General features: G+C 41.3%; 4 protein-coding genes across 5 annotated transcripts in view; 3 read left to right on the top strand and 1 right to left on the bottom strand.

The window, feature by feature from the left end:
- The window catches only part of kif5ab (kinesin family member 5A, b), a gene marked incomplete at both ends in the record, with an annotated part of 50,444 nt that extends 42,537 nt beyond the window's left edge, over positions 1-7,907 (top strand). The window contains 5 exons of the mRNA XM_079266370.1: positions 2,212-2,428; positions 4,359-4,623; positions 5,028-5,092; positions 7,207-7,234; positions 7,838-7,907. Of these exons, the coding sequence (XP_079122496.1) occupies positions 2,212-2,428; positions 4,359-4,623; positions 5,028-5,092; positions 7,207-7,234; positions 7,838-7,907 (645 nt within the window). The remainder of the gene's footprint in view (positions 1-2,211; positions 2,429-4,358; positions 4,624-5,027; positions 5,093-7,206; positions 7,235-7,837) is intronic.
- Positions 7,908-15,101: 7,194 nt separating this feature from the next.
- Positions 15,102-29,246, top strand: soat2 (sterol O-acyltransferase 2). Its single transcript, XM_079266349.1, has 16 exons — positions 15,102-15,153; positions 17,165-17,291; positions 17,899-17,957; positions 18,648-18,787; positions 18,887-18,940; positions 19,408-19,515; positions 20,204-20,486; positions 22,188-22,263; positions 23,080-23,164; positions 24,059-24,104; positions 25,407-25,536; positions 26,081-26,178; positions 26,695-26,793; positions 26,982-27,117; positions 27,658-27,803; positions 28,889-29,246. The coding sequence occupies exons 2-16, from the start codon at positions 17,213-17,215 to the stop codon at positions 28,943-28,945; spliced, it is 1,596 nt and encodes a 531-aa protein (XP_079122475.1). The 5' UTR covers positions 15,102-15,153; positions 17,165-17,212; the 3' UTR covers positions 28,946-29,246.
- A 1,809-nt stretch (positions 29,247-31,055) lies between these two features.
- Positions 31,056-43,274, bottom strand: igsf8 (immunoglobulin superfamily, member 8). 2 transcript variants are annotated; one of them, XM_079265892.1, is made up of 8 exons: positions 43,223-43,269; positions 42,900-43,052; positions 39,990-40,370; positions 38,542-39,003; positions 35,402-35,580; positions 35,000-35,252; positions 34,199-34,657; positions 31,056-33,557 (listed from the first exon to the last, which is right to left on the bottom strand). In XM_079265892.1, exons 2-8 carry the CDS (start codon positions 42,952-42,954, stop codon positions 33,430-33,432), a joined length of 1,917 nt encoding a protein of 638 aa, XP_079122018.1. In that variant the 5' UTR covers positions 42,955-43,052; positions 43,223-43,269; the 3' UTR covers positions 31,056-33,429. The 2 variants fall into 2 exon arrangements, with proteins under 2 accessions (XP_079122018.1, XP_079122017.1); XM_079265891.1 differs by having other exon boundaries at positions 42,900-43,274.
- Positions 43,275-67,117: 23,843 nt separating this feature from the next.
- Positions 67,118-71,514, top strand: sp7 (Sp7 transcription factor). Its single transcript, XM_079265549.1, has 2 exons — positions 67,118-67,209; positions 68,813-71,514. Exons 1-2 carry the CDS (start codon positions 67,174-67,176, stop codon positions 70,145-70,147), a joined length of 1,371 nt encoding a protein of 456 aa, XP_079121675.1. The 5' UTR covers positions 67,118-67,173; the 3' UTR covers positions 70,148-71,514.
- Positions 71,515-72,089: the final 575 nt, after the last annotated feature.

Below are 72,089 nucleotides of genomic sequence, written 5' to 3'. Positions count from 1 at the left end.
GCAGGAGGTGTTAACCACGCTGCCTTCGGGAAAAGGAAACCACACAGCGTAAAGTAGCTACTCGAATTTGATGAACACAAATGAATTCATCATACAGGTGCACACAACCACGCTCAGTCTTTCTCCTATCTCTAGCTGATGCGCACAAACTCTCAAAGGCAACCTTGTGCTGAAAAAGATGAGACTATTAACACACACACACACACACACACACACTTTCCATCTTTCTTTAATATTACTAAATGGACTACAACAGAGGACGGAGTGTTTAGGTGCTACGGTGCTAAACGTTCTGCAGACTGGCACATCTACCCGTGCTGTCATATTGGTGAGAGCTGCACTGCAGCAGTGTCGGGCAGAAAACCAATCCTAAAGTGGCTGCTGGGAAACTCCATCCCATCCACCACCTGCTGATACGGTGGGAACAGAAGATGAAAGTCATGGTCATAAATTAGAAAACTCCCAGTGGAAAGTGATAAGACTGCCAAAGACAGGCAGCGGGACAGTGTGCTGGGGCGATGGATGAGTTTCTCTGTCCCTCTACAGACATGGTAATGTCTGCCTGTCTATCCAGCTGCACATACTCACAGCTGTCATGATTTTGCTCATCACTTTCCTCCTGTGGAAATCTTCACCTCCATTTTTGTTTTGTTTTTTCCTTTTAAAATGACTCACCACCAAACAATAAACTAGTACCGCCAAACCTCCTGTGGATCTATTGAACTCCTGAATCCTTCGTCTGTTTGGTAACTTTGCCTGTTTGCTAAAGCCGCTGGTCTTGTAATCAGTATCCCAGCAGGATGGGGATTACTTTGCATGATCACGGAGCAGCAGACTCTGTGTTTAAGGTGCTCAGTCAATGGGTTTTTTCACGTTTACCTTTCCCCACTGCTGTGAGCAGCAATTTAAAAATCAACAAATAAAATGATTTTGCTTCATGAGTGTAACCATAAACAAATAAGGCTGTTATCTAGAAGCAACCAGGTTGTGTTTTACATTATGTGCCTCGGGATGCTTTTGTGAACACAAATTGCACTCAAAGCATTGCCTACTTTTTACTCGTTTGCTGGTCAGTTAAAGAAATCAAACTTGTCGGTGCTGTTTTTGGTGAAATCGTAAGTTAAGAAACATAAATGTGTAATATGTACCAATATCAATCGCATTATTTTTACGACTAAATGATAAAACAGGAATGATGACAGGAGCGCCCCAGTGGCTGTGGTCAGACCCTCCAGAAGGCCTTTTTTCCGATGAACTGCCCTTACATTTGAGATAGTCAATATTTACATAAAAGGCAGCCAAGTATTTTTCCCATCAGGTCACACGTAATAATCCTCTCGCTCTCTCGCTCTCTCGCTCTCTCGCTCTCTCGCTCTCTCTCTCTCTCTCTCTCTCGACTGCACCTATTTGGCCTTAACTGACAAAAAAGTTCCGGTTCAAGGGTTCTTTTCGCTTTGCTGCTTCCATTGTTGTGTTACTATACTCACTGGCCATAACGTGCTGTTAAAGCAGTGTTCTCGGCACGGCAGGTCGGATCCCTCACACTGCAAAACAGGAAGATGGAAGTGGTTCAACAAATTATTTGTTGTCATTTCAGCAGTTGATTTATCTATATTAAAACTCTATTGAGTTTTAATAGACGATTGGATATATTGGTTTGGGAGCAGACTTTGTATTGCGAAACATCACTATGACTTCAGAGTTTATTGGGTCTCAGCCCAAGGGTGCTGTGCAGAGATTACAACACTGCCAGCTGCCAGGGATAGCTTTGTTTTCTGTTGTGGGGCCCTGCACTAAAAATACCAACACTCACCGAGTACACTGTGAGACACTTTGCACAAAAATGAAATGGTTAAACAAATGATATTAGAAAAAACACATTCTTATTCTTCCGCTTCAAAACAAAGAAGAGCAAACGTTCATACACAGGTTTCTAATTGTACATAGCAATGTCAAAGCGACACAAGTTCTTCATGAATTGTATTAAGAAAATTGTAAAAAAGAAATACATTCATAGCGAAAACATTACCAACAGTTTTACAAACTTTTCCTTTGAATATTGTATGTCGTTGATATCTTTTTTTCATTTGAGAGGATATATTACATGGTCACTGACATGTACAGTTAATCCCTGGGCTTACTGTATATGTTATTGTGTGTGTGTGTGTGTGTGTGTGTGTGTGTGTGTGTGTGTGTGTGTGTGTGTGACAGCTGGTACGTGACAATGCAGATCTTCGCTGTGAGCTTCCAAAACTGGAGAAACGGCTTCGGTCTACAGCTGAGAGAGTTAAGGCGCTGGAGGGTGCGCTGAAGGAGGCGAAGGAAGGAGCCATGAAGGACCGCCACCGCTACCAGCAGGAGATGGAGCGTATCAAAGATGTGATGAGGGCTCGCAATCCCTTCCGAAGGCCCCATGCTGCACAGATAGGTAACACACGCACCGCGTTCACAGATTCAGCTATTTCAGAATAACTGAACAGCCATCGGCAGCAATCTACATTACATGTTGCTGCATTTGTTATTTCAGTAAAAGCTATGTCATCTGATTATCCTCTAATCTTGAGATAGGCAGTGATCCATTGAATCCAGCCTTTAAAATTGGATCTGTGGGTATTAACATGCAATATTTCAGAGTTACTACATTCGTGTCTAGGACATTAATAACTTTCTTATAATTCTTACAACTGCATTTACATGTCTCAGTAGTTTAGGTCTGTGCAATTAAGCTGAATCCAATCTAATTACCGTAAGTCTACGATCAAATCACACACAACTGTTTTCATGTCGATTCCTACTCCTAAAGTTTATATAGAGTCATATTACAGTTTTTCTCATTTTCTTTGTATGTTTAATGGGAAAATATCCCCAGTTGGTATTTTGAAATAAGTCAATCCGTCAGCCAGTGCATCTTAAAGCTTCCTCATTGCTTAAACAAAGGCAGTGTATGTCTAAGGTTATACACAGAAATTCTGTTCTTCTATTTCATGTCAAATGTAATCTCTAATTTATTCTGCTGAATGATATCATTCAAAAGCAACAAAATGTTTTAACAAAGCGTTTTCTTCACAGTTTGAATGTTAGTCTATAAGTCGTGTTCAACGCAAATAAGAAAGACAAATGTCTGAACATATTAAGATTCATGTAAATTATGAACTATTGTACAAATCAAACCATGTAAAATGTAAATCCTCTCCACCAATCTAATGCTGAGGTTGCACATGTCGACACTGGTGTCGATCTGGCTGCATCACCTCATCTTATTCTTTGTCTTTGTTCTACACCTTGAGAAAAATCTTTTGGCCCTTTCATGTCTCTGCTGTGTGATTCCACCACAGGCAACATCCATTGTTGGATTTGCATCGTCTGTCATCTCCTTCCTTCCCCTCAACCAGAGCACCGTATATTCATACACCACCTCCTCATGCATGAGCGAGATGTGAGATGAGTTTTCAGCGCCAGTCTTCTGGTTCTATGTTCAGAAACTGAAAGTACCAGAGGTTTAGGTTCACCGCTGTGGAACACATCAATATGCTTGATAACTAAATTCAACAACATGTGTTCGTTGCTTTAAATTGTGACAATATTTATGATAATACCTAATGATGATTAATATGTTAAGATATTTGTAGTTATAGTTGTGATGGTTCGCTCAAATATTTTGTGTCAGGATTTACGCAGTGAGCTCTTCTGAGAGAAACACAATTTATTGGAAAAGCAGTGTAATCCATTTTAATCGCGAAGAGTTACTCCATCCAATTGCACTCATACGTTTGAATTCTGTGCGAAAGAAAGGCGACGACTGTGCTGCTGGAGCTATTCATTTGAGTGTTTGTAGACTTAACGATTTTCATTTGAGGATTATACTAAAGCAACTGTGAGTACCTGGTGTTACATTTCGTCAAGAAAAAAGGTCTCTGGGGAAATATGAATGCTTCTTTTCCTCTCAGCTGGTGAGGTGACAGACAGCAGCTGGCAGGCTGCCAGAGTTCTGCTGTTAAACCGCAGTGAACGAGAGACAAAGTCCACAAACATGTGCTGCAGCCTGCATGTCATGGGCAGACAGCGGGTTTTTAATGATGTAGGACAACACGTGTGTTCATGTGTGAAACTTTGACCAGAAGGAGAATTGTGTTGATAGAAAGGATACATGACTGCTCTACGCTGGATTTGATTGGCTGTATGGAAACAAGGCCTCCACCTGGAGGATCGCTATTCTGCACTTTGATATATTCCCAGTACTAGTCACATTTAAATGTATAGTTTCGTGCTACAGACGATTGTGTATCAATATCCCTTGTATTTGTCTTTTGTGGATGAAGGGATCAGTCAATAGATCAATTCTGTTTTATCGCCAACAGCCAAGCCTGTGCGCGCTGGCCACTACCCACCGTGCTCTCCCAACAGCCCCTTCTTCATCCGAGGCTACAGCGATCACCCCGTTGCCTCCTGCAAAGCTGCGTTCCACAACATCAACCACCAACAAGCAGCTGCTCCTGCTGCTGCTCCTGCATCAGCAGAGAGTGAGCCCAGGTTGCCCGAGGCCAACTCCAACCAGAACAGCCCCACCAAACACCCCCACTCCCAAAACAATGATTCACAAGACGACGACGCTCAGGACAACACGTGAGTAAAGGCGTGGAGTAATACACGTCCTTGTACATCACAGTTTGGACTGCGAAACTTCAAGTCCGCTTGTAGTTTATCCAGAAGTTTCACCCTCAGTGCAGTTGTCATAACATCGATCTGCTGATGTGAAATACAGTGAATGCTCCAGAAACAGCGACAGTAGAAAGTGGAGTCAAGATTATTTTGTCAAAACGATTTCCCAGCTCTTTACATTCCAGCTTTTTACAGCTCGGTGTGTCTGTGTCTCTGATTTCACATTGATTTATCATTTAGTGGCGAAGTGAACACTTGGGTGCACTCATATTTGCCAGTTTTTATTTCTTTTTTTAATCTAGAGGTCAAGATTTTGACACACAAATCCCACTGTTGCGTTTACGTGAATGTCTTCCTCCCGTTTGTAGGCATCGAGCTGAACCAGCGAACCACGCAGACAAGAACACCGCAGACATGCTCGATTCAGAGAACGGTGAGCCCCGTTTACATGGTGACAGGAAACATAATGAGATCGTATTTTCTTTAGTGGTTGCCATCATGTCATCCCACCAGCCTTTGTGTTTGAATGTTGTTTTATACGAGCATAAAGTGGCGGCTGTTAAACCAGTTTACAGCGATTGCCTCGCTGCTGTGATAACAGTTCTGCTGTTTCTCTTTTTTCTTTCTGCTTTCACCTTCTTGTAATGGGCTCGTAGTCGGCCGTCTTAACTGTAATTCCTTAGTGTGAGGAAAAGAGTTTCGGTGTAACTGTCTTTGGATAAAATGTCCGTATATTTATGGAATACTGCCTCATTTTTCAGAATTCCCTCAGGACAGGAGGATACTGCTGCTACTGCTTGAGGCTTTTCTCCTCCTTCATGTTTGTGTGTGTGTCTGCTCTCATCAGAAGCAGACTCTTGAGGAGATGGATAAGACTTGCAGTGTCATTGCCAGACAGACAACCACTCAGACAGGCTGAGTGCCCACCTCAGCCTCTGACCCAGTGATGACAGTTGTAGAGTTGTAGAGAGGAATATCAATGAAAGTTGCGAACTGGGTCAGAGCCAATTTATCAATCTGCTGCGATAGTACCTACCTTTAATTAAAGAACGGTTATTGGAGATGTTATCCGGAGAACCCGTCAAGAATTCAATCAGGCTGGTTTTAGTTATTGCTTCCCGTGATGCTGTTTCAGAAGGTATTCATCGCTGCCAGCAAGAAAATGCAGAGAAAACACCAACATTTGTCTCTTTTTGGCATAAAAATACTCTCGCTCAACACTGGCAGCTGTTCAGGTGCTATGCCTCGTCTCAGGAGATTTGTAAAATAAGTGTGCAAATTTTTTTAGGCTTATTTTCAGTTTTTTCATTTTCAGTATTTTACTTAGTATTCCTCCCCAAAGTGGACATATGCCATTTTTGGAATGGATGTGCTTGTGCACTATAATGTATTCTGAAGCCAAAAACTCTGACGGAAATTTCCTTCTGGTCCCTAACTCGTAATTTTCCCTCTGGGTTATGATTCTCCTCGCTGTTATGCATTCTAAAAAGAGCTTATGTGAAAGTGCATAACTCAATGCCAAATAGCTCGGCAAGGCATGCGCCCCACGTGTCTTACTTTTTCTGTATTTTGAGTCTGCTGAGGTGTCGCCTTGACAGTTCTTGTTAGGATAAGCGTTTCATTAACTGCCATACCTTTTTTCAAAGAGATTAAACCGATCAGCCTTATAATCCAGTCATGCGAGGCTCCTTGATTGTAGACAGCTCATCAAATTTAAGCAGATAAATGAAGTGAGGTTTCTGCTCATGAATATCAATGAATAATTGCACATAGACATTGATCAAGAGTTGAAACATTTTGATACGTCTGGGTGTCAATATGTTGTGTCGTATACAAAGACAAGTGAATATTTTGTGTCGGGTAGTTTCAGGCAAAGCACAGGCCTCTTAGAGTTGTAGTTCTGCAGTAGCTGCTAGGAGGAGGAGGAGCCACAGAATGTAACGATGATCCATTGTGCTTTCATGCAACGAACCTCTCTGGGTGGGAGGAGTTCTTTTAAAACTGGTAGCACGTTGTTATTATTAGTTGTGCCAGTCGTACCGTACTAGAGTGAGTGTCCTCATCAGAAACATTTCAGAATTGTTGGTTTGTTCAAACATTGTAAAATGACTCATGTTTGACAAGCAAGCTCTGGCAGTCAGGCAAATACAATCCTCTCCAGAATAACAACAGCATTGGTCATTGGTACAAACAGTGTGAAATTGATGTTTATGTTTCGTTGCATATGTTCGTATACCACTGAGAACGCTTTCTGTTGTGTCTGCTCTGAGCTAATTGAGTCAGAAGACCAGTATGATGCACATATCTGTCTTTTTAAAATGAATGACAAACACTCGATTCAGTCATTTGTGTATGAGGACTTGTTGTTTGAGAACCAACACATTATGCAGCTGCTTGTTCCAAGGCCATCTATCGCCAATGGCTTTGGGCTGTTTCAGTTTAACCCATCTGTGTCTGTGACAAACCCACTTCTTCCCTAATTTACACACCACCAACCCTCTCACCGTGCACCTGCCTGCCTCCTTATGCACCTCTTTCTGTCTGCAGGAAACACCACAGATATCAATGACAACAGGTACGACTACCTCACCCTGTCTGAGGACTGCCAAACACCCACTGCGGTTTGTTGTCGTCTTACTGCAGGCTATCATGTTGTCAGTCATGGGCAGAATTAACCTCTAAAAATGGAACTTGTGTCGTATTTTGTTTGACTGATTTTAGTTTTAAGGTTCATTTTGGACTCTTTGATGGGCTAACAACAGCTTGGCTTCAACTGAAGGTCCTGAAATATTTACTTTTAATAGATCATCAGCGATCAGTTTCAGAATTATTGGCAGAAATAGAGCGAGATGAATAAAGGTAATATCTAGCATGTTTGATAAGTCAGTTATAGGCAAAGAACAGGTTGAAGTACTGTATGTCATTGCCACATTCACCTTGCATGCACCAATACCCCCTGTGTTTTAAGACCAGTTACTGTAACATTACTGATTTGCTTCCCTCACTGCTGTGTCTCTCTGCTCCCTCGCTGTCCCCTTGTTGCTGTCATCGCTCCTGCTGCTGTGGATGCTGCTGTGGATGCTGCTATGGATGCTGCTGTGGATGCTGCTGCTGCTGCGACCGCCTGTGATTCTGGTGCGTTGGACAGCACGTGTCTGAATGTGAATTCCGTGTCCAGAACTGACGTCTGTGACAATCAGGACCCAGCCAACCTCTACAGCCTGCAGCAGGAGGCCTCAGCCAGCTAATAGTCCTGGGCAGGTAAGAACACAGAAAAACAACTCTTCTATGTTTGCGTTACAGAACATAGGTCAACAAGCAGTCAATCAAAGCTTTACTCCACTGAACTTATCCATTCAAGTTTTGACATGACATCTGAAAAATCCCCCTGATCTGTTCTATAAATATACACTTAACATAAAGAATAGATGAGGTCTTTGAAACCAGGAGCCTTGAAGCTACATCGCCAGCTTTCCTCCATCAATTGTTAGTTTTTAATTGTTCTATTTGAATTGAACGTAAGGACTCAAACCAAATAACCAAATTCTCTGAAAACCTGAAGGCTTTTGTAACTTTGAGTAAACTTGCACCTCTTACAACAATGACATTGATGCTTTTTCAATGAAATAGCAAACAGTAGGACGCTTTTAAAGACTTGCTTCGATATTACATCTGCACACATACATTGTCTGAAAAGCTTGCCTCAAATGGCAACATTAAATGATTATATATAGATTCACATATATGTTACGTCATTTTAATTCAGCTGAGCGTTTGTCCCGAGAAGCACGGACCCGTATCCCGAAGGCAGCGTTATTTCTCACAAATAACTGTGGCTTGCAAACTGCAGTTAGATTTGGTACAGCTACAGGGCTCTTGCATGCTAATGCATGGATTGAAAGTATGACATCTGTTTTGATTATTGAAACATGTCAACATTTACAGGAAAGGAAATAATCATGATGTTGCAGCTTGCATGTTTCATGAAACAAAACAGCCCCGCTGCTTATCAAACATCAGCTAAATAAATGCCATTTGAAACAGACACATGGAATAATAAATGTTCTCTTCTTATCCAAACATATCCAGCAGTTCATTTCTCTGAGGTATATTAACGCTCTTTTAGACGATTGGATATATTGCTTTGGGAGCATTTACGAAACATCACTATGACTTTGGAGTTTATTGGGTCTCAGCCCTCGGGTGCTGTGCAGAGATTACAACACTGCCAGCTGCCAGGGATAGCTTTGTTTTCTGTTGTGGGGCCCCCACACTAAAAATACCAACACTCACCGAGTACACTGTGAGACACTTTACACAGAAATACCCAACAAACAGCATCTGTCTCGGTTCAGCACCGCACGCTCGTTGAACTCACTCTCTCATAAATCCCAACGAGGGTCGAAGATTATACAACAATAAAAACATATTCCTCTGGGAAACACCCACAGGAGAAAGAGGAATGAAATGATCAGTGCCTCTGGGTTCTTATTGCATCCCACTAATTCTGCTGTTACACGCTTCATTCGGTTGCCTTTTTCATGTATTTGAGAGAATATTATTCAGCACCACTTGTCACAGGGACAGCAGTGAATTCTATTTGGAAACCGTAGTCTAAATTTGCAGAGGATTGCTTTGCACACTGGTGCACTGGTGAATTTGACATCCTAGTCTAAATATGTCCCTAGACTAGTACATGCAGCTCCCAAACACAGCTAGCTCTCAGTGAAGACACCAGAAATAAAATGATTCGAGACATGTTCCTTCTGGCACTGTTGTCATGACTCACAGGCTGCTCTTTCGCTCTCCCTGTTACTCTCAAATGTAACTGACTGTTGCTCTTACTTTCTGTTTCTCTGTTTGTCTCTCTTTCTCTTTCTCTCTCTCTCCAGGCTGATGTTTTTTTTCCCGAGGCCTATTCTGTAAATCTGCATGCAGCTGATCACTGTTCTCCCAGCCTCTCCTTCCTCCCTCATCCTCACCTGCTGTAAACAGACCCCTATCTCTCCGGTGTCCCCTTTCCTTCCCCTGCTTGCTCCTCTTCAATCTCCTCTCCTTCCTTTACACTGATGCGGGGTGTATGTTGGTTATCAGTAAGATCCACGGCATGCGCTGCATCTCAATTGTCTGACTTGGCAGATTACACCCGTACTGCTGCACTTTCTCCCCCATGAAGGTGGGGAGGAGAAGGTGCAGTGCTGTCGGTAACCACTAGTGTGTGCTGCTTGTCTCAGTGAGGATATCGCAGTAAACAAAAAGGCAACAGTACAATTAACAAGAAGCTAAGTCTTAATCACTATTACTAATATTAAACATGCGTATGGATCTGAAAACGCAACAGTGAACCTCAGGATCACTTGGCTCATATTTATACTTTAGGACTGTGCATGTTCATTTTTAATGTTGGTCGTCAATACATAAAACAGTAAGTGAGCAAGTAAGTCCACATTGGCATGAAATGTTTCAGTCTCAAATGAAACTGTTAAATGGGAGATTCAGTCTCAGAAAAATGATTGTGTTTAAAGGACGAGGCTGGTTTTATTCAATCTTTTTGTTGTTGTCAACAAATCTCATGAATAGACGAAGACCAACAATGCATTAGTGTGTCTCAGTACTTTCCGACGTCCCTAGCCTGCCTGTGGCTCTCAGACTCAAGCAAACTGAAGATGTAAAGGTTTAAAAACAGGCCTTGGATGTATTGTTTTATTTTTTTACCAAAAGGCTCAGTAATTTCCTAAAAAAAAAATCAGGCATTTTTTATTTAGCAAGCACTTCTAAAACAGGAGTAAATAGTGAATTTATTGGGGACCATTTTCAGCTGTGGATTAATTACATGAAAACACATTTGGTGTTCTGGTGGGTTTTTACAGCAGCAGGATAGTGTGAGTGGGATTGTCTGAAAATAAACTGCAGTGCCATCAGGCTTATTATAACACGATGAGTTATTTATTTTAGAAGCAGTGTCAGTCGTCATAGTAACAATATAGTGTTTTTTCACATGTAGACTACAGTTGCCACGTAGGTAGACCAACCCGCAGAACACAAACTACACTAAAATACAGATACGCACACCTGCCACAGTTAAAACCTGGCCGAGTCTTAACGTAGACACTAAACAATTAGACCTTTTCTTAAAATAAACAAAGGAAATTAAGTTTATATATAGTATACAGTAAAGACTTTAACTCCTCAAGTCACAACAGTTTTGTATTTTGGTACCCTTTGAGGATATCTTTCAGATACGTACACTAGATAAATATTGTAGTCGCCCAATTAACACCCTATATCCATATCTAGTCCAGCAAGTTAGAGATCACGCTTTGGTGAACATAAGGAGCCATTGTCCTAAGTGAGGAAGTTGATCAGAACATCGTTCACTCAAATATTCAGTCGCCTCAGTACGTTTGACTTTTGGTCCGCTGCACTGGTCACAACTAGTCTGAAAGGCAACTTCGTCTGAACCACCAGTAGAGTCTAAAACACCGATTTGTGATTGATTTTAAAAGACCGATTGTGTCGTAGTAGAGACTCTTAAGCTGTAAATCATCACGAGAAAAAAACGGCCCGTCAGGGATCGCCTGTGAGATATTCAATCATTGTCATGACAAGAAACATCATGGCAGAGTGGGAAAAAAATAATTGTGTAGCAACTATTTTTATACTGCGAGTTCTAGATATAAGAAAAAAAAAATAATAATAATATATATATATATATATATATATATAGTATTTACCATGAGCTCTATTTAAAATGTTTTTTTTTATTTGCTATTATTTAATATAGCTTATTCATAATTTATAGCAGTTGCTGAATGTGAAGCATTTGCTTTGATGTGTGCTTTGAATGTTTTGGGTATCAGATTTCTAGTGTTTTGTCATTGAATGAAAATGCATGTACCTGTGCAGCTGTCGTTCCAATACTGATGATTAATCCTACGGTTCTTCACGAAGCACCTCAGATTAATACCAAAGCCCTGATTGTAGTGATTCATTGAAAGAGTTCTGTATATCCTCTGATGGAGACATAAACCAAAGGTTACTGTGGGTTATCAGCTGATACAGCCCTGTCTTATCCCTCTGACTCACACACAGATCGCTTCATCACACAATGACCCCAAAAGTACAGATACATCACATATACCGTGTTCCTTGGGTGCAGTCTGAGTTATCTGAGCAGATAAGCTGATTGACACACACACACACGCCGATGGTCACGCCGCCCTTCAAACTCTCTCGTTGAGCTCCTGACCAGCCAGTCAGGAAAAGAGAGTCAAGGTGACAACAAAGCAAATCCGTAACGCTTTAGTTTACAGCCTGCAAATCATAGTGTAGATATTTAGTGATATAATAATGTACTTACTGGGGAGGCTCGATGGAAGAAGTACATAAGAGGGTTACAAATTTGTGTTTAGGGAGGGGACCTAGTAATAAATTGTACTTATTTAATTAACTGGGAGAGACGGGGATCCAACGTACGTGAGGCCTTCACACACCGGAACACTTGAAAAGAGAGAACAGCTTCACAATTGTGTCTGTTCAAGTTTCTTCTTCAACATCAGTTTTGATTGTCAGGTGGATTCAAAAACGACATTACTGTTCTTCAGTATGTTATCATAATAACAACAACATATATCCACACTTCGTTATTTATAGCTACAGCTGTGAAGGCTGTAAAGCCCAATGTTTTGTTTTTTGAGTGACATTAAGTGTACACCATATTAATAATCATAAGTTCTCTGCATTTTAGTTCTTTCTACTCTTTCCCTCCCCGGATTTGTCCCGTGTAGTTACCATTTTACTGCTACCCTTGATATACTTATTACGTTACATTGTGGGCTGTAATGTCAAGCGTTACTGACAGACCCCCTCTTCTATTGATATTGAGGCTAATCAGACATGCATGAAGCACTTGATCACATTATGTCCTTTATGCTTTCTCCCTTTGCTCCTCTTCACAAGACTTTACACTGAGTGTCGAATGCAGCAGCTGTTAAGTTTGACTTTATTCAAAGGCTCAAAAGGGACATTGAGAAGCTTACCATGATCATAAAAGTGTGTTTGCATAACCTAAAGAAACCATTCGTTGTCAATTTGTTGTTAATGAACGAAAACCACCAAGAAAACAACTATTCCTCTGACATGCCCGATGGTTGTATACTGAGCTGTAAATGTTTGGGCGAGTGTTGAGTTTATTTTCCTTCTTATTGTTCTGTTTGTCTGACAGTCATTGTAACCAAACTTTAAATATTCTGGCAAAGGTAAATAATGTGTGAAACTGTAGCCGAAATATGCAGAAATATAACTATGACAAGAATAGTAGGGTGGTTAAAAAAAACCAGATGCAATATGTCTGTTTGTACACGTGTGCGTTGGTTGGGTTGTTGATAGCGTGGGATTTAGTGCATGCAGTACTTCTGTAGCTGCTGAGAAACAGTACTGTTATCTCCTTTCAATAAAGATGATTCTATGTTGTATCATTAATACACCGTCTTGTTCTTACTCTGCCACTTGAACCATGTCGGATGTTTACCCCTTAAGCACTTTGAAAATGCACATTGAGCAGATGTTGACAATTGTCTGTCATCGAAAAATAAATGCAGAAATGATTGTTTGCTTCAGGGGAGACGCCCCTGGTAAATACATTGCTTATCGTGCATTGATCAAGTTTGAGATGTTATGCTGTTTTACGTCCATAACATGTCTTCTTTGAGATTGGCAGAAAGAAGATGTACAAAATGCACATTTAGGTGTTTATTTTACTGCAGTTTTTCGATTTGTCGATGTAGATTTCTCCTAAATTCACCAAAGGTTAGCATTACATAATGGCTCATTTGCATCTGGAAACATATTTCAGAAAACCTCTTTTACAAAAAAGAATTGCCTTAATGTAACTAATCAATTCGGGAAGTTTCATGTGATATCTATCAGTTCAAATCTTTACCCTATTCTCATGGGTCCCCTTCAGAGAAATAACAGTGTATTTATTTTCACCACTTTATGATTGCCATAAATATAAAGACTGAAGATATTCGGGGGTACGGTATGGGTACTAGTTTATTCTAGGTCGAGGGGAGGGTTCAATGAAAGATGTTAAATCATGTTGTCAATGAATCCAGATATACTAACAGGTAGATAGAGAACCAGGAGAGTTAAAGCGGCTGTAAAACGGTTGCAACACTGTCACAGCGGGTCGTGTTATCTAGAAAGACATTTTGTGCTGGAACTTTTTTTCCTTTTGTGTTCTTCAATGATGATGTTAATTGTATAATCAACATGTTGTTGTCGTCGTCATCGTCAATTTGAATTATTGTCAGAACAGACATGAGTCAACAGAGTGTCAGTCACATTGAACCCAAAAATAAATCAATAAGTAGAGCAACACAGTACTCAGAGGGGAGGGCTGTCTGTCTGCACTCTGACATACTTGGAAGAGGTGAATTTGTTTATCTTTGTTCATTTGCTGTTTACTAGGGCTTTGATTTCATAAATCAGTCACATAATCGGTGTATAACTCGATACAGTTTTGTTTACATGATTAGGCTTGAAGTTGATATGATGATGTATTTTGTGTTTGAGCCCAGCCTCTCACTAAACTGATCCTTTTCATTCTTGTATGCACATAAAATGTGCTCACAGGCTGCTCACAGTTAACCAACAGTGTAAACAATGGTTATTTCTGAAACTATTAGCTTTTAGTTTGTACCAAATACTTTCCAAGTTAATGCACATGTGCTAAGCACTTAATGCACTTAATGCACATGTGTTAAGATATACACAATAGAAATACTCTGCTTCAAATAATGTGTTGAATATTCTTACAATCACATCTGTTCCTTCTTCCTCATTGGATAATCCAGAATCTATCATTAACACAAGATGTTTCGTCTCGTGTACTCGTCTGAAACTGAGATTTTAGGCGAGCACAGAAACACTTTCCTCCTTCAGCAGATACATTAGTGTATGTGAATGTCAAATGTCCAAGTGAAGTAACAAAAAGCAAAACACGTTTTTGACTGAAGAAAAGAAATTGAACAAATGCATATTTTGAAGTGCTTCGTCAAAGCAGCTATTCGATGTTTTTTCCTCGACATTCATTCAGTGCTCGTAGAAAACCTTTGACCTGGTTGTCGTAGAACCATTAAAGACGTATTCAGCTGTGGCAAGTAGAAAGTGCATACAAATCAATAATGACAAATCAGTAATGCTATGAATGCATTTTGCAATCAGTAATTCCCTGTGAATAGACAAAACTCCAGGACAAACTCTACTGCATGACCTCATATATCAAGTAGAGAAGGTTTACCTGTCCTGACCAGAGCCAGCAGCCAAAAGGGTCAAAGTGCAAAATAGCAACAGAGGAAAGCAGAGGGCACGGATTACAAAAACTGTGACGCAGATTTACTTGAAAACACACTCTCTCAGCAGGGATCATCAACTGAAACATTGCGTCTCAGCTGGTAGACCGCTGACTGAGCGCCGAGGCTGGAAGTCTGTGTGAGTACAAATCTGACACACCGACAAATGTTTCTCGTGGATGTCTGCCTGACATATGAATATCTGGCATCTGTCACTTTTATGGTTCTAATCCCACAGTTTCTACGATCTACAATTTTGTACAAGGTGTTTTTTTGAAAATGACAGAATATAGAATAGATATAGAATAGAGTGAACTCAGACTGCTGAAAATTCTTAGTAAAAGTTTCATATTCGTACATCAGTATTGAAAGGAAACGATCATGACCAGGTTTTAAGTTTATTTTTTTAACACTTCTGAAGGAAAGTTATGATTGAATCAGTTGATTTTTGTAAACAATATTCAATTTTTCTTTCTTTTCTTTACGGTAATTAACTTTCAGAGGTTTGAAAGGTTCATGTTTATTTCTTCTTACAACAAAACTTGAGGATGTTTCTCAGTTGAGCTCAAGATGACTGATCACGCTCATTGAAAGCCTTGATTTTAGCGATTAAATTAATAATTAATTATGGCTCCAACATATGATTAGCATAGCATTATTAAATTGTCTTTTCTATGATCATCTTACTGATGAAAATCCATCTGAAATAGTGATGATAGTCATCATCATCAACATTAGTTTCAGTGCAGACACTTATTAGGGAAATGATACTATCAGGCGAGTCCATGATCATCAATGAAAACTTAAACACAGGTGTTAGGTTAAGGGAACCTTAACAGGTGTTAAGGTTCCCTGAAGCTATCATACACCTAATCCTAGCTATTACCACACTCGTCCTCCACTTTGTCCAAATCTGGATGTTCTTTTAACTGGTGGAGGTGAGCCCTGAATGCAAATCCAGTTACATGTGGGTGATGACACCCACATTTTGTTTTGTTGTAATAGGTCCAATGAGATTGATTAAATAATATGTTGAAAGGGCAAATTGGTGGAATTATTACTTGAAATCAGTGGATTTATTATTTCCCATTACAAACAGCAACTATGTGTAAATCAAAACTTTGATTTCATTATTTTCAGTCATTCATTATAAGCAAATGAGAGGAAAGTAAGACAGGCTGCAAGTGAGTAAGAAGAAAAGAGGACAAGCAAATGAATAAGAGCCCTCACCCTCAAACTGTATAAGCATGGCATTAAGTCTGATCTGCTCAAAAACATGTCTCCCTTCATCTCTTTCTCATCATCTGCAGCCACATAATACATGATCTGTGTATCTGTGAAGAGCTTATCTGCTGTGTTGACATTTCTCCCGAGTATGATCAACAGTATGGATTATAAAATGAGGTCACTCTGCTCTGTGTATCTTATCTATAGTGTGTGAACCTCCACTGGGTCAGGTAGACTGGCTTTATCTTTTGTTTACGTTAGCTTGAGCCCAAGTGACTCTTGCTGTGGAAAAGCAGTGTAGGGTCACTACCGTTCAAAAACCTCTGACCCTGATATGTTTCTGCATTCAGATCAGGCACATTTTAATTTTCGGATTCACACGAGAACGTGCTCACCTCTATGGGACTGAGGCTCTGAGGAATATGAATGCTTTTGGAATGAGGCAACCCGCCAGCAACGGGCCTGTGACCTCATTTAATCTCTCAATTCATAGTTTAATATTCTGGACTCCACATCGACGAGCCTCAACAAGGGGTACATTTACAGTGAATAACAGGGTAAAACACCTGCTGCACTGCCCTCTAAGGGTTGAACGTTCCAAGCATGTTGCGCTTCTGTCCCGTGATGTCACGGCTATTTAACGGGTGATTTTACATCACTTCCTGGTCCATGCGATTATAACCAGAAACTGAGCCATGTGTGGATCCAGAATGTGGTGAGTAAGGTCAAAGTGTTCACCTATTATGTTCTGCAATCCTCATCGGACCAACAAACAACAGGCTAGATTGGGCAAATACAAACCTGTCAGCAATAATCAGCCGCATATCACAATGTCACATCAAACGTGATTTGATTTCCATCATTTATCCTCAGGGGAGCAAGATAATGTGTGTGAGACTAACCTACAACTTCTATACGCGCAGGAGTCCCAGTAGTAGTCCTACGTGTTTTGGCGTGATCCTTTGGTAACCATGACGACTGCAGAGCGACCTAAGGGACTGTTGCACCGAAACATCAAAGCCCGTCAGTCAGATGAGATCTCTGGTCATGGTACGGACAATATGCTATTTATAGAAAATGTGTAATATATTCATTTGTTTGATTGGGCTGTATTGTGTTCCACTGTGTTGGTTTGCAGAACATCATTGCACATTTAGTTTTTTTTTGTTTTTTTGCATTAGTTTGTGCAATTACCAAGAGAGAAATTTCAATTTCAAAACATGCAGTATTTGTTTGTGGAAGGTGGTGGCAAGAAAAACAATCTGCTTGGGAATTGTATTTAAAATGAATCCTTAGTGTTGCTCTGAATGTCAATGGAAATGTTACCAATGTCGGACATTTCATCACACGTAAACTCAAAGTGCTTTACATTGAAAGATAACATATGAAGATTCTGTATAGGCACAAAGTAGCATAAACAACATAAATATATACACACGTGCATACAGCAAACCACGCAGCAATAAAAACCAAGACTTCAACACACACACACACACACACACACACACACACACTAATGAGCCATAAACCAGGTAGAATAGGGACGTTTTTATGAATTAAACTAGTAAATTGTATTAGTTGGATATTAATTCAGGTGCAAAATGTACAGTATATTGTGCCGGTTAATCTTAAGCAATTTATGTTCTTCTCTCTGCAGTTGAGGACCGTAATAATTTACAAGAGGACGATCTAAGACGGTGGCAGAAACATGCACAGGTAACCCATAACCCCATTGCCCAACAGTCCCTCAATTATGCAGTTTCTCCTCTGTCAAAGCTGAGAGCTACCAATCTATCCTGGTTAATTCAGCAACAAACCTGTACTCATGTGTAGCTTTTACACGCAATGTTTTTAATGTTTGCCTTATTGCATCTTGCTGTATTCTGTCTGATCTCCTTTTACTTCACTGTTCTAATCCTTTCAGAAAAGCCCTTCTAGGGATTGGTTTTGCAAATTAGCATCCACTTTAAAACAGTATAACACTGTATATTTCACTAGTATTATGAAGTGTTGTCATAATAAGCCTGCAATGCTAAAAAGTAGTATTTGTTTCACATAAATCAAGATATTCGTGATGCATTGTCTAAAAACATTCTCTACATTTCACTGAAATGTTACTTGCTAGGTGATTGTGTCTGTGAGATATTTTGACTAGAAATGAGACAATATACTATTTTACATTTTTGCAGTGTAGCTGTCTTCAGTTTGTCTTGTATATTGTATCTGTCTCTATCAAATAAACCATAAATGCATGAATAATCTTGAAAAAGACAACACAAAAGCTAAGATTGTGCAGAGTAAACAGGATACAGTGTAAAATTGATATTTTAAAAATATGGGATGCAGTTCGTGCTATATTTAGGGTTGAGAGAATTGAGAAAGCTCTTTCTCCTGTGTGTCTTGAAGAAGGTGAAGGCGAAAGTCCTGGAGCAGGTCCAGGATCAGCTCAGTGATTTACTTGACAAAGCTCTGACTGAGTCCATCCAGCCTTTTACCCAATTACAGCCAGCAGTTAATGGAAATTTGTCCAAAAGACCCAGATCCAGGTAAAGAGGAGGAGGAGGAGGCAACTTCTACTAGTGCACATGTTCCTCATTGATGTGGGAGATATGTTTATCCTCTTTGCGTGTCTGTATTTCTTTTAGTTCTCAGAGAATGGATGACGGCAAAGTGTTCATGGACAGGCCATCGCTGTTGGAGTAAGTGTGAAAGACAAGTCTTCTCCAATGTACCGTCACCAAATATTGTTTTATTTATCATGCTGTCATCGGAGTTACAAAATCAGCAATATATATATTTATTCTTATTCAGATTTATTTTGTACAATCATTAAACGACAGATAGAGAGACTGCAAACAACCTCGTAAATACACAGTAATAATCATCACGAGGGAAAGAAAGCTGAACATTTTTGAGGAATATAGATGCATGCACGATGGGTTGGAGAGGACAACTTGTTAGACAATCTGAATCTAAAACAAAGATCAATGTTACTGTGGACCGCATACTGTACAAGACACGAATACAGATCACTCAGATACTCCCATGAGCATGTTTGTGTATATTCTACATTACAGAACCTCTTACATGTGTATACAGCACTACATACATTCACATGAATACAACATAGAGCTAATTTAATGAAAGCTCTACTCCTCTTCATCAGTGAACTGTTTGAGATCAACCACATCAGGACCATCTACCACATGTTCATCGCCGTACTCCTCATCTTCTGCTTTAGCACGCTGGCTGTCGACTACATCGACCAGGGCAGGTCAGTGGGACAAGTGTGTGTGTGTGTGTGTGTGTGTCTACGACAATGACACGCCTGTGACGCTGAACGAATAAAAACTCAATTACCCCAAAGCCTTAAGAAACTTCTTATCTTCTTCCCTCGGTGCATCCCTTCTCCTTCTCTCCCTGCCTCTCTGCTCATCTGGCAGCAGAAAGATAGAGCAATCAATCCCTCTGAGTATGTTTGCTGTTGCTTTGGGCAGCTCTGTAATGATTCGGTTGCCGTCTGCAGTCACGCGGGACTGTGAGTTTACTTCTTATGTTCCTCCATCGGGAAACTCGAGTGTGTGCAAATTATTCGATACATCCACCCGCTGTTGACAGAAAATTGATGAGGGGTTGTGTCGAATCACAAAAAGCCTTTTACATGCTGCAGTGACTGCATTTAAAATCTATTACTGTTACCACCAGAGGGGTCTCTTCAGAGACATGAATGGGTCAAATATTCAATGCATTTAACTACTGCCATTCATTAAAGCCAGTCATGCTTTGCTATAATTAAAATGCTTGTTCAAAACTCTGTTCGAAGCTAAAACAGACCACAGTGGCAAATAGAGCACATCATCTAAATGTCCTTACTAAAGTTTAGTCTTTCTTTAAATGTCATTTTAATAAAAATGTGTCCATTGCCTTCATGATTATAATTTACTTCTTTTATGCAATCTCAGGTTGGTCTTGGAGTTCGACCTGCTGTTCTTCGCTTTTGGGAAGCTGGGGACGGCCACCTGGGCCTGGGTTGTGATGTTTGTCTACACCCTGCTCGTTCCATACTTCACCCTGGTGTACTGGGGGTCTTTGTACCACAGCTGCCCCTCTAAGTTGGGGCTGTCTATCGGCACGGGCCTGGTCCTGTCTGCAGTGCAGACCTGCGTGCTGGGCGTGTTCCCCATCTACGTGGTTGTACACTACCAGCTGCCACCAGCCTCGCGGTTCATTGTGATACTGGAGCAAGTGAGTGTTTGTTTGAGGAATACATGGTTGCAAAAGTCCACACAGCAGGCAGCAAACAATTGTGGAGGAAATGGAAAAACAATCTTTAAATCTGTACTTCTATTATAACAAAGATGTGAGATGTTGTTTGGATGAATAAAACAAATGGCATTTATTGGGGCTTTATTTATCGTATATATATTTGACGCAGCAAAGCTTATGAGCCAGTTCAGGCAGCCCGACTCTATTCTGTTGCTTCATTCACCTGGCACATTCTCACAGGAACATATAGCCAATGCACCCTTTCAATCACGGCGTCGCACTTAAGCGATCGGTGCTCTGGTCACTCTTTTGCTCTGCTGCTTGCTGAGCATTTCAAAAGCCCCGCCTCCACCTGCAGTCAGTCTGGAGGCTCTGAGTCCACGCTCCCTCTAGGGGGACGGTAGTATCATATACCATTGAGGTCAGAGAGTCAGATATTAAATTGACAAGTTAATATTCATACAGTTAGACTTGGAGAATTGCCATTTTAGGAAATTGTTAAAGAATCAGATCAGCATTAAGGATTCTGCAAGTAGAACTAATCCCCCTTTTACACATACAGTAAAGGTACGGAATCAGAGATTGATGATTAGAGTTTAGCAAGACAGCAAGCTTTGTGTGTCGGAGGCAGCCGTGGCAGAGCTAACATGAGAAATCAACAGAGTAAAAGTAATTGCAAAACCCATCTGGTACACTAGTATGAATGTGATTGGATGTTGCTGTCACCGAACAGCTGACACGACCGCTTCATTTGTGATTTCAGATAACCAGCAGGTCAGTTTCTATAACTCTAGCAGCTTTCTCCGAGAAAATGCAGGTTGTTACAAAGTTTAAAGGTTGTTTAGAGCTAAACATTGTGTCACATTTCCTTTCATAACTCCTGCAGTACGATGTAAGTGTTTTTATTGCAGTGTGTATTGCTGCTCAGCATTCCTTTTAGGAACACCCTGTGCTAGATACACTCTGGACTGTAGATAACTTATATTCATAGGGAATCCAATTTATAAACGCAGCCCTTCATTGGCAGTAACAAGAACATTTCAATAAGGAATGCTTGCTGGCCAGAGATGGGAGTCTTCCAGCTGGAAAGGCACCAAACGAGAAAGTAGATCTCAGGGTAGCCAACGTTTAAACATCACAGATGCCTACTGTAATACCTTCTCATCCTCTTTATCACACCGTCCTCGGTGTCCAAAAACCATCTTAGTGCTCCGTTGGATGAAGTGAGATAATCCCAGGGCTGAGGCGATTTTGAGAAACCTGGTCCTGATCTTCATCTGAGCTGGGCTCAATCAGTCTGATTAGAATTCTGAAGCTGTCCGTCTCATATGAAGTGTATAATATAGATTTGAGACTTTACTGAATTTCCCAAAAAGAGTGAGTGGTTCTCTGCTGTATGCAAATTGATGATGCATCATGTCTGAACTTCAGTTCGTGGCCGACTTCTCCAACTTTGTTTCTGTCACGATATATACAGTTCCCTGTTGTTGTTCCTTCTCCTGATTAATTACAGAAGTGAGCTAAATAATGCATCATTATGTCAATATGCACAAAAACAGGAACAAGAAGTAGGTTGTTGACTTCACCTTGTCAATTCATGGAATAAAGACAGACAATGAGGCTGTCATAATTGATACATTGTGTCTCTCTTCACATAATAACTGTATCAATTTTCCCCAGATTCGATTCCTGATGAAGAGCTACTCGTTCATGAGAGAAACCGCTCCAGTTATTGTGAAGAATACACCAAAGGAAGGTACTGTGTCGAATTGTATCGCTATCAGGTGTATTTACTCCTCGGGTAGTGTCATTACTCACAGTGACACCAGAGAAAAATGACTAAAACAGACCTCAGCAGTTTACCACCTCATGATTCATGCTAAAGTAAAAATGAACAATGAATACACCCACATGCAATAAATAACCTCAAGTGTGTGCACCCCCATGAGATCCTATTGTAAACGTCTGCTCGTGGTACCTTTTTACTGTACAAGTTACAGTTCTGTGAATATGTACTGCAGTAAAGTCCCTCCAGCAGAAAACTATAGTCCTGAATAAAACGGTAAAATCAGGCAGAGAACAGCTTCATAGAAGCGCCCATGGTTTGAATTGGTTTTGGAAAGAGATGTTATGAACACAGATTTTCAAAAGCTCTGTTAAATGAAATGTTTACTATTTTAAATGCCATTAAGTGAAGTTGGCGCTTGAGTACAGCTAACAGTTCAGCACAAAGGATTAGGAGCTTTAAGGCAGACCATTTCACATAATGGCTGACAGATTTTGTGATAAACCCACTGATGTTTGATTTTCAAGGCAGACATTTGTTTGCTACATAAAGGCTCAAAGCTTTAGTATTCACAGATGGACTATTATGTCACATAATGTAACAAGAGAAATTCAATGAGAAGCTTATGTCTGAATCAGAGACCTTCAATTATAACTATAACAACAAAAAACTTTTTTTTAATCATTTAAGGCAACATCAGACTGCTAAAAGATATTTAACTGCCAGGACTGAAAACTGGACCCTCCATTTGATAGTCGTACTTACTGAATTGTCTTTGCTTTTCAGGAGAAAGTCCAAGATCCCCAACACTTTCCAGCTATCTGTACTTCCTCTTCTGTCCAACACTCATCTACAGGGAATCATATCCTCGGTAAGACATATTGTCCCTTTGATCTGGATTCCTTTTATTTTAATTTTTTTTTTTTTTTTAATTAGTGATAAAACAGTCATGTTAGCACAACTGACATTGCCACAAACCCACAAAATGCTGAAGCAAAGTGTTTTGCATTCCCTATCAGGCCTTAGTAAGACATTTTGGCAAATCTCAGTCGCAAAAGCACAAATACGTGAAAAATAAAGGCGCTTAATGCGAAATTCTGATCATATCTATTGTCTCCACGCGGCTCTCAACATGTAGACGGCTGAGCTGGCAGCTCGCAGCTAACGCTGCTAACACCATGAACAGTGCAAACAAAGGCAACAGAGCTAACGGTGTTGGGACCAGAGGGTAGTGCTACGCTTATGATGGCGTTAGATTATATCAGCTGTAACCTATGAGCACAGTGCAGAGCGGCGACCATGAGTTAGCCAGGGTGGCACGCTCACGTGCACTAACATTGACTTCAATGCACGAACGGCAAGCAAACAAAACCCAGAGGAATTTTGATAACGCCACACAGAGGAAGAGCAACTTCATTCTCTGCTCGGGTAGACATTACTCCACTATATCTTCACATGAAAACAATGCTGCTATATTAATGCTGTCAATATCATACAGAGGAACTTTAATTGTGACTTAATTGCTTTTTAGCTGGGTTTTACAGGCTCCTGATATCGTGCATGCTGTTTCACTATCAAACTGTAAATAGTAATAAGTCATGTGCTTTTCCTACATTGACAAACTAAAATGTTTGCTGTGAAAGAGGCCTATTCGTGCCTAAAAACTATATCATGCTGAAAAATACCATAAATAAGACAAGCAACCTGTGGCGCAACACAATTTCACAGTAAATGTGTGTCGTGACTTCCTGTCTGCTCTTTGTAGGAATACCCACATAAGATGGAAGTATGTTGGCGTCACACTTGGTATGGTAAGATGAAACTTTATTTGGGCTTTTGAGAGTTCATGTCATTTTCACACTTAACACCTTTTAAGGCAAGGCAAGGCAAGTTTATTTGTATCGCACATTTCAACAACAAGGTAATTCAAAGTGCTTCACATGAAACCATTAAAAGCATCAAAACATAAGTAAAGGAGATTTAAAACATACATTGAAACAATAATTGATGTCTCCCTGAGACATTACGCTGCACGCAATCAACCATACACTGCCGCAATTCTGCAATTACTCGCACACAAACCACGTCTGGAAAAGATCTCTGCCGATCTGCGTTTTATAGTGTACGCCTTGCACGAACTCGGTCCCGGAGGAAATGGCGATATATTGTGCAGTCCTTTTAAAACCATTAAAAGCATAAAAACATAAGGCAAAAGAAAAGGAGATTTAACAGCAATTAAGAACAGTGTAAGAAATAAAATACAGTAGTAAAATACAGAAATGCAGGAAATTGATTAATATATGAATTGAACGTGGTTCAATTAAAGGCAGCAGCAAACAGAAAAGTCTTCAATCTTGATTTAAATGAGCTGAGGGTCTCAGCAGACCTGCAGCTTTCTGGGACTTTGTTCCAGATATGTGGAGCAGAAAAACTGAACGCTGCTTCTCCATGTTTAGTTCTGACTCTGGGAACAGAAAGTAGACCGGTCCCAGACGACCTGAGGGGTCGGGATGGTTCATAAGGTAGCAGCAGATCAGAGATGTATTTTGGCCCTAAACCATTCAGTGCTTTGTAAACCAACAGCAGGATTTTCAAGTCAATTCTTTGTTGGACAGGAAGCCAGTGCAAAGACATCAGAACTGGAGTGATGTGATCCACCCTCCTGGTCTTAGTGAGGACTCGAGCTGCAGCGTTCTGAATCAGCTGCAGCTTTCTGACGGACTTTTTACAGAGACCTGTAAACACACCGTTACAGTAGTCCAGTCTGCTGAAGATAAATGCGTGGACAAGTTTTTCCAAATCCTGTTGAGACATAAGTCCTCTAATCCTTGATATATTCTTCAGGTGATAGTAGGCTGATTTTGTAATTGTCTTGAATTGTCTTGTTTTAGTCGGATTACGTAAAGTTGTGTAAGAAAATGAAGGTCTACGTGGGGTTAATGACCTAGAAAGGATCTGACCTAGAAGTGCTGATAGCACGAGTGTATTGTGTGATAACCTGAAGCGATCATAAACTACAGGTGCCTCATAGCTTTGATCTCTATCTTCGATCAAACCACAATCTCCGATCGCCGATTTTTCATTTCCTTTTCCTTTTAACGCTGAATTTGCAGATCTTAGGATGCCTGTTTTACTGCTACTTCATCCTGGTCCGCCTCTGTGTGCCCACCTTCAGACCTGAGACCAACCAGCCTTTCAGCAAACGAACAATGGTTCTGGCTGTGTTCAACTCAGTATTACCAGGTACTGTACTTTCCACACTCCACCTATGTGGAACTTGTTCTGGGAGACTTTCCCGGCAATATTATAAGAAAGTCACGCGTAAAACAAACATGTAAATCAAAGTTCATCTACATTGGTAACATCACTTCTGCTTACAACCTCTTTATCTCTTATCTGTGTGAGTCAGCGCTGGTTAATGTATCACTTAATTGGGAAATAGAGGAAACAAGTCTCTTGTGATTTGAAGTCAGTGATAAGATTAAAGATGCTGTTATGCAATCAGATAGAGGTATTAAAGCCTGGCATGTTTATCTCTCTCTTTAAGGAAATAGCTTTTTGAAGTGCTGATATCAGAGCATCAGTGTCAAGTTACAATTATTATGAGAAAGCTGGGAGCAGTGCCCAGAATAAAAGTGTTCCTCATAAACCTCTCTCTCTCTCTCTCTCTCTCTCTCTCTCTCTCTCTCTCTCTCTCTCTCTCTCTCTCTCTCTCTCTCTCTCTCTCTCTCTCTCTCTCTCTCTCTCTCTCTGTGTCTCTCTCTCTGTGTCTCTCTCTCTCTCTCAGGTATAATGATCCTTCTGTTGTGTTTCTTTGCCTTCCTGCACTGCTGGCTCAACCTCTTCGGGGAGCTGCTGCGCTTTGCTGACAGAATGTTTTACAAGGTGTGTGTTGTGGCTGATTTTTGTGGGGCATCATCTCTCCTGTGATGACATTATTTTTTTAGATGAGCTTGCTTTTACAGATACAAGCTTGATACAGTTTGCTCCTGAACAAGCACTGACTTAGTTGTGTGCTCATGTGCTTTCACTGATGTGTTTCTGCAAGGTGTGAATACATTTCAACAATAGCAGTGAGGTGGAGACAGTGAAGCTCTCCTTCGATACGTATTTGACAATAACGAGGCCACACAGTTTCCTTGAAATCTCTATGATAGCGTTTCATTTAATTAATAATTATGTGCACCTGACACCACTTATATGTTTAAATGAGGTTGGACTGTGACAATCACTTGAACCTTCACACTGAGCAAGGCATTCGCTGCAATATTTATCTTTTCTTTGTTTGCAATGTAAAAAAAACACAAAGTATACAGCAAATGAGATCTTGGATGAGTCCAAGATCTCTGTCTTTTAATTTGAGCCACACACTCATTGTACTACTCTGTGTTGATTTTCCAGGACTGGTGGAACTCGACGTCTTTCGCCAACTATTACCGTACCTGGAATGTAGTGGTTCACGACTGGCTCTATTACTACGGATACAGAGACTTCCTCTGGGTGAGCAGAGTGCCAACACAGAAAAAACTACAATTACATACAATCGATCGTATCAAACAAAACAATAAGATAATCAGCAGCACGTCACATGATGAATGACGTGCGTACAGTAGTCCTGTAATTCCCCGCAGAACCAGCCTGACCTCTGAACTTTGAGCCAAACCCTTTTCTTTCTCTGATCCCTGCAGCTGTCCAAAAGGAAATTCCGAACGGCTGCCATGCTCTCCGTGTTCATCGTCTCTGCTGTCGTCCATGAGTACGCCTTGGGCATGGCATTAGGCTTCTTCTATCCCGTCTTGTTCTGTCTCTTTGCCTTTTTTGGAGGTGAGGGTCACATTCATCATTCAGGGAAGAATCTTCACAACGACATAAACAAAAATGATTGGTATTCGGTGCTGCTGGGGGAAAGCTTTTGATAACATGCGTGCCTTTTTAAATACAGGAAGACAATAAGATGGAGAAAGATGTTGCTTGTCTACCTCATTATCATTGCTAAAATGAATACACTGTCTCTGAATACAATGGCTTATTAAAAATATGTAAATGTTGCCTTCTACATTCTGGACGGTGCCTTCAAGCCTTCAAAGTCAAAATCAGTGATTATTCACTCTAGCACACATCTAGTAGCTGTTTTCAGGTGACAACTCATGATATTTCAAGAGAGCACACTTGTGCATTGTGTCCTCTTCCTCTGGGTATCAATAAGTCGGCATCTGACAGAATTGCTTTGCACGCTCTTACTATTTTTCCCAGTCCTTACAAGCATACATCTCAGGCAGATAAACTGTCACGTCTACAGACAGCCTTCACACAAAAAAAAAACAATCATCAACAACAGCATTCCCTCATGTTGTCCTTTCATAGTGATGTTCAACTTTACCATGAACGACAAGCGACAGAGCCCCGTGTTCAACGTCATCATGTGGACGTGTCTCTTCCTGGGTCAGGGTGTCCAAGTGTGTCTGTACTGCCAGGAGTGGTACTCTCAGATACACTGCCCTCGGACAGGGGTATGTACTCCACCTACATGTATACTGCTGGTACCGGAGAGGCCAAAAGGATCAATGCCATGATCAGACTTAAGCTTGTTTAATTCATTTTTTCATATCTGGATGATGTTGAGTCTAGTCTTTAAGGACAGCTTTACGTTTTCTGATACCAGACGTGCTTATTTCAAATCAAAACAATCTGACAGGAAGTGCGATTTACGACCCTTTTTTCAGCAGAAGATATGAAGATGTTATGTTACTATACTGTGAGATTCTTCTGAGATTTATTATGTTGTTTTTGAAGGCTTGAACAACTATCCCACTACTGAACCAAATCAACGTCCTTTAAATAAACAGATACATAAACAGACACCATGTGACGCCATGTATTAGGATTTTAAAAGAAACAGCAGTTTGTTTGTCGTGTGCTGCATTACAGTGACATCATTAGACAGCACTTTGACCCCAGTTTCCGAGATTCTTATATATGGAAACTAGGCCAGAAAGTGAATGAACTTCTAATACAAATAAATAGACTAAAATACTTCAAAAGATATATACTAAATGAAAAAAAACACCACATAAGTACATCACATGACTGGTACCTGACCACTTTGTAATTGGACATCGTACAGATGTCCGCAACCAGATGAATCGGACTAACTCCTCACTGTTTCATCATCCTGGCTTTGTCTGTTCTTATCTCCAGTCATTCATGAGTATCTGTTACTACACAGACTACGTGCCTACGTGTACACACACATATAAAGTGCGTAACCTTGACGACACATGCAACTTACACACATAAGCCCTTATTAGAAAGGCCCATGTGTTGAGTAACAGTAGGTTTGTAAAAGTCTGACATGTATTTAATGTTTGATGAAGTCACAGACGTGAAGGATTTGCCTGACAGATGGGCACAGATGTACACACACACACGATGGTTTAACACGCATAACTGCTGTCTAAAAATAGAATTGACCACCGTTAACTATGAGATTATTAAGTGATGATGAATGGATGTTTAATCAAGCAGATGAAATGTATACAAGGATTAGAGATGATTTCACCATATTCAGACCAATTCTTCTACTCCGTCTCAACAGAATAGCTTCTGGGAGTTGGTTACCCCTCGATCATGGTCCTGCACCTACCAGAGTTGATGCTGCCTTTCTCCTGGGCTGGATGGATGAACGATCAAAGAACGAAGATCTGAAAATCACGATGGACTGAACACAGAAGAGTGCAAGGAATTTGAAAGACATGTAAATATACATTTTTTTGTATGATTTTCTGCTTTTGTTGTGTGAAGATTTCTTTTGTTGTTTTTTTTAGACATGTCGTGATCCGGATGTCGCTGATCACGCGCCTCTGAATTATATCAAATGAAAAGTTACCAAACTTTCTTTAAAAATAATTGTAATGTACGGATTTCTTTTTTTTGTCAAGTGCTCATAGAACATCTCACTGTAAGCAAAATGTTGTACATTAATCAACAAGTAGCTTGTTTATTTACAATATGAAGAGAAAATGTGTACATTCTCTGTGTACGGGTTAAAGAAACAGGATACATGTCAATGAGTGCGCTTTAGAAGTGCTTCTACACAGGTTCTTTGGACAGAGTCAGGCGAGCTGTTTTCCCCTGTTACCAGTCTTAATGCTAAGCTAGGCTAATTGCCTCCCGGCTCAATCTCCATAATTAATGTACAAAATATCATATACAAAGTAATTAACAAGGGGATAATAGTTACTGTAGTTATAAGCTATCTTAGTTTCTTCACCTTCCTTGACCCAATTATTTGAATTATTAAATGACCTCAGAAACTCAGAACTATCTGCAAATAAAATCGTACATTGCATTTTTGTTCCTGCTATATTTACAATAAATCTGGACATGATTGTAGAAAACGTTTCACAGAAGACAGGTGACATCAGTGACAACTTTGAACAGGCTCTGCCACTGTGCCTGCAGCGTGTGTTGCATGTTTAATCCTGCCTCGGACGACATTCAGATGGCAGGGATTGGTTGGGAGAGCAGGTACGTTAACCAACCAACCAACCAACCAACCAACCACAGGCAGTGCAGCGTCTTATCAGTCCGCCACAAAGCCTGTCTGTCTGCCTGCCACGTCCCTCTGAAGTCATACAGGAAGAAGAGGATTACCATTGGTCGTGTTTGCATTTGTGATGTAATGCTCTGTAAACTGACGTACTGTAATACCATGTCAGCTCAGAGAGCAGAAATAAAAATGCCCCTTAATGTCCATTATTTGGGCAGAATTTGGCCACTTAAGGGGGTGAGAAGTCAACAATGAAAAATCAACATATAAAATCTGACAAACCAACTATTCACTCATCTTTTAGCGCTGCTCTGAAATATCTAGCCCCATTGTTATCACCAGCTAGTTGACAACTCTGTTGCAGGAAGCTCCGAACTGCTTCTTTGCTGTAAACAGCTGTTCATTTACGGACAGTAAAACACAAACAATGAGCTGTAAGACGCTAAAACACTGCAGAGCTAAAGAGAAACTGCAGTCAGGTGATAATTATCTCTGGATTTGCCACAGAGTCATGCCTCTCACTTTACACTTAACATTGTTAAAATGAACGTATTTATTATTGCGGCGTTAATTGAGCTTTGTGAATGGAATTGAATCATCCAGGAACATAGTCAAAAGTGTTTCGTCCGTATACTGATGGTAGAGAGGAAGGCATTTTCACTTGTTTGAGTCTGCGGCTGTGATGCACTCTAAATGACATGGTAGATGGATACATTACCCAATAAATACATTAAATGAAAGCTGTTATGAGATATTGAGCATGTAAATGTTTAACCATCAGGCTTTTACAGCTTCTTCTTTCCCATTCTACAGAGAGCAGTCCTGGAGATGCTTTTTTTTCTTCTTCTTTTTGTTAAATATTAAGTAATTAAACTAAATTAAATAATTGTACTGTTATTTGGATTGCATGAGCACATGTTATTCTGGAACAATATAAGACAAATGTTCTGCCCAATTACCTCTAAAACTGCAACACAAAGTGCTGAGGGTTAACTTGAGCTGAAATGTAAACCTCTGCTTGGCTGGTCCCAACATGGAAACTGCTGCAACCACAAGATATGTTTTGTATTTTTCCTCCTGAATGGATGGAAAGTATGTTGAACTAGCGCACAAACAGACAGATTGTATTATGTCCTTTCATGCAGAATATGCAGTCGAAAATAAAGGAATAAATAAAAGCAAAGACATGTTTTATAAATCCAGAGTGGTTTATTGGTTATATAACTGGCAGGTTCGCCAAAGCACCATAAGAAACTTTGCAATAACCAGCATGTGTATATTTCAATGGCAGCAAGATGCGTTCAGGAACAGTGGTTTTTAAAGCATGAGTAAACAGTCCAATCAAAACATCACACCTTCACGAAAGGGTTGAATATATCCTCAAACCAAACTTAGACAGCAGCTTTGGGCATGTTGCACGCTATGTGCTACACTTTTTACAGCCGGCTGTATTTCTCAGGGAACAGAGATTGAAATGAATCGAAAGGCGAGCCAAATTGACTCTGTGAGTGAGTGAGTGAGTGAGAGCGAGAGAGGGGGGGAAGGGCAGCAGGCCATAAACTGCAGCCATAAACGGGGATTAAAGATGAACACGCAGATACTCACTCACTTTCATCTGAAATACCAGCCAGGACTGCTGCTGCTGCTGCGCTGTGTGTGCACACGTGCATTCTGTCCGTGTATGTGTGCAACTATGTGTGGGGAACAAATCAGCTTTGAGTAGTTGATCTGGAACAAAGTGGCTCAGGGAGCAAGCAGAGCTGTGATTTTATTCCCTAATGTTGGTGAACGACATTTATAAATCGGGGGTGTACGGCGCACAGGTTCAGGAGGACAGGCAGACTTAGAGGGACTCTCACATAGAAAACCCCCTGGGAGACAAACGGGCCGTAAAGACTGACTGAGACAGCAAAGTACAGCTCGGTGCAAACAAATTTAAAGAAGCAGGAAAAATGAACTGCCCACAAGTTGGTTAACAACACATTTTACTTTCCTCAAACATGTCTCGAACTGTAAGTGGTCAGACAGCGGGGGCTCGCCCCCATGACCAAACTCTTCTTAAGTGTTACTTTGGACAGGAAGAGGAGGATGGATTTCACTCATAAGTGCGCAGACACACAGATTTACTGTGGGCTAGCAGCGGGGGCTATAGTCATAATGAGTTGGCTGCATAGATGTGTGGCCTAAACCCCGTGATGACGACGATAGCAAGACTCCACTAAACTATCAGGTCACATGACTGTGCTGCTCAGGAGATCTTAACCTCGGGGACAAGCTGCCTAATCGGTGCGTGTTTTTCTGGTTGTCAGTTTCACAAATAGGACTATTTCTCGCTGTACTGTTTTATCCGTCTCAGTCACAAGAGAAAAGGAACCATTAATTGCTCACAAAAAAAGGGAAAGAAAAACACTCAAGTATTCACTCAAGTAGAACAAAGAAGTGACTTTTCAGCTGGAAGAAAATCAAGTCAAAGAAGGATACCGAGGGGCTTTGGTCCCAGTCCCGTATGTGTCCAAGTGCTTCACAAGAGCAGACTGCTGCAGAATGTTAAATACTGGTGCTCTGTCAAAGACAGCATAGTCTGACTCGCATTAAGAACAATAAAACAGCTAAACTCCATACACTATTTACATATTTTAGCTCAGTGCATAATGGCTCTCTCTTCCATTTCTCTTTGTCAAATCTATACAAGTCCGTATAGAAAACTCACTTCAGCATGAAGTGTCACAGGCGAAGAATGCTCGTGTTTAGAATTGATACTCAATTGGTTGTGGCATCAGAAAGCCCCCCCCAGCCAGCGCCTTCCTTATTAAGTAACAGACAGAGACTGTGTTTACATGCAGAGTGCTGCTGGGCTGCAGGCGGTGGAAGGTCCATGCGCATATTAACTTTCTGGAGGCTGAACTGCTCCCGTCAGCATTCATGTGCCTGTCAGTGGCGGTGCTCGAGGCTTAACCATTCACAGACATTTAGATGTTGTTTTTTTTTGAAAAAGAAAAGAAAAATACATGCAGTTTAAGAGGGAAGGAACAATTGGAACATTATCGACGTGAAAACACAGAATGTGTGTGAAAATAGAGCCATGACAGGCTGAGAACCGTTTGGTAGCTTCATACTGTAACACTCAGGACTTCTGAGGGGGCCGTTTGCTTTGCTTTTCTGGAGAAAATATACACATTTTACAGCATCCAACGCAGTTCCTCACATCTGAGAGACTCAAAATCTGAAGTACCGTATGTACTTTTGACCTGGTCACAAAAGTCTTGCGAATCTTGTGTACTTCTACCCTTCTCCATTTGAAACCATGCTAAGCTTGGACAAAGGAAAGCTCAAAAAGGTGGATGAAGCCAACATAAAAAAAGTCTTTCTACCGCTGGATGGTGGCTTCAAAAACCTAGATTATTACGCCTACAGGTGTGAAATCACTAAAATATGCTCAGAGAAGGTTTGGATATAAAAATACAAGAGAATATAAAACAGAATATTGGCAGAGAAACCACTGCCATTTCTTCCATTATTTTCAGTGCATCACCTCTTTCGTGCCTCTTCGAATATTCAGATTTCAGACAGGCGGAGACTGCGGACATCTATTTTTGAGCGCGCTGCCTGGCGAGTCGCTTCATGAAGCAGCAGGTTACCGTTGCGATGATGACGATGCCCACAAACAAGGCAGAGGAGACTCCGATAACCAAAGGGATGAGGATGAGGTCAGCGGCTGAAAGATAATAGAAGGATGCAGTGACGTGAAATACATTCGTAGAAGAAAATAGAATATTTAAAATCGTATTATAATCCATTTTCAGATGGGGAAAATCTACTTTTGTATTACCAAGAAAAAAATAGTCTCCTTTGGGAATAACAGTGATTTGTTTGGTTCAAAACAATACGGATTAAGACTTTTCATAGAATACTTTCAGGCAGCACACATATTGGTGAAAAGCAGATAAATGGACTGTCCTGCTGGACAAAGTAAAGCTCAGCGATCTCTCGCGATTCAGTCATCTTGTGCTGGATGACTGAATCTGTAGAGATGATCACGTCGTGCTTCTGACAAACATTATATAACATATTTAAGTACACCAGTTCAATCCTGGGACCACCAGGATAGATCTGGATAAGGAGGGTGAAGACCCTGCAGTACTCCAGTGGAGCTGCTCAGTAGCTGACAGATCAAACCCGAGTTGTACTGGGCAGCTTCCAGATGTGAATGTATGCGTGTTGGAGTGTAAATTGGAGCTATGATCTCAGCAAAACCCCTTCAAAAATAGTTAATAAACTGCATCTGCTTGTAATCCGTTACACGTATCCAAGATCACTTTGGTTATAACATAAAAACAAATCCCGGGAGACTCGTACCTTTGGCATACAGGTAAACATTCACTGCATTTGACTCGGCTTTGGCCCCCGTGTTGTACCAGCCTCCATGCTGGTCCTGACCCCACGCCTGGGCATGACATGCATACATGCCCTGATCCTCCATTGTTGCTGCGTGGACCCTCAGTCTGTAGCTGCCGGCTGACAGGCGGTCGACGCTAACCTCGCTCCCGTTGGCGTAGATCTCCGCGACACCGTCGTACTTGAGGGCAGCTACCAGTCTGGGTTTTTGCACCACAGGGGGGTCTGGTAGAGCAACGTCAGATGCTGGCCTCGGTACCTTCTTGACAACTCGTTCAGGGATTGGCCACCGCAGCCACTGCACCTGTGCCTGGGCGGGGCCTGTGGTCGTCACGGTGGCGTTGCAGATCAGGGTGATGGTGCTGCCTCTTTTTAAAAGGGGGCCTCGAGGGAGCGCAGCCACAGCGGCAACGAGCACATCTGTGGAGGGAAGTGGTAAATTGAAAGAATAGTTTATAGGAGGGTGAACTGAACATACGTGACTGTCACTTCGACAAAACTGAAAGTTCAGCGAGCATTGAGTTTCTGAAGAATAGGAAGAGAAACAAACCACAGATTCCAGTTGGCAGTTTACCATAAAGCATCAGAATGCTACACTGACTTATTGCATATCCCTGATGTTCCAAACTTTCAAATAATCTCTTACACCAAACAAATGCAGAGGTCCTCGAGCAGAGAACGTAACCAGCGGTGGAAAGAAATAGGAATCACTGATATAGATGAAGCCTGCGTGTCACTGGGGAGGCGAGTAGCAGCTCTCACCTTTGCTCTTGAGGTTGACGGTGACTCCCTCAGACCTCTGGGTGAGTGTTGCAGGAGTAGACTCGCCGGGGTTTGCTCTTCCAGCGTACACGCTCACCACACACCGGTACACCCCCGAGTCTAAGGGCTGGGCCGAGAACAGCTTCAGAGAGTACCTCCCCTCGGCCACTTTCTCCATAGAGCCCCCGCTAGCTCGGCTGAGGTTGTCCCCCCAGCTCACAACGCCGTCTGGGCTCATCCGGGCCACCTCCACCTTAACAACGTCAAATACAATGTCTCAGTATGCCTCAGTAACGCTGTGCAGGTGCAAAACAAACACGGCAACGTGTTCTACTGTATACAATCGCACACACTGAGCAATAAACAATAATACAAATGAGTCAGCAGAATGAGCATCGGTACCTCGACTCCACCGCTCCAGGCTACGTCGCTGCGTACCGATCCCCTCTTCATCCACTGAACCAGCAGGCCCGCGTTTACCTCAGACGGCAGCCCCAACACCTCACAGGTCAGGATGAGAGGGGAGCCCACCTGCAGGGTCACCTCCCCCTTGGGCGAGGACGTTATACTCAGAGACTCCGCTGGGGAATGGAAGAGGTGGAGGGATTAGTAATCATGAAAGCACAGGAAATCCTCCTCGGTGGAAGAGGGCCTCAAACAAGCACTCAGGCTGTGACAGTGAAACTTTTCACAGGAAGCGATATACTGTGGGTTTCTGTGGGGAAGCTAGAGTGGCCGCTCTTGTACATTACATATTTAATGGCCAGGATCAAATGGATAACCACTTTGCCCTTTTTCTATTGTTGCTCAATGGAAGAAACTTGAGCATGTTGGCGAAATGACTGTGTTGTTTTCTGAGACACATTTAACGCTCTACAGTAGAAGGTGCAGCACGAATGAGAAGTGCAACTTTGTTTCACGAATTGAAGAAGTTTCATGTTGGAAGTACTGATATAACCGGGTATAAATGGAAGACATCAACACTGGTCCATTGTGTGAGCGAAGCCTCAACACAGATCTGCTCAATAATAGAGACATTATACAAACAAAAGGAGACGCATCAGACTGTTGTATTCATCAGACGACAGGGGCCAGAAAATACAGAGCTATATGGTGCTCATCAGAGAAACAATGCACGCACTGATGAGATTAAATGCTTCAGCTCCACTTGTGTTGCTGAAGAGAAAAGAATTTGACCTAAATTACTTTAAGCTCCAATTAGTAGTTACTAAGTACTGAGACTCATCAGCAACACAAGTTAACTGAAAGAACATTTATGAAAATGTGGTTTGAATAATTCAATATTAAACTTAAAAAGCACTTTCATAGAAGCAAACATATCAGGACTATATCCTCTATGTAACCGTATGTTAACGTCCCTCTCTAAGATGTTAAAGCAGTTTGAAGAAGGACAGAGCTGTTCTGACACTAATGGACGCATCAGTCTGACAGAGAGAGACTGTCGTCCTCTTTGTGGGCTCCAAGAAGCCACGGTGGGAGGACAGATCGCTTAATCCTTCAGACCTACACCAGCTCTTTAGAATTCCAATTGAGCCAAGCAGCGAGGCAGCTATTCTGCTGCTCTGCCAGCCAGCTATCGACCCCTCAGATCCAGCGGGATAATCAGCGAGAGCTGAGCATCAAGTTCAACAGTCAGACAGTTTGCCAGCTGACACACAGTAAGTAGAATATTGATAGTTTCAAGTAGGGCTGGGCGATATGGCCTAAAAAAAAAATCTCCGATTTTTTTACAAAAAATCCGATTCACGATTTAAATCGATTTTTTTCCCCCAAAATTTTTTGCAGATGACAGAAGCTGTTGAAAACAATTTTTTCTTTTATTTTGTGATGATTTTCCCAAGTAGGTTGATAAAAATAAAGTGCAAACAAAACCTGAACATTGTAGAAAGGTGCCTGTAGTATACAAAAAGTATTTGGTCACTCTTTTGTTTGCCTGAATCATTTAAATATAAAATTAAATTAAACATAACATTAAATGGCATTAAATAGTAGCCTTCCATTGTAAACAACTGTGCAAATGTAACTTTTTACAGTAAGCTTTTCTAACTGAATACACTGATACAAACACAGCATGAAATAAAATGTATATGACCCTTTAACATTCACATTTTCAAAAGTGCAACATCTGATCTAACATCAACATAACATATTTTGCACAGTAAATAAGTGCATGTAAACAAAATCAAGTGCATTCACAACATAACCAACAGTATTAAACAGTAGTGCATGTTTTTTCTAAATATTTTTTGCCAGGAAGACAAGCCTGTCTACTACCTCTGGCTTCAGGCATGCACGGTGGCATGTAACAATGCCCCCCCCACACACTGAAAAGCCTCTCAGAGGGGGCACTTGTAGCTGGCACAGAGAGGTATTTCTTTGCTAAAGTACTTAGCCTTGGAAAGTTAAGTTGGTGACGCTTCCACCAGTCAAGTGGATCGGTGTCTGGGTCAACCTGCTGGACCACAGGTCAGTTGTTGCGGAGTAGAATGACATCCCCTCCAGCTCCGCAGAGATCCTTTGGCGTGTACTATTGTACAGCCGAGGCAAGGCAACGTCAGAAAAATGTTTACGGCTTGGTAGCACGTACCTGGGGTCCAAAGCTTTGAGACGGTGAATAAACCCCGGCTTTTCCACGGTGTATATGGGCACCATATCTTTTGCGATATACATCGCGACTGCATCCGTGATGGCTTTCCACCGGGCACTCTTCTTCTCATGCGGAGTACAGTTGGTGAATGTCTCCAAAATGCTGGGTTGTTGTTGTGAGGTGGCGGCGGCGGCGGCCAGCAGTGAAGCTGCTGGCCGCCATTGTTTTAGTTTGTAAACAATGCGCGCGCACTCTACTACGGGAACCCAACGGGGGGGAGGGGTGGGGGCGATTTTCTCGATTTTCAATAAAACACATCGCCTTAAAGCACACATTCGAATTAATCGATTAAATCGATTTATCGCCCAGCCCTAGTTTCAAGGTTCTCGAATGAGAGAATTTGCTGCTTTTTGTAGCCTTATATTATAGTTATTAGGATAGTAGTCCTTCAGCCAACAAGCGGACTACAGATGTGTATCCAGTTACATGTTTAATCAGCTCCCCTATCTGTCCTGTCAGTAAACCGCTCAGTTCGCCAGCCAGCAAGCTAGATATTCAGTTAAGCTGGAAGTAACACAAACATCCAGAGCTTCAGCCTGAAACCTGGAAAGAGTCCAATGTACTCAACAGCAACACAAGTCCAGGCCGACCGACGCCACTGGGAAAGAAGAAGTGACCGGCAGGAACCCAACTTCAGCTGTTCTGCTTTCATCGTCTCCGGTTTATTTGGCCAACGATGTTCTTTTCTCAGTGTTTTATAAAGATTGTCTTACTAACGTCATCAAATGTCTGTTGTTTGAACAATTAACTGCAAACTAAATATCTCTGTGCAACATGCCAGTTGCAGGATGACCAATGGCACTCGCCCCAAGCTGTCAATGTTTTTAGCAAATGTCAGCACAAACACTGGCACAGTTGCCCCAGTTACACTGACCTAGTTGCTGAACGGTCAAGTTGCCAATATCCAGCGTCCTTTGTGCTATCTTCTGCCACGATCGATCAGGGTCCCGGATCCACTGGGAGGCCTCGCAGAAATACGTGCCGGTGTCTTGTGGCTGCACCGCTCTCATCTTCATCACGTACACGTCCAGTCCCGCCTCCCCGTTCCTCTTCTCCAGCGTGATCTCTCCGTCATCGTACCGCTTCTTGTACAACTGTCCGGGGACGACCCCCAGCAGCTTGTCGACAGAGATAATCTCTCTGGCGGTGCTGACCTCCCCTCCCGCTCCGCTATCCAAACCCTCTCCAGCAACGCGCTTCCCGAACGTGATGGACAGATGGGTGAGCTGCTCCGATTGGATGCCGGCTGAGCATGTCAGCGTTAATTCGGCCCCCTCTGGCACGGGCTGGCCGGTGAGTGAGCGGGTAAAACTGATCTGGAGCGTGTCAGGGATCACTGTAGGTGTATAAAGAGACAGACAGACATCAACAGCAGCCAGGTGGGAGGGGAAAACAGGGACCAAATCTCATTTCTATTGCCGTTTCTATGGTTGGAACACTAAAGCAAGTCATGAAATGGGGTTACTGACAGTGACTGCGAGCCGTTTACCAACCTTAGCTTTGGGGCTTAAGCTTTGCCAAAGCTAGATTAGCCAGCTATGATGAAGATACAACTCTTAAGCTGCCTAACAAACACCCAGCATCCTACAAACATAAACGTAGTGGTACACAAAGAATAGAAACAGGATTAGTAACCATGTGAATGGTCGAATATTGCCAAAATATAGTGGATAGCTTGAGCAGATGGAAAGAAAAACTCCAGATGGCAAGTGTAAACAAGAGCTTAGACAGGAGGAATGTCATCGAGCACCAAGTTAAACACAGAGTATGATGAATAAACCTCATTCATCTGGCTGATGTTGAGCAGAGGTGCTGAACTGTGACAGCCATCGTGTCGGGACTAGCACCGGGTACCGTTTGACATTTTGCAGCAGAAGTTGGTGATACACAATAATTGTTTTGGTACCGACTAGAACTAGTCGCTGACAGAACAAAACAGGAAGATGCTATGTTGCTATGTTTCAGATCATATTATTGCAATCATCAGGGTTATGTTTTATTCATCTTTTTTCCTTATTCATTTCATGGACTTGTTTATTGCCCCTGTTTTCATATTTTCTGATGATTACAAGTAATATCTTAATGTCCTATCAGTTTTACTTCATCCCTCTGATCTCTTCTGTGTCATTGATCCCTGATTACTTCCATCATGTTCTATGTTTGTGTTCTCAGACAGGCCCCTCTCCAGGGATATTCTCCATTTTCCTTATATTGAACAAATCCCATGAAAGGACCAAAACCAAAAATAAATTGATTTTACTAACAAGTATGATGGAAATTATTCCTCTGTGCCATAGAACTCCCATGTTCTTCATCTCTTACCTTTGACAGGCACTTTGGCGCTGTAGCTCCCCTGGTAGGTGATGTCCGTGCTGGGTGTGTAGCATTCATACTTCCCCTGATCGTCAGCTCGGAGCCTCTGGATCACCAGCCGGACTTTGTCCCCCGAGTCCCTCTCCACCCTCACCTCCCCGCTCTTCACCCGGGCCTGGAAAGGGGCGTAAGGGAAGCCCTTGTCCCTGGTGGACACCACTCCCATCTGCCTTCCATTGGCGTCATCCCTGATCAGGAACCACTCAAAGTCCTGCGTACGTGGGCCATCGTATCCTGATACGGTACAGGGCAAGGAGAGGGGGAACCCTGCCACGCGGTACAAGGTCCCAGGAGGAAGAAATATGTCGCGACACACAGCGCACTGGAGCCCTGTGAAAAGAAAAAGGGAGAGAGAGAGAGAGCAAAGAGTGTGAAAGACGGTGACCAACGGGCAGGACGGGCTGGAAACGGTAACAATGTGAACTTCTGTGGGTCACAGCTTCGCCTCGCAGCATGTTTGCTACATGGACTCACAGATCAATCAGCTGATGACTGGCTAACAGGGAATCAATACGTTAAACAGTGGAGGAGAAAAGAACACTCCAGCTGGGGCAGGGCAATGACACATTCATAAATAAATACGATCATCTATGAGAGTCTCTTAGCTCATAGGACTGCACAATTAATCAAAATGGCCTCCTTCAATTTTTAAATCCCAGCAGGCGCATTATTTGTTAAAAAGGAGAAATGCGTGTCAAAATACCATTTTAAATGAAATATCGTCCTGGTCCACACATCATATTCTACAGACTTAAGAAAACATCTTTGTTTGGTCCATATCCCCGCAGAAAATCACACCACATATTTTTTTATATCTCGCAATTGAAAAACCCTGAAAAAGGGAAGAGTTCACTGAAAAACAAATAAAAGCAGTTTGTTCTCTCACAGTGCTGCAGGGAGCTCGTAAGATTCGCTGAAACTGGTGTTTCTCACTGCAACACAGTGATCCAGAAAAGTGGGATTCAAAAAGTGCTAACGCTAATATTCAGTGCTCAAACCAGCAACAACTGATGGTCATTGAGTGCATTGTTTTGGAAGGAGTGAATCTTGAAACTGCCAATCACACAGAAAGGGAAAAAATTTAGTTTATTCAATCCCGCTGTCCTTACTGTTCAATAGAAACCTGGTAACATGAGGGATTGTATGAGTATGAATGTTTTTCAGTGCGAGTGCCTCGGGAGTTTCAAGCTGCCAGGTTCAAGAATCATAATATTTCACAGATTCATATTGTCCGGCTGGTTCATCACCAACTTCCCCAAAACCCTCTGAAATAGTCTAAAGGCTCAGGCTGAGCTATTTAAATACTGAAACACTTTTTTTAGCCGCAGGCATTGAAACTTCTCACGCCATTGATATCTCTCATGATAAGGGTACTTACGCAAAGTCATAATTTCCTCTTTTAAAAGAAGGAAACTGAGACATCATGGAGCATGTTTTTAGACTGGCTCTACAGACTTGCTCTCTTTAAGCGATTTGTATTGTTATTATTATTATTATGCACAAATTAGTTTCAAATCACACATTTTTTGCAGCAAGACAGATTTTTCAGGTAATTTTAACCGATTGACAAACAAGTCAAATGCTAACAAGAAGAACATTTGAATAAAGATAAAGAAAAAATATAAAACTAAACAAAAATGGAATTTAAGAGTATAACAAGCCATGGAAGTTGTGTATACAGTAAAAACTAGCAATACAATTCAGATGCTTAATCTCAGGTTTTTGGCTGATACCAAGTAGCAGTGCTCTTTTCCCCCAAAAAACATCAAATAAAATATGCAAATCAGATGTGATCATCCCAACATAACAGTCAACCAACCGACACTCAGTCAGACCCAGTAACACGCACCCTTTAATAAACATCACCTACGACTGATAAAACTACCTGAACAACTAGAAATACTCGATGGGTGCGTTTTGGCACTCCCCAACTGTGTGTGTGTGTGTGTGTGTGTGTGTGTGTGTGTGTGTGTGTGTGTGTGTGTGTGTGTGTGTGTGTGTGTGTGTGTGTGTGTGTGTGTGTGTGTCTGTCTGTGTATGCGTCAGACTTAAAACAACTGGAGCTTTCTCACAGGCGAGTCACCACCCGACAACAACACGCCCCTACATAATGACATGGGAGACGAGTGGGAGGCTTAAGCGGATCAAATCCTAATGAACATTGGGCTTGGACTGATAGGGCCGGGGGACACCACAGCTCCGGACAAGGCTCAACACTGTCTGGAGTGGATACTGTGCAACACGGAGGAGCGGAGCCCCACATGTTCATACTAAGAACACGCAAAGAGATGCATGTTGGACCACAGGACTGAAAAAAAGGAACCGTGTCTACTTGGTCATTAGATAAGATTATGCGATTAATAATACCGTGTGCAGGGAGATAAAAAAAAAACTGTGACCCAGTCTGATATGTTCTACTTATGTCTAAACTGTCAAACAACGAAGAACTATCTTAAACGTGAGGTGCAAAGTTGAAAACAGAAGACATGTGAATGCATTCAGCTTTATCTGCTCTGCGTGTTTGGGTTGTGCATACAATGACTGCAGTCAAACAATACAACCTGGAATATGAGGGTTGGTATCACTCCCATAAAACAACTATGACGTGAACACCATTAGACAGCCCTAGTGATGTGGGTACCTTTGCGTGGGGCTTCCACCACCAGCCACTTTTATTGTCCAAAAACACCTGTTTCCCTGACACAAGCAGCTTCACCTCCATCACACAGCCTGTGGTCCTCAGAGGTTTGATGGTGGGCTGTCCTATCTGACTCCGTGTGACAGATGGCGAGGCGGTTTTTAGTCATTGTGTGCAGAGCAAACAGCTACAACGCAGACCGCACGGCTGGCGTTACTCACCCCAGTGTAGAAGTACGAATACTGTTGTTTGCATCGAAGCCATGGCAGTCCTCATATTCTCCCCCGATGCTCAGAAGGATTACGTTGACTCAGATTTCTCTCTGCGCGTTTATCGTCGCACATACTTCATCCCGCCGCGCGGAGGTCAGCTGTCTTTAAAAAAAAACGACACGAAAAGACGTGATTATTTTTTTTTGCGATGAAAGAAATGCTCGCATCAGTTTATATGTGCACGGAGGGCAGAGGAGAGCGCGTTGGGGTTCGCGCTGTCAGCTCACTGCAAGGCGGCGGACCGATATTCATAACGTGAGCGGTTCGACTACCTTTTCCATGCACCGTCGCCTCTCCGTCAACACATCGTCTGCTCCATGTTGGGTTTAGATTATATCGCCTCGACAGACAGACATGCCGCCGACCAGCAATGGAGGGGTTGGCATCACAGGGGGTTGGTGTGTGTGTGTGTGTGTGTGTGTGTGTGGAGGAGGAGGAGGGGTTGGAGGGAGGAGCATGCATGCAAAAAAAAAGCACTGAGAGAAGAAGTCAGACTGGTGCCATTGGTGAAGAAACGATGGGGACATTTTGAACCAATGGTAACAGAGTGTTGAAACAGCAACTTCAGACCGCAAGGGGTCACCACAGCAACAACACACACACACACAGTATATACATGTATATATGTGTTTATATAGGTAATATTTACATATATATGTGTACATATGGCATACTTAGATATAGTATGCCATTGAAGGGTTTCATAAAATATGTTGTAGCATCGTATGACATAAAAGGTGTCATAATAATGCGAGTATAAAATGACCCACAATTGTCTTCGGCCAAATAAATGTAAAAAGAAAAAGGAGTAATAGCGCTTTGCCATAAAAAACATATGCCACATTAAATTACATCAACCGTCAGAGGATAGTATGCCATTAAAAATGTAATAAAAAATGTAATTCAAAATGATAGCCATGAAAATGGCATAGTATAAATGGCTATGGCATAAAAAGTGTCATAAAAATGTCATGATCTGACGTTGTGGGTTCGATTCTTGTGTTGTGCAGTGGACTTTAACGTCCAACACCCAGAGTGAAGAAGTCAAATATGCTACAAAGCAATAGTGGAGTGTCTGACATCTTGCAGCTCAGAGTGATTGAAGGCTCGTCTGAAGACAGAAGGGTTGTGTGTTCAATCCTTGAATGGTGCAGTGAACTTTAAGGTCCAACACCCAAAGTGAAGAAGTCAAATATGCTACGAAACAGCAGCGGAGCGTGTCGGATTAGATAGTTCAGGATGATAGCAGTGTGGTCTACAAAGCTATGTTTGTTGGTTCTATCCTGAAGTATTGCAGTGTTTTTTTAGGTCTACCACCCACAATGAAGAGGTTGAATATGACAAAATATGACACAAAATACTGGCTTGGTATGCCAGATCAGACAGCTCAGAAAAAGTAGTCTGAAGACATGAGGTTGTTAGTTCAATCCCTTATGTGGTGCAGTGAGTTTTGACGCCTAACACCAACTATGAAAGAGTAAAATACTCAACGAGATTAGTTCTAGGTGTTGGTAACACAGTATACAGGAAAGATATAGAAGGAGGAGGTTATGGAACAGAAAACCACATATGTTCATGATTTGTTTTTATAAAAATGTGACAGATGTGACCCCTTATGACACATCTGAGTACATTCATACAGTATAAGGACAAGAAGAAGAAGACAGAGACGTGGATGAAGTGAGTGAAGAACCTTGGAAACTGATTTTTTCCTGATTTTTCTTCTGAAATACATACATGCATACCATGACATTTTTCTCTGACATACCATACTATTATTTTTTAATGGCATACAATATTATGAGGTTTTATGCCATTTTATACAATGAATTTGTATGGCATACTATACTATGACATTTGTAATGTTCTACTCTATTATTATTAATTATGGCATACTACATAATTCATTTAATGATATGTTTATGACCATGACAACTTATGGAATACCATAATATGATATTTTTATAGATACTGTATTATTTTTGTATGGCATACCATATTATGACTAATTATGGGATACTATAGCATGGCAATTATATGATATTTATTATGGCATACTGTATTATTCATTTTTATGTAGAATACATTATATACAATCTACATGACCTGCAAGAGGAAAAAAATCCAGAATCAATAAACTGGGAAATAAATATGCAAGACATTCTGCCGAAGAAAATGTGTGAGTGTGGACAAGACCAAAATAGATGACATAAGTCTTTTGGAATAAGATGACAAATAAGCAGTCCACATCAATGTCCTTTTATATCTGTAACCTTGGAGAGATGAGAGCATTCAGAATCCTGCTTATGTAAAAGCACAGAAGTATTATCATCAAATGTACCAACAAATAATAATTACATTTTTCTGCAAAAAAGGAGGCTAGAGAATCCGCTTGTATTAATTCGCTGTTTTTTAGCACTTCTCCCTGCTCCAGATGATGAAAACCAAAAGCTTGAAGCTGCAACCTTTTAATCAGTATTTAAATGAAAACGAATACATTCAAGTTTCATTTTCATGTTTAAAAATTTAAATTTAAAAATTTAAAATTGCTGCCTAAACTGAAAATGAAAATAGAGACTCTATTGACAATAGAGGACTCCCAGGTCCATTTGATAATTGCAATAGGAAATTGAGTTCCAATTTAATTTTCATATTGGCAGATAATAACCCACCTCAAAATTAAAAACTTAGCTTTTCTATTTGAATTTTAGCATGATTTTAGCTTATTGCAAATAAAAAAATAATTGGAAATGGCATTTCAAGAGATGCGAGACGTGACTTACCCATCAAAACCAGTGGGCAGACTTTAAATAGCATTCACTTGGTGGAAGTGAAAGAACACTATACTGTCTGGATTCATAATCCCAGTTGGATTTTGATGGTTGAAAATAAAGGCACAGTAGTCTAGTTGCAGGTTGGGTGTTAGCTAATGCAAATAAATAATCAGCGATAACCACTCAGAGTCTCATTTACAGCTTTTACGTTCACTATGTCACTATACTCACTGTGTTGTAGCCGACTTCTGCTTATACTACCCCTCAGTATCCATATCTATACTGTCAACATGAGATACATGCATGTGAAACCAGCACAGTGTTTTATTTCTGGAATCCCCGTAGGGAAGAACATTTTCAACCCTTCTAGCACATGCTTGGCCTTAGTGAGTGCGTGCCACACATGTATGTGTTTGCACGTGTGTGTGCATTTTTGCTTACATAATAGGTATTTTTCACTGAAGACATTTTGATATGTTACAGTAAAAAGCACAGGCGTTGATAATAAAATGAATGATGGCTGAATTCTATTTCGATGCTGAAGTGGTATTATTCATGTTGGTTCACTGTCAGACTCATGTGGTTTGCTGGGGCACTTGAATATAACAGAGCCATCGTTAATGTTAATAGTAACGAATGTACTTCAGTCAAAATGTCTGCAGAGAAAAAACACCTTACAGTATTTCTCACATATAGCTCTATGTGTACGTGCAGATATGTATGATTGTTTTATTTCTGGTGGTTTATATTATTACTGTGTTTTTGTGTGAATATGCACACCGTCACTCAAGTGTGCATTTGTGTATATTTCTTATATTTGTGAGTTATTCACATGCCGTATGTGTCGTCATGTATTTGAAGAATGTTTTGTGTGTGTGTGTGTGTGTGTGTGTGTGTGTGTGTGTGTGTGTGTGTGTGTGTGTATGTGTGTGTGTGTGTGTGTGCCATTTACATAAATAAATGAGCTAGAGTCAGCTTCATTCAGCCACAAGATGGCGACAAACAATTGCATACCGAGAGTTCAAACCATCTGCGTGAAGGACATAGACTGCGTATCAATTAAAATAAAGATAAAATATAAAAGAGGAACAGATTTGTTGTCTTGTAGTGTTACCATTAGAATGATAACATAAAAAGTAGCTGATACTTCATGAATATAACTTTTTTGATTTGTATTGATTTCCAACTTCCATTAGTTTTAGTTCTTGGTTCCTAAACCCTGAATCATCCAAACAGCATGTGAGGTTTCTTCAACAACAATGTTCACGAGCTGACAGTGATGTAAAACAGCGATAAAATACAACTAACATTTCTGTGGCCTGCAAAGGCAGCGCTGCTACATTCCCGCCTTCTCTGTCTCCTATGCTGTGACCCTCTAAGGAAAGGCAATAAATGAGTCTAATCAGTTATTTAACAATTTTTCCATCATTGAAGTGGAGTCCGGAGAAATATCAAAGCTTAGAGTAGAAAGATGGAGAAACATTGAGTGGGGCAGGATATGCTCCTATATGTGGTTATGAATAGGCTATAATATATGCTCTTTGGGGGCTAACTACTCAGATGCTGCTTACTCTAAAGAGGATTCATGCCATCATTAGTGGTACCGGTTGTCCTCCATCCCGTCTAGTTTCCTTTCCTCTCCTCCTCACTCCTCTTCTTACTTTAGGCTACATGGAAACATGGATGACTTCACAGTATGGCTCGGCAGCGAGAGGGGAAGTCATTAGGGTATTCTGGGTTAACAAGGCGGCGAGCGGGATATGCAGACTTCAGCAGGAGCCTACACCAGCAATGAGGGATGGCTCTCATGCAGAGTAAACTTCCTCAGTCTTATGCCTTCCAAAGCAGCGCAATTTCTTAACCAAGTTGGACAGTAAGAGCATGATGTAGTCTGATCCACTTCCTCGGAAATAAACCTCTCAAAGCTCCGCTCTGTTTCTTGTGCACATGACTGTGTATTACTTATGACAGGCAATCTTACAAGTCTTTGCTGTTAAAGTTTGTATTCTCTGGTTGTTTGATTTAAACATTCACTTATTTTAATTCGTATCCTTTTTATAAACCTTCAGTCAAAAAGTAAATACGTTATATCAAATTTAAGATTAAAACAATTTTGAGGTTTGTGTACTTCACTCTAGTATTTTCTTTTTCCGCTGTACTTTATATATATATATGTAGTATTGTACTTTAAAATTGTACTTTTTACACCACATTTACTGTCATTTACTGTACACATTTACACATTTAATGCAATTTTATAAACCTTCTACTAGTGTGTAAAATATGATGCATTTTTACAGTAGATTTAGCTCATGCACAACTTTGTATTTGATACTGTTTTAGAGTTTCTTTCTTTCTTTTACGTTGCAGTATCACTAGTTTATTTTATTTGTGGCCACCTGAGGGCAGCAGTAGCACCTGAAATCACAATATTTGACATATTACTACCGTATAAACATTTTAGCAAATAATTGACCCTTCTTTACTTTCTTCATCAGCTAGCTAGTAGCTAACTGTCTGTCAATTGGTGCTGAGCATGTGTAAATTCAATTTATCAAAGCTATTCTTTTGCTGAAAACAGCTGCCTGCTGCTGCTGGAAATGAAGTTGATGAGTGCAGAGTTGGGAAACTGTCGACTCAGGTGGTAATGTTCTGCAGGTTTTTCACTACAAGTGACATCGCTCACATTAGATGTAGTCATTTGCTCCATTGTTTATGGAAATATATCAATTAGTGCAGCTTAAAATAAAGGAAATCCACCATCGCATCAGGAACAAAGTTCTGCACGATATGATGAATGCACTTGTATTACATCTCCCTTCCAGTTTCCATTTGTGTTATTCTTCTCCTCACCTTCTTTGTGCACTCACTCCCACTCTTTTAAGGCCAGTACAGACTAAACTGTGACCTATACTGGAGACAGTCTCTAATTACCTTGTACTACAGTCACTATAGTCAGGCTAACAATCCCTGTCATCGGAGGGACCTCAAGAAGATCCCTTCACTGTGTGTGGCATCGGTTGATATTGTAGGTACAGACACAGATTGGCACCTTTTGTTCATTCATCTCGCTCTGAGATTATTTTCGTTGGCACAGACAGACAAAGCTTCTGGTTTTTGACTAAGACTTGGTCTGAATGTTTCCTTGGTTTATTTCCCTCACATGTAGATACAGTACATTCAAACAAACACATGTACTCACTCTATATTTGAGCTCCATTTGTTCTCCAGTTCTGCCTGCAGTTTTTATCCCCATGCTTCATGGGACACACTGAGCCAGTGGTGCTGATGGAAGGATGACTGCTAGACAAAACAAAGAGAAGGAGCAGGGACATGTGTACGTATACGGCCAATTTACTGCTGGCAGGATATTAATAACTTTCTCTCGGAGGGCCTTTGGTTTTGTAGGTTTCCTCTCTTTATTATAGAATGCAACAACGATGTTTAGCTAAGCTTTTGACCGCATCGTTTTACTTCTTTTTGTCACTGTCTGGGACTGGACATGTGTGAGGTTGATCAGTCAGTTTTTATTGGAACAGGGGACGTTTTCCCTTTTTCAGACCACTCTTAAAGATATGTAAAAAAAAAAGCAATGAGAACATATTTAGAACATATATGAGGGTAAAACCAGATGTTTTGTCGACACTTATGAACTATGTTTTAACGGTTTTATGTTCTGCTACATGATGAACACAGAACAGGACAGAGGAGGAGATTTATTGTCCAAATATTTTAAATGTCTTCTGTCCAAATCAGCTATAGCCATTTACATTTATTCCATAAATATAACCAAACAAAGCATCTATTTACCAGACATGGTTTTTTTCCAACATTGGGAGTGAAATGTGTGCGTGCCACAAAAATGTGTAGGAAGTTCTAGTGGCCATGTAGCATAAAATGTTAGAAGTGGTCTCCCATGGTGTAATTGGCGTGGACAGGAGGATAGTTTTAGCCACTACACAAACAAGCAGGCCAACAGATAGATAGATACATAGAACGTCTGATGGGTGGACATGGAGAGAGAAAAACATACAGAGAGGAGAGGAGAGGAGCGATGGGAGGGCATGAGGAAGCCAAGAGAGGACAAGGAGGGTCTGCAGGGGGGGGGGGGGGGGGATTGGAAGCACATGTAGTGGTCTGACTGCTGGTCTTCCCCCCTCTGCCTCATCCAGACAACCACACACAACAAAGACGGGAGATGGGCCAGAAATGGTGTGAGGTTGAGTGCAAAGGTGATGATACATGGGCAGTGTTTTGAAGCAGACGTATTTTATGGCAGAAAGATGGCAACTAGCGATCGCTAAACAAACGCAGCTGACAGAATGGACCATCAGTATTATATGAAAGTAATAACTGGGGTTTCGCATTGTGTAGACTTCAAGTGTGGTATGCATGTATTGTTTAATGACAGAATAAAACAAAACAAAACTAAATAACTATTGTATGGAGGAGAGTATTGTATGTTGCACAAAAACAGGGAGTCCAACTGCACATGTATTTAATGTGACTTTCCATATGAGAAATATGATTTTAGATATCTATCACATAAAATAGAGATGCATAGAGAGCATCTAATTAATTTGGTCAATCGGTCAAATTACAACAAAAAGCTCTTGGCTGTTGTTTGTCAGATGTGCTCTGCTTGCGGATGTCGGTACCGTGTCTGTGTCCTCTGCCAAAGATTGACTGGAATTGTCCCAAAAAACAAACCGTTTAAATGGTGTGTCAAACAACAATAATCCAACCGCATCTAAGCGTGAAAATTATATTTGATAGTTTGCTCTGTCAGAATTGGATGGTCTGAAGAAGCTCACCCTATCAGTCGTTTATGTTTACGTTATCTCATGGAGTTAAACGATATAGCAGCCAAACATTGTCATTTTTGACTCTTCAGATATTTTTTTGCTTTGACAGATTACATTTGAACACCCAATTGTTCAGATTTGTAAAATCATTATATTTTCATAAATTACTGCGATAAGGAATTTGGCAAAAAATGATTTCTAACTGGCTGCCACTTGAGTAAACATTCACTAAGTGACTTTACAGTGGGTCTTATTCATTTAGGGAAATCCTTCGTCTTGTTTTTGTTTGCTTTTGTTGATTAGTAACAAGGTAGGAACTATAAACAAAACTGTTTCGAACCCCCAGGGAGAGCAAACACGCTTTAGACTTGTGCTAACAGAAGCGTCAACTGATGGCCAGAAAATAAGCTTTCCAACAACATGTTTCTATATGTGGCATAACTAAAAGCAGTATGGTAAAATAAAATAACAAAAGAGCCGAAAGTGAATGTGAACTGTGAATGAAATGTGAAGGATAATTTGGGAGAGTATGAGCACGGTGAATGACAGAAGCATATTGCTTTCTAACAGGGCTAAAAACACCGATCCTGCTCTCCACTATGATACTAACTTAGACAGAACATCTTATTATTGTGTAGTGTATATTTTACAATAAGAAGTGCTGCTATTACATTGCTAGTTTAAGTTATAGCAGTAAATGTATATTAATATTAAATATAAAATTTTTATTGCAAAAAACAAAATATCTTTTTAACAAAGTTACGATGCAGGGAGTACTTAAACAAGGAGTGAACCCAATTGAAAACATCTGAGGCAGCAGGATTAATTCAGTGGTATATTTAGGAACTTATAGGCATCGAGAGTCGAAATAGGCAGAAGGAAACAGCAATGGAACTATTACTATCTGAAAAAAAGGAGGTGAACGAGAGTGGTTGAAGAGGGAATGAGACGCAGGTGAGGGGGTGAGCAGAAAAGGCCAGACAGAGCTGATGAGGGAAATGGCAACAGGTGTGTAGATGGGAGGGAATGTCAGGTGAGCAGGCCCGGGTCTGAGGGCATCTGGTGGACGGTCCGAGGACGGCAGGTCCGGGGAGTGAGAGGAGTACATTGCCGCGGGGAGGTAAGCAGACAGGGACAGATGTTTGATTTGCTTTTGTTTCCAAACATCTAGCAGGCTTGAAATCTATATTATTTGTCACGTTTAAGATTCACTGATGCAAATAAATATTATAGATTTCATTGTGAGAGCAATTCGGAGATACATTTTAAATATTTCACATTTGTGTGTATTGTTGTATTCTTTAAGTAATTATCTTAAAGTTGTATTCCATATTATGACCAGTTGTGGCAGCTCTCCTAATACTGGATGGATTATGTTTCAAAGTGTTGCATAAAAATATGGGACATATACACAAACAGAGGACACACATGATTACTGTTAGTGAAAAGACGTGATTTTATTTGAACCTGAAAACTGTTGACTTGTTAACAAGCTACTACTCGCCTACAGTGATAATGTTATATAGTTAAATATTCATGCAGCACAACAGCAATTAAAAAGCTTGCAGAGCTACATTGTTCTACTGAAATATAAATGTTCACATCCCCAAATCCTTTCTCTTGAATTTTATATTTGATGCTTAATCTCTTCATGTTCAAACTACTGTATATCTTATTGTTCACAAATACATATTTTCCTACTTCTCCAGCAGTTAGAATGTATAATAATATAATACTTTATCAGTTTGTAGCATCCTTTCACTGCTTTCATGTAAAATTTGGTAAAGTCATTTTTGAATTTGAATGACCAGAAACCCAGTTACCATCTGGAATAGAATCAAAAGCGGTTCCTTTGTACCACTGACTTACTGCAGTCATGTCAATTATTGTGGCATTTTTCTTGCTTTACAGTAAAACAGAACCAAAGGCGGAAAGAATAAATTATTCATGTATGCTTCAGCAAAATTATGTAAAAGTGTGTTGACAAGCATGTGTGCATACATGTAGCAGCTTGCAAGTTGCCCACCTGTGTAAAGCTTGTGCCTATGCGCGTGCACACTGCGCACTTGCACAAGTGTGCGGCTGGAGTGCGTGCAATGATTAAAGGCAGGTCTGCAGCGAGAGAGTGAGAGAGAGTATGTATCATCAGTGCGGTGATGGTGGTTAGAGAAGGAGGAGGATGGGGGGGGGGAGGTCGGACACAGCGAGACAGACGCCAGATGGAGATGGCTGATGGAGATGGCTGATGGAGAGCGCAGGGACTGGGGAACGAGGGAGAGAGGGAGAAGAGGAAAGGCGGAGAAAATGTGGGGACTGAAACGCTGAAATACAGATGAATGATAGAGGAAGCTGTATTAGCAATGAATGAGCTGAAAGAGTGGAGAGAGGAAGCAGCAAAAAGAGAGATGTGAGAATACTGAAGTGTGGGGGTAAGGAGGAAAGAAGGAGGAGAAAAAGAGAAGGAAGGGGGGAGGATGTGTCGTATGAGTTTTTGCCGCTGGAGGGATGCCGGGGCAGGGGGAGTGAGGAAGAAGAGGAGGAAGGGGGGAGAGGGGGCTCATTAACCAGTGCGAGATTGGAGCCTCGGTGGCTTGCTCGCATTCAACCACACTCGGCCTTTGATGAGGGCTAGATCCTCAAGCTCAATCAGTCCCACATGAGTCCAACTGAGAGGGAGACAGAGAGGCCAGAAAGACTGGGAGAGGGAGACAGAGGGGGAAGATAGAGAGACAGAAGGAGGGATGGATGACAGGAAAGGAGAAAAGACAGGAAACGGTAGATGGTATAGAACAGGAGGAGCTGGGGGGGGAGTGACTGCCCAAGGGGAAGCAAACGTCAGGATATGGCTAAACGGGTGCTCACAAAGAGACACAGAGAACTGGTTTAAAGACTTTTCCTTTTAAAAAAGCAAACTACTGTCCGGAATGAAGTTGTTTTCATAATACAAAAATATTTTAGTGGACACATGAGTCATTGTAAGGAAAGATTCTTAAAACGAAAACACTGAGAAGTTTGTAACTGTGCATATATTTGCATCACCCAGAACAGCATTACTGTGGACTGGATGTAGGTTTGTGTCTTTTCCTGTGAGTTAAATGCAATACAAGTTTAACTCTTTTATTTGATCAAATCTGTGTGTGGAAAACTTTTCTACCTCTGGTTGTGTTTTATGTGTGTATTCATGTGCAGAGTGTGTGAGTGGTTGGTGAGACAGTTCAATGCACCACAACTCGAGAAAACAAGCTTCACGAAACAACATGAAAATCAAGAAAACAGTTGCATTTAGAAAAAATTGTACTGCAAGTAAATAAAACCAATATGACAACACATACTGTACGTTGCAGAAACTACAGAAACGTTGCAGTCAAACGGGAAAAGGGACAAATAAAAAGCCGATATCTCAGCAAGTCCTCCACATTAAACTACGGAGATCAGCTCTAGAACGACACATAGAAGGGTTTTCGGACAGTGAAGACCCCATCTCCCGGACAACATTATTTTTCGTTGCCTTACGTCGAGGCAAAGAAAAGTCAAAGTTGTAAAATACATCTGTTTAGTGGTGATGTGACAACACAATGGTTAAGGTTTTGTTCAGTTTAGGCAGGAAAACAAACTGATCTCCTCCCGACATGACTTTGTCGCTGTATGATAATACCACCTTCCTTATTTGCCCCAATCACTAGTATTACAGTGGCGTGATAATTATGAACAATGAATCGTCTCTGGTGCCGAAGACCACGGCTGAAAAATCCAGGAAGTCGACCTTGAGTAGAGATTATTTTGTAAAACTTCTGTTTTGTAAAAGTTTTAATATTTGCTTGCTAACATTTTATTTATGTATTCATGTTTTATTTATTTGCTCGTGTGAATAAATTAAGTTTTTCAGCCCTGCTTTTAGGCTACTGTACCTGATATGTGTATGTGTGCATGCTTTATAAATGGAGAAAGAGAGAGATAGTGCGTGTGTGTGTGTGTGTGTGTGTGTGTGTGTGTGTGTGTGTGTGTGTGTGTGTGTGTGTGTGTGTGTGTGTGTGTGTGTGTCTGCATGTGTACGTGAGTGTGTGGCTGATGGAGGAACTGGCGTGTGGCATGGCGTCACTGCCGTGGATGAATGTGGCAGCATTTAGTGGTTCTCCTGAAGCTCAGGTCTCTCTCTCTTTTCCTTTCTCCTTTGCTCTCTCAACACCACATCAGCACCAGAGGGCCACAGAATCATTACCCAATTACTGTGTCTCTTCCAGAGGCCGGATTAAACTTACTGGCCCATCTGCCTCCTTCCCTCTCCTCTCTTACACACAGCGTTCTGCAGGAACCAATTTATCGCAGCAGCCACGAGGGCCACAATTAGTAAGTGTTTAACTCAATCAAAACATGTCCCTCTCACCGATCCACTGTTCGTTAGCTGGATGTAAACATTGACAGACCTAATGAAAGGCTTTTTATAACTGGCTAAATTATATTGTCTTGTTGAGAAACACTGAGATAATAAATCAACATGGAACAAGCTCATTCCGAGTGGTGAGGGACCAAATCGGTTTTATGTGATGTCCTGCTTCTGTAAAGGCAGAGGAGAGGGATGTATACAACTGCATGATGTTATCTGGATGATAACCTAAAGGCTGGATGTAACTCTATACTCTCCAGTTGAATCCCCTCTACCACTTGGCAGACGTATGGAACTGAGGTTACTTTATTGGTTTCCCTAATTGGTGCCAGTTTCCATTTTCATTTCCAAAAATTACAGCGGCGTAGCGTTCTGTTCATGCTGCGTGCATCCATGCTGTGTGTGTGTGTGTGTGTGTTAGAGAGATAGAGAGAGTGAGACAGAAATAAAGAGAGAGGCCGGTAGCTAAAAACACTGCCGTGCTGCACGTGTAAACGTATGCAGTAATTCTGTGATGACTGTTTGTGCTTTGTTCTGTTTATGTGTGTATAATGAGTCATCAGTGATTGGCCAAGTTGATGTGGTCAGCAATGGAGGCCGAGGGAACACTTTACAGTAAGTGCATCAATGGAAAAGAACCTCTCTGGGAGGGGAGAGGGGGGAGAGAGAGGCCGGGCAGAGCACAAGAGCACATCATTCGTCCAATTGTAGGAGTACATTACAGCAAAATACACAAAACTCACCACAGCTGAGCACAAAAAGCCACCGTGACGGAGGAGCAGAAAAAAAGAGAATACTTTAGATTTGGATAAACACACGTGCAGGGGCTGCCGGAAAAGTAAACAAGGCAAAGACATTTTTTGGCTGGGACCAATGCATCGCTGGAGGCGGTCGAGGTGAGAAGAAGCTAAAAAAAACGTTTAAACTACGTTGTGTGATCCACAAGGTCACAGAATCAACATGTCATTTGGTTTAGAGCTGTTCAAAAGTTAGCTCATATGGTGTGGTTTGATATCTTAGCCCTGACTGTTGATCAAATGTCCTCAGGTTTGTCTCTCTCTCTCTTTCTTTCTCTCTCACACACACACACACACACACACACACACACACACACACACACACACACACTGGGAGGGGCCGATCAGGGAGGATACTCTGGCCTACTGCTACACCCACTGTGACCCATTATTCAGCAGCTCTTCCCTGTAAATGTGATAATTATATGCTTGCCCATTCACAGTACAGACCAAATATACAAACCATGCTGCTTCTGTTTATTCTCCCTGTAATTCCTCTTTTATTTCCTCCAACACTGAGTTAATCCATTATAAACCAACATTGTTACACCATTAAGCTGTTTCCTATGTGCACTATTATATGGTGGCTTGTGAGCGGCAACTACTTCTACTTTTTTCAAAAAGCAAAAGACCGGAGAATAAAGAATACAAGGCTGTTAGAAAATGTGAATTTTAACAAAAATATACTTAGTTCCGGTACATGTATGTGCATCTGGTTTTGCGTGCGATCAGTGTGCGTGTTCAAGAACGCATGGCGCACTTGTGTGAGTGTGTAGGTACGTCCATGTGTGTCTCAATGCGTGTGTTTGTGCGTGAGTGTTGGCAAGCCAGAGCACCATTGTGCAGCGGCGACCACAGGGCCTCCGTCTCCCCCGACCCGCCACAACAAAGAGCAATTAAACGCCGCTGCCTTGCCAGCTGAGGAGCCAACCGCCAGCCACACTTCCACAAACAGGCAGATCTGTTTAAAACCAAAGGAGAGAAGCAATAAAAGCCAACCTACCGAGAGCAACCCCCTCCGATCCCCTTCCCTCTGATTCAAACCAGAAGGTGACTGGCTGGCTTCACCCTATCACTCACTATCACAGTTCAGGCGGCATTACCATCAGATACATGCAAAACTCAACCCCTGCAATGATCTATTACACATGGTTAGTGCATATCGACTGTACAGGCCAGGGCGTTGAAAATCAACACGAGCAGCATCCGAGGAACTTGTGATGTGTTGAAACATGGCAAGAAAGGCCGAAGCTTCATTCAGAACTTGACTTTTCTTTGTATTACAGGGCTTTAAGATGTGAAAAAATGAGCTGAGATGGACAGGGTTTGTTTCTTTCAATGACAGGCTACTCCTCTACAGGATGCGTACATGGAATTGCTCTGTGTTTGTTTGACCTGCCAGAGATCCTTTTAAGGATTAAAGCCTTTACTTCACCACATTAAAACAGTGGAAATGGTAGCGCATGGCGTATACCAGCTCATTTCATTCTCTCATTTTTTGGCGTCAGTCTTTGCCTTTGTCAGATATTGTTGCTAAAAGTAGCGACACCACAGTGTACAAATAATCAAAAGTCCTACTTTCAAAGTTTTAATCAAGTCAAAGTATGATCAGAAAAATGCAGTGTTAATAATAAAGTGTTATATTATTATACATTGGATTATCATTACTGATGCAATGTGTGAAGAGTTTTTTAATGTCGGCAGCTAATTAATTCACTGTCAATTTAAACTATAGGAATGCATGATATTACATAAAACATCAAATGTTGTGTATGTAAAGTCTGAATCTTCAGAGTAACTGGTGACTGTAGCTGTCGAGACAAAGAAAAGCAAAATATTTCCCTCTGAACTGAGGTGGAGTAAAGTCAACTCAAGTAAAGTAAAAGTACCTCAAAATGACACACAACATGAAAAATGTATTTCGTAACATTTCACCACATTGCAATTGTACAATCAAATGGCATCAACAAGGTTTATCAACAATTACTAAAACCTTTCTTTTTGTCCTTAATGCTTTTTTATCTTTATGAGGTAAGAACATCTCATGTTATTTCATAAAATGAAAATAGATAAAAAAGTACAGACACTCAACATATGGCCGTGTTTGTCAGGTTTTCGTAAAGCTTCAGTCTTGATGGACTATTCCCTTTTTTTCCGTATTTGTTTCCTGATGTCTTATTTCTCGGTGACCCCAGCAGAGGGCAGGAGTGCAGGAACCTGCCATGAAGCAGCTGTGGAGCTTGTCCCGGCCCTGGCCTGGCCCAGCCCATCCTAGCCCCGCTCGGCCTGGGTTCAGCGTGGGCCGCATCGCGGTGTCTCTGGTCAGGCAGCCTGGAGCCCTTGGGCGCTGGCAAGGGGTGCGGGCGTCCGGGAGGGGCCCCCTCAAAAGCCATCTACGAGGGGCCACACCCACACGGCCATTACGGTGGAGGCTGTTCTGGGCTTCTCCCGAGGCCGCCTGCCATTTTTAGAGCAGCAACAGAGTAGACCACATGCTGTGGCTTCAGGAAAGTGGGGGGGAAGGAAGGTTTCTTCTTTATTTTCAGTCAAAGCACCGTGGGCTTTGGGAGAATTTCTACATTTGCACTCCAGTAGACCCAGTCAGGGTGGAGGAATTGTTCATCTCTTTGATTGAATTTCCCATCTTGCTTCCTGATTAAAGCTTTGTCCCAACTTCAGGACACTTCTCATTCAAGAGAAGTAGAGTTGCACAACCCAGTACCTTCAACCCGTCTGTTTTCAGTTGTGTGGTTTGCTCTCCCAAGCAGGAAAGAATAGATGAACTGAAAGAATTAAACTTAGTTCCAAGATCTTGTGAAATATGGGAAGTTTGGTAGATTCAGTCCTGCACAGTCTCACTGTGTTTTTCAGGAGTGTGTGTGGGTGAAGCGTTGGGTGGTCTAAAGGAGAGAAGACATGAGCTTCCTCTTGCACACATATGGTGCGGCTTGGCCTTTTTGTTTTGATTTTAGGGGTTTTAGGTTATAAGTAATAAAGTCCCCTTTAGGTACGGCCTGCTTATTTTACCTACATGTAATGTCCTTCTATTTCTGTATTGTACGCCCTGCCCACTCCTCTCACCGTTATGAGTTCTTACAGCCTTTTTCCAGCTCCAGCCTGCTGCACATTCACTCTGAACCTTTTGCGTCTATCAAGCACCACTTTTGACAGTTGTGAACCCTGCTTTAATCCACAACCCCTCTGTTTCGAACCCTGTTTCGATCCCCCTCTCTCTTCTTGATCAGTATCACCAGGAAGTCCCCACATCAGTTTCCTCTCCAAAGGAGGAAACACAAATCAAGGACACTTCACTTCTGTTCCACACAATCACTCAATAGACGGGGACATCCGATACTCTTGCTCACTCGTCTAGAACATAGAGACGAACGCACTCCTTTGACCCTCTTGAAGATATTATCCCTCTTCTGCAGTGCAAAATGTCTCTCATAAATAAACAGTCCTCCAGACCACATCGCTACGGCACTGGACGTCCTCTGTTAGAAGTGAAAGAGATGGAGAGATGGAGTCTTTGTCTTGTAGTTGTGCAGTTGTGCTACATGTCCTCACAGTATTTGAACTTGGTAAGATTCCTTAAGTAAAGCCTGTAAAAGTATAAGCAGTGGTGGAAGATCATATACTTAAGTACAAATGCCAATTCAATCATCTGAAAAATACTCAATAACAAGTAAAAGTCCTGCATTCAAATACTACTTAAATAAAAGTGCATATATAGTATCAGCAACAATGTACTCAAAGTGTCTGATCTATTATGATATATGTATAGTTGCTTGTTGATAATGATGTTAATACATACAATGAGGTAGTTTAATCTATGGGTCAGGCACCTGCAATGGGTCACAAGATAAATTAGAGGGGTCGTGAGATCATTCAATGAATGGAGTATGAAAGAAAAACATTTGCATTTTTAAAAATATATAATTTTCAAAAAAATGAAATGTTACTTTGGCAACTTATAAATATCTGAAAAGCGACAAAGGGAGCCCAATTCTTTTGTAAGGGTTAAAAAGTCAAAACGATGTACAATCTTCATCTGAAAAGCAATTCGTAGCTGTCAGATACATGTTGGTAGAGGAAAAAGTACAATTTTTGCTTCTGAAATGTCATTAAATTAGGAGGACAAAGTAGCAAAATATGAAAACACTCAAGTAAAGTTCAAGTACCTCAAAAGTGCAGTGAATGAGATAATATTATAGAGTATAGATCATTATTCTATTTAAGTTATATTAAAGATATATACTGTATATATATGAGACTGTCAACTGACATAATTGTAGAAAACCATAAACGATTTCGACATGAAACTAAAGAAATTGTAACGTCTGAGGATTTTAAGCTAAAAAAAACTGTAAATAGATAGAAAAATAAAATTCACATTTGAAAATACTGAGTAAAACTCTGGTTATTTCAGTGAAATAAGCACATCCAAGAAGGGAGTTAATTAAATCGAGGAAGTTAGACGGAAGTTATTTCTCGGGCGAGGAGACCAGAGATGACTGCTGGTGGCACACACACGACACATGGAACAGATCACACGACGCATGGATGGAGTCGGATTTGCCCGTACGAAATAAAGTAACCCAAAAAAGAAAACCTCAATTTACTCCCTTTTAAAAAAACCCTCCCCTCCTTTTGGCAGGGCTCCACCAAGGAGTAATGAGCTCCCACCCAAACCTCAGCACCAGCTGCTGTCAGGGTCTGGGGGCACTGACTAAATATGTATAAACCAGTGGGGGGAGAGGGGAAGGAGGTGGGCTGCAGCTCTGTACCTTTCGACACAACAGTGTTCAAAGAAATCAATAAGAGTTAACATGTGATGGCAAAAAGCAGATAATTGATTAGAATCGCAGCAAGGAAACAGGCTGAACTCAGACGAAACATGTGAAAGCTTCTGTACATTAACATTGACTTCTAACTTACATACAAGGTATCTGTGCCGCCCGAGACTCAACCACACACAACTAAAATGAGCATTTGGTGTTTTCTTATGTGACTTTGGTTGCCCACCATGCTGAATAATCTTTACAAGGGGTTGTGATGATTTTTAATCTTAATTGTCGGAACCGCTCAAGTCATTCAGATAAAGTCTTAAGTCAAGTGACCGTCTGAAAGCAAATAGCTGTTTCAAATATTCACACTTTAGGTCGGGACGTAAACATTTTTGCCAGGAGTTCAACGCCATTTGGCTGTCTTTGTATTCCTTTAAAAACAAATGATGTAAATGTGGGTAACGGCGAATCTCGTCACACAATCTGTCTTATAAACAAATATCCATTTCATTACCTTCTTCTTCTTCTTGGCAAACCAGATAGAGGTGCATACGCCACCAACTGGAGTGGAATGTGGAATGAAACTGGATCATATGCTATATGCTATATGTGTACACAAATGTGTGATGTGGTCACAAATATTGGGCTGCACATAGTCCACATAGACATACATACATACATTTATGTCACACAGAGGACCACTCATATGACACAATTACGAGCAGAAAGCTAAAGGTAATTTAAATGTTATTTATCTATAGGGTCCTTTCCATAATGTTGCCAGATACTTAAAATAACAAGCCTGTCAGAGGCAAAAACACGCATTTGAAATGGACGTAAATTGACGATGAGGAATTGCCCGATGCGATGACATTACAGTCGGTTGTGGATAGTGTATAAAAGGGTTTTTCTAAGATGCGGTAAAGATATTAAGGATTAATGTCCAACCGTGAAACACTGCATGTATGTTTCTCCCCAGATAACCTGCAGTGTCCAGTAAAAAAGGTTGTACTCCTCAAAGTCCCTCTCATTTCACAAAGTATGTATAAAGAGATATTGAAAGAGACTGTCATTGCACCATCCCAAGCAATTGCATGCATGACGCCTGTTGGGATCATTAGGTGGCCACAGGTCTCCTCGACAGACGGGGAGATTACAGGCCAGATGTCGGCGTGTATACAGCAAGAAGGCGGTGGACTGGGATTTGTTTGGGAGCCGATGGACTTCTGTGTCTCGAGCACTGATACTTGCATGTAATACTCTGTACAGCAACATTTGTAATTCCAAAGTGGGATGATAACTCTGTCATTCTGAGAACAGTAAAAAACGAATGTCTCCCCAGTGCCATGTGGGATTATTTCTGACATGTGGTCACTGAGACATCACAGCGAGACAGGAATGTATTTTGCTCGGGGTGGAAATGATGTTGCTCCTTCAAAACAATATTCAAAGTTCTAGCAGCACGAAACATTAAGCATCCTTTCTATTTGCATGAAGGATTACTTTCTCCTCATTGCTACATGTGATTACCGCCGTGTCTGGTGACTGAATATGTTCTGTCCACTGGTTGAAATGCAGCCTGTTGGTGGTTGAATGACTCAAAACCACCAACATGCCCCACAGTATACAGGCCACTCGAGCCGGTCAGGTCATTTTATTAAAAGCATGTTGTCGCTTTTTTATGTCGGGCTGAAAAAGGCATAAGTGACACAATCCGCAGCATCAACAGCAGGGCAAATGAACACGATATTAAACTGGCGTGTTGTATAACCCACCATCCTGTGTCCCCCCCCCCCCCCTCCCAGTCTTTCTGTCTATACGGCTCCCTCTTTCTCTCCTCTCCCCCACTTCTCTTGCTCTCTCATTTTCCGTTGACAAGCTCTCTGAATCTTTGACCACACAGCCTGGAAAAATAGCACGGAGTCATGCTGCAAGGCAAGTCTATCCCTGACCCTGATTCCCTTTCACCACATTTCCATCAGCGGCAAAGTAAAACACATCTAATCATTTCAATTTTCCCCCTCCGTCGCAGTATTATTAACATTGTTAATTTTCTGAGGGTTGCAGCCCAGAGGGTAATGAAAAGGGAAATGCATTATGGCGAGATATTCCATTGATCCACACACTTACTTGGTTGCTGTAATGGCCTAATGATACCGAGAGGCCAATTTAATACCGATGTAGAAAACAGAAGGCCATTCACCCCAAGAAGAAGGATGCTTTAAAAACCAGTGATGTCAATGTAAAGACACAGCCTACCATCTAGGGAGTCACACTGCTCTATGCTAGTTTGTTCATGCAGCTGTGCTTTTGTGCATCCTCCAAGACAAACTAACATGGCAAACGTCTCACTATTATTTCATGAAAAGGTGCCATGCGGAATGAACTGCATGTAGTAACGTATGACGAAGCTGCTGGGAGTACTGCATGCCTGCAGTGCTGGAAAGACAACTGTAATTTCCTACTCAAGTTAGCACTGATATTTAACTGACTTTATAACTCAAAAACAGAGTTGTCATAGTCTTCACCATGCATATAAGTAGATATCTAAAATACACACCACAACACCGTGATTCATTAAGAGGAACGGGTTCAAACTAGATGTTGTTCAGTAAAACCATCTGAAATTTCAATTCAAGTTTCTAATATATCTGAGTTGAGGCACTAATACTAAAATTATACTTTTTTAACTTGGTTAGATTTCGGAAAAGATCGTGGTTTGGGTTAAAATAAGTGCAGAAAGTGGCATGATTTAACAGATTATCTTAATAGATTTAATGCAGTCTCAAAATTTGCAAAATTATAGTTTTATCAGGAAAATGTCTGCACAAAGAGCAATTTCACAAGACCAAGTATTTATCACAAGGGTTGGTATCAGACAGTTATCAATACCAGGTTCTACAGACTCATTTAGTTTGTAACTCAACAGGTAAATAAGGTTCGATACCCAGCCCTCAGAGGAGTGTAATGCTTCATCACCTCTCTCTTCTTATTCACACACTTGAGGGTCCTTGACACGCAAGACAAACAACTTGTGCCATTTAAACTCACCACCAAGTTTCTATTTCCTGTGGTGCCAACAGCAAAAGGTAAACTATGTTGAGACAAGGAGTAGTAGTCTATCTCCTCTGTGGGAAAACAAACTGCGCTCTCACTGCCATCACTTCAATAAAACTGGGAGTGGTTTCATTTTCTATAGAGCTGAGCAACCAGAAGAAAAGATCTTTGCCAGCGCGAAACGGCTCGACCAGAAGGTTTGCACGGAAAGGTTGACCACTGGTGAACATGATGGAGACAGTCTTATTGCTTCCTGCTCTTTACCAAAGTCACACCTTTTCTGAAAACAAAAAAAGGCTAAAAGTTCTGCCAGCGACCGAATACACGAGAAATCGATGCCATGGCTTTGGAATACTTTATAATTTATTTTCAACAACAATAGAATACAGCAATTAGAAAACTATGTCTGGTCTTGAAAAATGTTGACAGTCTGGTATATGGAAGTCAGTCTACACGCACAATAAGGACTACAACTTTGGTCAAGGAGGGTTTATTGTTTTAGGATTTGCTTATTCATATCGCCAATAGTGAACAAAGGTTTATGCTGTTGAATCCAGCCTTCTGAAGATGTATCAGAGGAATTTTTGGTCAGTGTGCAGGCATTGAAGATCATTCAGAAGCTGAATACAACAATACAAGTTCGATGTTATCCATTAAGACCCGTCACTAACTTTTAAAAACACCGATCAATCAAAAGCAAAGTTCTGGTATATTTGAGCATCAAGTACTGAGACACAGTTCAGAGATCTGAAATGTTTACACTGGGGGCTTTACCCAGAATCCTCTGCGGGCAACTGGCAACATGGAAGGAAAAAGGTGCAACATGCATACTTGGGTTATATGTATGTCATCAATTGCCTAGATGGACCAGAATTAACTGTAGAAAGCTTAGAAAATCACAAGAAGTTGACATTTATTTTGTTATTTTTGTTAATTTAACAATCATGCCGCTTGTTGCATTCAAACTGGTTCGGGCTAATGAGCTAGGAACAACACTATAAAAACCTGGAGCTACTAATACAACTGATAGCTGTCATATGGACAGTAACTATACGAAACATATAATCAGCCTCGGGGAACATAAAGGTGCCCACCCAACGCCCCGAGGTTCATCAAGCCTGCAGGGCCTACTGTACGTACCCAAATAATCGAAACCACACAGAGCAGAAAATAGTAAATAGAGCAGAGAAAGCTTTTTGAAGAGGCTGTTAAGAGCTTAACGCATTCTCTAATTATAGATCTCACTTGCTCTCTTTTGAAGAGAACTGTAAATGGGAGCACGCCAAAGCTTTAGAGTACTACAAGTCTTATAAAAATGAGGAAAAGTGGTCCATTGCGGACCACTTTTGCGGCAGTACAGGAGCTTTTATTCCTCCCCTCTCATTTCACTTAAGTGTAAAACATGAAGCATTAATGAACGCTAAGAAGAAGAGGAACACTTCAGTTAAAGATTTGCAGTAACACACCATGTGTGAAATGAGAGGGCAAGGAAATGCCTAAAAAAGTGTGAAAAGACTGCCACGTATAGCACATGTATCTGTAGGAGACGGAGAGATAGATCGACGGACAGACGGACAGAGAGATGAAATAGATAGCAGGTGTTGTAATATTTGGCCTTCTGTGACACTTTGCCTTCAGTTTGAGGTGAGGTTTATAGGTTTATATGAGTGCAAACACAATCCTGTAAGGTCGTGTGACATTGTGTACTGCTGCATGTAGCAGCCTTTGTTCTTCTACTCACACCACTTCTGGAATAAGAAATAAAGGGATGAAGGTCAGTTGGAGAGCAGACTACCAAATATAGCCGCTGTGTTCATGTGAGGGCCAGACGCTCGAGAATGACAAGCCCAGCTCTGACCATGCCCTGTAATTGAGGAGAAAATAAGGACAGAAATTATATGTTTATTTTTGACAACAATTTTAATCTTCTGTGCTCTCCTTCAGAAAACGAGACGCCCACAAAAAGGCGCTGAGAATCTGTCTCACCCGAGACCGAGAGTTGAGTTGTTGACTGTTTCAAAACAATAAATGAAATTCTAAAAACTGAAAGACAAATATATATTTTATCTATTTAAATCTATTGTATCTTTAGTTCATAAACATCACACTGTTTAATAATAGCATATTAAATCAGGTAAATAAGAGAACTTTTTAACTTTAAGAGCATATTTTTTTCTCAGTACAGATTAATTTTCTTTTGAAATAATACTTTTCTGTCAAAGAATTGTGTTTTTTCTCCTTTGTGTGTTCACTGTGAGAAAGATGTTAATAAAGTTGTTTAAAATGAATGCAGTTAATGACTGCATTTGACATATGTTTGCTTGTTTCGACTGTATATGAATATTTGATATATGTAAATGTATGCAACAACAAAATCTGTTGAACAATAAAAAATACTTTGTGGAATTATTTTGTATCTAAAAGAAATTAAAAAGATAAATAATTCTCTTGAGTATTTGATAAACCTAAAGATTTATAATGAATCAGTATGGAGTTATGATTCTTATTGTAGTTTTTAAATGGTTTACATTTAGTTTCAGGCAGAGACACCACTGCCATTAGCTTACACCGAGTTTGGGGACGAAATAAATTTAAAATCGGTAAGTTACCAAAATAAGGGCATACATATTTTCCTCTGAAAGATTTCTAAACAAGACTCGAAAATGAATGAAAAATATTTGGACACATTTAAAACTGTACCTCTTGTAGCTATCTAGACCTTTTATTTTTTACATTTTCCAACTTTTCCTCTTTTCTTCATCTTTTCATCAAACGTCTTACTTGAGGAAACAATCGTCCCCCCCTCTTAATTTCACCATATATTCTTTTCATTTTATTTGATGTGATAATCTCTTCTTTATTTTATTTAATGACTTGATCCTTTCCTGCTTTGCTTGTCTTAGTTCAGTCTCTTTAACCATTACAGTGCGTGTCTATAAAGCAGTTAACTGCGTTGAAGAATATTGGAAACAGAGAGAGGGTTGAAGCCAGAATAATAAAATCTCGGATGGAAACCACAGACTCGGTCAGCTTCATTTATTTTATTTATGTGGCACAGCCCGAGACTATACTTGTTCTTTTGTTATTCTACCTCTCTCAGGAGGACAACAGGAGAGAGATGTAGTCGTTTTCACTTCTTATTTACAGTGCTCCTTTAATTAATTTGTCTAACAGCATGAACACAATTTACAGCTTGTCTAAATCTATCATCCGGCGAGATAATTCATGTGAGATGATGTTAAACTGGAGTCTTTCCCCTCAGACTCCACTGGAATAATGGAACCCAGTGGAAAAAATAATGCCAGTGAAACTGAAATAATGTCCACATGGTGATTGATGAGTAACCCATTCATGCATTTATCTTGAAAAATGATTCGACACTCTCTGTTTGGGGAGGTGGGATGTCCTCTTTCTATCCACCAATCTCCTTCCAGGTCCTCTATCTCTGGGTTTGTATCGCCTCTTAGTGGTCTTCAAAGAGCCTGTAATTAGGGGGCGGGCTTCCCGTGCCTCAAAACACTTCCCCGCGTGAGTGCCCAACTTCTTCCAAACTGTCCTGGGACTCAGAGCTGCACTTCTCCCGCTCCCCTCATCTTCCTTAGGATTTTGTTTCTCAGGGATGGCCGCATCTATTCTGGAGGTAGGGAATGTAATTGTAAGTATATCTTGTTTCCTTCTTTTTTCCTTTAATACAAACTCAACTTTTATGATGTTGAAATTCCAGCTAAAGACTTAAAGTCATGAAGTTGAAGTGAGGAAACCTAAAGCCTGGTTTGGTTTGAGGGTATTTGAAGTCTGAAGAATAATCTTCAATAATAATTTATCACTGATAAATAATATGTAACATAACAAGATAAGTAAAATCATGATGTGCATTAATGAAGAAAGAGCTCAGGTCTTAATGTGTGATTTAAAGCAATTTAAGGGTGAGCTGCTGACCGAGTTTGAGTATCATGTAACTGTACAACTCACATTTTAACTCTGTTCATATTTGCATAAGCCTGGGATTTACGTTTCCTGTGGGCATAAGGTTCCTACAGCCATGAGCAAATAGAAAAGTATAAAGATAATAGTTGTCTCACGTGGCCATGAGAAGTGCAGAAGTCAGTGGCTGGAGCAAGAAGTTAAGAGAACAGCAGCGATTGTAGGAGCAGTAAAAAACCTAAAAGTCTGTGATGAAACATGATTAACCTGAGAACTGGGCTGACCCCAGGGCTGTTTGGAAGAGAAGGAGATGACCACTAATCACCTCTGAATCAAGAGAGTCGGTCTGTAAAGAAAGACCATGATTACGTCTTAAAGATATGATAATATTCTATTCACACTTGATTAAATCTATCGGCTAGGAGTAAAAAGAGACGTACGCCTGGACTTAAAACGACAACGGTACAACATATTTATTCCACATAGGATTATCACAATAGTCTTGTGTTCATACCACAGCAGGTAACATCCAACTTAAACAATAACATCAGTAAACTAACCCTTACAAAATGAACACTGTGAAGTTCTATAGAAATATAATACGATTATAATATTGACTTGTCATTAGCTATATCCACGTGTACAGTGTGTGGTAGCAAAGACAGACACGGCGCCGCTGACATGTTGTGCTATGGTGTTTAGTTCCCTGCACATGGAAAAGGGAATACAAAAAAAAAAAGTATGTGAAGGGAAATTCCTTTGGTAGAGAAAAGTGGAAAGGAAAAATTAAGATTCTGAATGTGTACATGAAATGTTATAAATTAAAAATCAACTTGATCTGCAAGAAAATTAAACGGCACAATAGTGAGACCGTTGTACCCATGAGCTTGTCGAACATCTTCAATGCCATGGTGACTACGATAAGAAAGATAGCTCTTAATAACTGCTATGAATGAGTCACTGTTACAGTTCACAGTGCAGCGGCTACACATGATTAACAATGTATATTTATGTATGTTGGAGACCGTGAAGACAGGTGGTCAAAGTTTCACGCAAACGTGAATGCAAAATTAAGAATAGCTTGTGGTTTAAGTGAAACAAAAGACTACGGGAATTCCTCCCTTTGCTGAGCAGAGCAGAACCTACACAAGCATAAACATTCACTGCTTGAAATTGCTCTGACCACTTTGAAAACGGAGCGAGCAGGAAAATCCAGCGTTGGCCGTCTTACATGCGTTTTTTATTAGAGTTGACACTGACAGAAGCAGCACCAGCAAGCAGCCATTTCCTGCAGACAGACGGTCTTATTCTCTCCCTTGTCTCCTCCCCTCCAGGAAGACGCACGCTATGGCTCCAGTCCTCTGGCTATGTTAACTGCTACCTGTAACAAGTTTGGCAGCACAAGCCCCGTCAGGGATTCGGCTACACCCGGTAAGATTGGCAGCGCTATTCCATTAAAGAAGTCCTACACCATGACCTCTGACCTTCAGTCATCTAAGAACGGACGGACCGCAGACGGCAGTGGCCTGGCAGACTCCTACACTGGCTCCTTCACCACAGCTGGAGGAGGAGGAGGAGGAGGTGGCGGGCTGCTTACCCCCACTGGAAGCCCCCCTCCTTCAGCCGGAGGCTACACTACAGAATATAACCCTTTCTCCCACTCCTTCCAAACCTCCATCTCCCAGGACCCGTCTCTTTTAGTGTCCAAGGCCCACGCTACGGCTGACTGCCTCACCAGTGTCTACACCTCGCTGGATATGACACACCCCTATGGCTCCTGGTATAAAGCCGGTATCCACCCTGGTACTCCGGCTAATGCCACGTCCTCCTGGTGGGATGTCCACCCCAACTCCAACTGGCTGTCCTCAACCCAGCCCCAGGCGGACGGAGGTCTCCAAGCCTCCCTGCAGCCTGTGGCACCACAGGCCTCCCTTAGCCCACAGTTGTCCAGTTACAGCACCGACTTTACACAACTCAACTCGGCTCCTTACCCTTCTGTGGGGCTGGGCTCCTCCTCACACCTCCTCCAGCAATCTCAGCACATGCTGCCCCAGGACATGTACAAGCCCAAGCCTGTGCCGATGGAGAGTCCCATGGGCCTAAAGCCTGCTCGGGGATCAGGGGGCTACAGCGGAGGGGGTGCGCCCACCAGGTCCTCATGTGACTGCCCCAACTGCCAGGAGCTGGAGAGGCTGGGGGCCTCGGCTGCATCCCTGAGGAAGAAGCCAGTCCACAGCTGCCACATCCCAGGCTGTGGGAAAGTCTACGGCAAGGCCTCCCACCTCAAAGCCCACCTGCGATGGCACACTGGCGAGCGACCCTTTGTTTGCAACTGGCTGTTCTGCGGGAAGCGTTTCACCCGCTCGGACGAACTGGAGAGGCACGTGCGCACCCACACGCGGGAGAAGAAGTTCACCTGTCTACTGTGCAACAAGCGTTTCACACGCAGCGACCACCTCTCCAAGCACCAGAAGACCCATGCAGACTCTGCAATGCAGGGTAAAGCTGTAGCTGTGGAGGGAGAGACAGATCCTCGGAGTGAGGAGACCACAGAGCTCAACGCCAGCGCAGTGCCCACCAATACCGTCGCTGACCAAATCACCAACGGAGATGAGAAGACTGGCACACCTAATGGAGTGGAGAACAGCAGTGGTCTGTTGGAGATCTGACTTCATTAAGTCTTCCATCTAGTACCATTTGAGACATGATGGGTTGGTTTTTTATGGTGGAAAAATTCACCTTTTCAATCAAAAAAAAGACAGTTTTTTGTTTCAAGACATACAAAGGATATCAGATCATGTTTGAAAAGAGTTGATATGATAAATGACTGAGCATGTTGCAGGTAGCAATCACTTCATTTTCTCTGGACCACACACACAAATATGGGCAAGCCAGCAAACACGAACCAATGCACAAATGTATGCAGGCAGACACAAATACACACATGACGATGAAAAACCAAGCAGATATAACACGCGTATGTGCAAATGCAAAAGCACAGATATAACATGTGCAAATGTACCAGTATATATAATGCATATATACATACACACACACACACACACATACAAATAAACACAGTCATGCACACATTTTCTGCCTTTAAAATGAGGCAAACCACTGGGGAAATGTAATCTGCGAAAGCAGAAGGAAAAGAGCTCTGAAGCCGCAAAAGGAAAGTAGGTTTAGAAGGAGACTTATGGTTAGGATGATGGAGTTGATGGAGCATTGCATGCCTAGAGAACAATCTGATTTACAGCTGTACTTTGATACTCATGCATTATTCTTGAAACAATCAATGGACAATCTTACTTACTGCTTCTTGTTGCCAAACACATTTTGATGTAGAGGCTTTTGCATTTCACTTTCGTTTGCTGTTTGCTCCTTACGATGTCTAATTTAATTTCATATTTACATAAATCATCTAATTTATGTCTTAAATTATACACATGGGAGATTATCTTGCACCCTGCAGGAAATATAATGCCTGAATAAACGCAAGATGGTTAAAGTTGGCCAATAAGAAAATAAAATGCATTAAATTAACACTTTTTTTCTTATTTATTAGTTATACCGTGGAGTTTGGGACTATGTTTTTAAAGATTTATTTATGGATCTTGAATTTAGACGTGCGTGTAAACTATTTCTATATAATCTCTTAATTGTGAAATCTTCCACACCTGGCGCAGTAATGATTAATAAGGGTTTCTCCTTGTTTGTACATACTATATATTTACAACAATATATAGATATTGTAAGGTGTGTTATTTTTCTACTTTTTTATGTATTTTCTATATTTTATGTAACTTTCCACGATGAAAAGATCACTATGTTGCATCAGTACAAAGAAACAAGAGCATAAATTGTTGTTTATAATTTTGCTCATAGAATCGAACTACCACTGTTTGCTGACTTGTTGTGAAATGAGTGTATAAGATACTGTACATAGTGATAAAGCATTACGCCTCATAAAGGTAATCATGTTGTAAAAGTTGTGGTGTGAAATCATGATAATGTTGGTGCTTCCAAAAGTAAAGACATTTCAAAAGCATGTTCTCTGGTGTTATTCGTATTTATAGGTGTTTTAAAATGCATAAAACGAGAAGCAGTCGCTCTCTGAGAATGAAGCTCACTCCTCCACGCCTCATCCTCTCCTCACTCACTGTCGTTCTTTTCATATCTTACTATATTTCCAACTCACCATGGCCAAACCAAATACTTTCATTATCTTTTGCAACACAAACAAAGCCCTCCACTCTTGTAAAGTCTTAACTCCACACAATGACCCCCTTTCAGAGAGCCACTGTAGTTACACTCAGGACAATTACTCCACTCTCAAGCTTGAGAGGGGTAATTACTGAGAGCGATGCTCCAGCAGAGTCAGGAGAGAGGAGAAGAGGAGAAGAGGGGATTAGGACAGGGGAGTTGTGGTTGTATTGTTTATTGAGGGAGGCGGTTAAACAAAGGACGCCAATTAAGGCAGGATGCAGGACGACAGACGTGATGTGGAGATACGAATGCAGAGGAGAAGCTGAGCTGACCCTCAAGTACACCTTCGTCCATCAAAAATCTACAACTTGAGGCCGTGCTGTCACTGTAGATAACAAGTTA

Source organism: Melanostigma gelatinosum, assembly GCF_949748355.1.
Source record: "Melanostigma gelatinosum genome assembly, chromosome: 3".
Taxonomy (NCBI): Eukaryota; Metazoa; Chordata; class Actinopteri; order Perciformes; family Zoarcidae; genus Melanostigma; species Melanostigma gelatinosum.
The sequence above is the reverse complement of the archived record's forward strand: the minus strand, read 5'-3'. Positions and strand labels throughout refer to the sequence as shown.

Excerpts from the sequence above, each read along its gene's own strand:
- soat2 (XM_079266349.1), top strand. The coding sequence starts at position 17,213 with ATGACGACTGCAGAGCGACCTAAGGGACTGTTGCACCGAAACATCAAA. Across the intron at positions 17,292-17,898 it reads AGATGAGATCTCTGGTCATG|TTGAGGACCGTAATAATTTA; the intron begins GTACGGACAATA and ends TTCTCTCTGCAG. Across the intron at positions 17,958-18,647 it reads GGTGGCAGAAACATGCACAG|AAGGTGAAGGCGAAAGTCCT; the intron begins GTAACCCATAAC and ends TGTGTCTTGAAG.
- igsf8 (XM_079265891.1), bottom strand. The coding sequence starts at position 42,954 with ATGAGGACTGCCATGGCTTCGATGCAAACAACAGTATTCGTACTTCTA. Across the intron at positions 39,004-39,989 it reads CGCCAAAGTGCCTGTCAAAG|TGATCCCTGACACGCTCCAG; the intron begins GTAAGAGATGAA and ends ATACACCTACAG. Across the intron at positions 35,253-35,401 it reads CCTGGAGCGGTGGAGTCGAG|GTGGAGGTGGCCCGGATGAG; the intron begins GTACCGATGCTC and ends GACGTTGTTAAG.
- sp7 (XM_079265549.1), top strand. The coding sequence starts at position 67,174 with ATGGCCGCATCTATTCTGGAGGTAGGGAATGTAATT. Across the intron at positions 67,210-68,812 it reads TGGAGGTAGGGAATGTAATT|GAAGACGCACGCTATGGCTC; the intron begins GTAAGTATATCT and ends CCTCCCCTCCAG.